General features: G+C 41.6%; 1 protein-coding gene and 9 non-coding genes across 10 annotated transcripts; 4 read left to right on the top strand and 6 right to left on the bottom strand.

Moving 5' to 3' along the window:
• Nucleotides 1-17,779: 17,779 nt before the first annotated feature.
• On the top strand, nucleotides 17,780-17,851 carry trnaq-cug (transfer RNA glutamine (anticodon CUG)). Its single transcript has one exon. It is a non-coding gene; the product is annotated as a tRNA-Gln (tRNA).
• A 525-nt stretch (nucleotides 17,852-18,376) lies between these two features.
• On the top strand, nucleotides 18,377-18,448 carry trnaq-cug (transfer RNA glutamine (anticodon CUG)). The gene has a single exon. It is a non-coding gene; the product is annotated as a tRNA-Gln (tRNA).
• A 341-nt stretch (nucleotides 18,449-18,789) lies between these two features.
• trnav-cac (transfer RNA valine (anticodon CAC)) lies at nucleotides 18,790-18,862 on the top strand. The gene has a single exon. It is a non-coding gene; the product is annotated as a tRNA-Val (tRNA).
• A 2,240-nt stretch (nucleotides 18,863-21,102) lies between these two features.
• trnat-agu (transfer RNA threonine (anticodon AGU)) lies at nucleotides 21,103-21,176 on the top strand. Its single transcript has one exon. It is a non-coding gene; the product is annotated as a tRNA-Thr (tRNA).
• Nucleotides 21,177-48,090: 26,914 nt separating this feature from the next.
• On the bottom strand, nucleotides 48,091-48,164 carry trnat-cgu (transfer RNA threonine (anticodon CGU)). Its single transcript has one exon. It is a non-coding gene; the product is annotated as a tRNA-Thr (tRNA).
• Nucleotides 48,165-48,783: 619 nt separating this feature from the next.
• trnat-ugu (transfer RNA threonine (anticodon UGU)) lies at nucleotides 48,784-48,857 on the bottom strand. Its single transcript has one exon. It is a non-coding gene; the product is annotated as a tRNA-Thr (tRNA).
• A 304-nt stretch (nucleotides 48,858-49,161) lies between these two features.
• On the bottom strand, nucleotides 49,162-49,235 carry trnat-agu (transfer RNA threonine (anticodon AGU)). Its single transcript has one exon. It is a non-coding gene; the product is annotated as a tRNA-Thr (tRNA).
• Nucleotides 49,236-49,853: 618 nt separating this feature from the next.
• On the bottom strand, nucleotides 49,854-49,927 carry trnat-ugu (transfer RNA threonine (anticodon UGU)). The gene has a single exon. It is a non-coding gene; the product is annotated as a tRNA-Thr (tRNA).
• Nucleotides 49,928-50,838: 911 nt separating this feature from the next.
• On the bottom strand, nucleotides 50,839-50,912 carry trnat-ugu (transfer RNA threonine (anticodon UGU)). Its single transcript has one exon. It is a non-coding gene; the product is annotated as a tRNA-Thr (tRNA).
• A 10,738-nt stretch (nucleotides 50,913-61,650) lies between these two features.
• On the bottom strand, nucleotides 61,651-63,853 carry LOC142391895 (diphthamide biosynthesis protein 3-like). Its single transcript, XM_075478081.1, has 3 exons — nucleotides 63,675-63,853; nucleotides 63,105-63,179; nucleotides 61,651-62,577 (listed from the first exon to the last, which is right to left on the bottom strand). The coding sequence occupies exons 1-3, from the start codon at nucleotides 63,780-63,782 to the stop codon at nucleotides 62,503-62,505; spliced, it is 258 nt and encodes an 85-aa protein (XP_075334196.1). The 5' UTR covers nucleotides 63,783-63,853; the 3' UTR covers nucleotides 61,651-62,502.
• Between the last annotated feature and the right edge of the window lie 8,236 nt (nucleotides 63,854-72,089).

The following is a 72,089-nucleotide window of genomic DNA, read 5'->3' as shown; positions in this document are numbered from 1 at the left end:
ACATGACCTGTGAGCACAACAGAGAAAGTTACCACAAATGAGCATTTTACCAGTTAACGGTTTCACCGGTGCAGACACCATCTAACTGCTGAAATGAATCAGCTGATAACATACTACTTTACCTTTGATCCAGTGAGCAAGCACCAATAAGCTGAGGAGCCGATGTCTGATAGAGGTCATGCTGTAAAACTCAGGCTCTCAGTTACAGTATCTCACTGTGTAGTCCCAGATATGAAGAGATGCAGGGAGGTGTGTCACTGCAAGGTGTGACCTTCTCTGATCCTGTCAACCAACAGGAGGCCACGTTTGTTATGTGGGAGGAGCTTAACTGAAGTGAACACAGCTGTGAAACCAGGAAGATTACACTGTGTGAAGTATGAATCAGCTGATGGAGAAGTTCCACCATGTGATCCGTTCTGATACTGACGTGCACACTTGTAACACTTTGAAATATTGGAATGAACATTTTTCTGTCCTTAACAAATATTCAAACACGTTAAACGGAGGCGGGTTCGTGTGTGGTCGGTACAGGAGTTCGTCAGTGTCTTTGGACATGTTGACGGAGCTGATGGTGCTTTAAAGACAGAGGCAGCTATACTATCTGATATACTACAGATATAGATATACTATCTGATATACTACAGATATAGATATACTATCTGATATACTACAGATATAGATATACTATCTGATATACTACAGATATAGATATACTATCTGATATACTACAGATATAGATGTACTATCTGATATACTACAGATATAGATATACTATCTGATATACTACAGATATAGATATACTATTTGGGGTTTGTCACAGAACTTCTGAGCTTTTTGTCTATTTTGTTTGTTTCACTGTCTGCACATTCACCAGTTTTCTTCACCGTGAAGTTGTTTGTGAATGACTCACCGTTGGTGTAGAAGACATCTTAATTCACACTGAAACAATCGCTACCTGTGAGGAAATGATAAATAATAAACATGATGATCCTGTAGAAGTCTGACATGAGTGCAGTCACTCTGACGTCAGCAATGAAACACAGGAGTGAAATCATGACAGGGTTTCTCCTTTTAAATGAACTGAGAGGGATTTTATGAGTCAACCGATGTGATGTCAAGAGAGGAGTGGCTTCCTGTGGCTGTAAAGCAGACTGATGGCTCCCATTGCTGCTGCAGTTATCCATCATTTACCTGCATTCTTAAACTTTTGCTTTTTCAGAAAACATGAAAAAGGCTCATTACAGTTTTTTAAAACCCAAAGTGCTGCCTTGTGTAGTGAGATCTTCAGCAGGTGTCCCAGAGCAGTTTTTTTCATTTTCATTCAAAACCACTGAAGTTGATAAGTCGTGTTCAGTTTTTGTAGAGTTCAGAGGGGATTTGTGTCATTGTGCATCTCGTGCAGCACAGATGATTTGTTTAAAAGCCTTGAAAAAAAAAACTTATAAAACTATGTTTCACAGAGTTTTGCAGATGTTGATACAGTCAGAAAAGTCTCAGCATCTATACTTGTGTTAAGGCTCAAATGAGATGAGTGAGGTTTAAAGAGGAATGAAGAGGATGAAGAAACACCATCACTGTAACTGATGAAGTGGAAGGAGGGAGTGGCTTCACATATTCTTGCTGCTGTAGATTGCCTTCCTGGATGTATAAATCGTGCTAAAGTGAGACACCAAGTTAAAGTGAACAGAAACAGAGTTACAGAAGTGTGCTGCGAATGCATCAAACTGAAAGGCAACCACATAGCAGCTGCTTTGGGAGCCTGCAGAAAAAAACTGGTGTGCAGTTTTTGTAGAGTTCAGAGGGGATTTGTGTCATTGTGCTTCTGGTGCTGCACAGTAGTAAACTGCACTGTAATTCACTCCTGCATCTGGGATGTGCACAGATCCATTCTTTGCTGCGTCTCCACCCAAATCTCCAGCGAGACTGAAACCATCTTTATATTTGTCTTCCAATGTGACAGCTTTGTAGTTCAAATATCCAATGAGTTTCATAGCTGTGTCTCCAGGTGACTGCTGGTAGCAGAGCATCACTCTGTAGTCACTTTTACTGTGGCTGCAGAAAATCTGCATTTCGTCACCAGGATTTCTGATGAGATCAGAGGGAGACTGACGGACCTCAAGACCCAGACTAACAGCTGGAAACAGAAAGACAATAGAACATTTTAGATAATGAGAAATGGTAAATGTCATGAATTTAGTGATTTCAGACAAATTATTGTAATGTACTTTAACCGGGCCGACAGTTGTCCATTACTGCAGTGATACATTTCTGTGGCTTATCTGTCATCAATGCCCACCCAAAAGAATTTTAAGACCCAAAGAGACAATTTACAGCATCAAGCAGTTGGTTGTACTCACGTTATGTCATCATCACTGAAGGGCATCATCTTCATTCAAAACTGAGAGATGCAATGGCTTTCTGCAAGCTGTATATCAAGCTGTTGAAGTTAGTTAAAGGCTTTCACAAACTACTGAAACAGGTGTTACTCTGCACCGGTCTGGTAAGGATCCGACTGCCACGGGTTCCGTATTCTGTACATTAAGGGGGGTTCTGTGTGATGTCACAGGGGGCTCAGCGAATAAATTAGAACATTCTGGGGTTCTAATTCTGCTCTAAGAGAAAGGGTCATGGAGTAAAGAGGTTTTTAAATCAAAACAAACATTTCTGTCCAGGCTTCTCATGTGGGAAGCTGAAAATCTGCTTTACTTGTACACACTCGTTCAGGTTCACAGTTCACACCAGTGAGCAGCTAACAACTACGTAAGAAAACAGCGTTATATAGTGGCTGTAGTGGCTATCTTACGTTCTTTTCTTCTTTCTTTGTTTCTTACTCTTTGAACCACTCTTGAGAAATGACATGAGACCACATTACTCGTTGAGCTGGCTGTGTGCCGACACAGACGGTAAAACGACTGTGTTGCTCCGCCATCTTCTCATTTATTTTTTACACATGGTTAACAACAAAAAACTTCACTTCCTGCTTTCTCTACGTAAACTGCATTCAACGTCAACGGAAACACAGATGGCTCTAAATTCAAAGCATACGTGAACTTATTCCTCCAACAACATCAGCACAAATCAGTGCAACTAACTAAACAATAATAAATGGCGCTTACATTCCGGCCCCTAATTGTTACTGCTGGGACATAACAATTACATTTCTACACATTAAAGCGTCATTTATCTGAAACACTGAATATGTAATGAACTTACTTTTGTTCCCTTCGTTTACATGAACCATCATAAATTTCTTCACATAAACAGTACTTCAGATATACATCTATCCAACATTATCTTAATTCAACAATCACCCAAGTTTAGTGTGTAGCAGAAATCACATGCTCTAAACACAAGTGTATCACACACAGACTAAGAACTTATTCATCCATTTCAAACAATAAACACAACTTATCTATTGGTCTTTCCAAAAGACTAGTTTTAGTTTTCACAAAGACACGTCTCACAAGACCTTTTGCATCAGAAACAACCTTTTCAACTTTTCCCATCAACCATCAACTTCTTGGTGCGCTGTCGTCCACTATGAGAACGACATCTCCTTCCTTTAGATTTTTCCTGATTTCAGGCCACTTCTGCCTCTCCTGCAGAAGCGGCAGGTACTCCTTAGTCCAACGCTTCCAGAAGATGTCAGACAGGTATTGTACCTGTTTCCACCTCTTCTTGGCATACAAGTCCTCTTTCTGAAACACTCCAGGAGGCAGCACAGGTTGTCTTTTCAGAAGAAGTAAATGGTTAGGTGTGAGAGCCTCAATGTCATGTGGATCATTTGACACTCTTGTTATTGGTCTACCATTTACAATAGCCTCGACTTCACAAAACAACGTGTGGAGACGTTCATCATCAAGAGGCTGCTGTTTCAGAATCTGGTTAAGAATTCTCCTCACAGAACGAATCTGCCTCTCCCAGATGCCTCCAAAATGTGATCCTGCTGGTGGATTGAATATCGAAGTGATTCCTTTCTGCATGAGCATATTTGAGATTTTTGACTGATTCCAACCTTTGATTGCTTCACGCATTTCTTTCTCTGCACCCACCAGATTTGTGCCATTATCTGACCTCATTATAGACACCTGGCCTCTCCTGGCTATAAATCGTCTGATGGCATTTATGCAGGAATCAGTTTCAAGAGAATTAGCAACCTCTAGATGAATTGCTCTGACTGCAAGACATGTGAACAAGACCCCATACCTCTTGACCACACTCCGCCCACACTTGACCTCAAAAGGTCTGAAATAGTCTATTCCTACACTGGTGAATGGAGGGTTGTCTGGTGTCAGACGATCTTGTGGCAGATTTGCCACTCTCTGTTCACCAGGTTTTGCTGATATCTTTCTGCATATTACACACTTTGAAAGTATCTTTCTAAGAGCTGAGTCTGCTTGTGGAACCCAGAATCTTTCTCTTAGCTTGGGCAATGTATAATTCCTTCCACTGTGTCCTGTTTCTTGGTGAACATGTTTGAGGATCAAGGGTGACACATGATGGTTGTTAGGAAGGATCACAGGATGTTTAGCATCTACTGGAAGTGCGGACTGATGCAGCCTTCCTCCTACTCTTAAAATCCCATCCTGCACAACAGGATCAAGCTTGATGAGATGACTTGTCACCTTTCTGAAGAGTCATCAGTTCATCAGAAAAGCCTTGCTTTTGACACAGTTTGATCATTTCAATCTCCCCCATTGCAATATCTTCAGCAGTGAGCAAAGAGCCACCCATTGCTGTTTTGAACTTTTGCATCTGGTTTCTCAGTTTTCCTTTCATGACTCAGTTTCTCACTTGCTTGTGATGTGAGTAATTTGTGATGTGTGCTCAGTTTGTGGAGCAGTTGTTTCAACTTCATCATCCAGGAAACTGCTCTTGTTAATCTGTGCCATTCTGAATAGTGACAAATGAGCTTGCTAAGTGTATCCTCATATGCATTTGTAGCATTCACACTCACTGCAGCTTTAACTTCTACATCATCTTTCTGTACCTCTTTGATAACAGGTGAAACTGGCCAGAGTTTCTCATCTTCCTTCAGAAAATCTGGCCCACCAGTCCAGTCCTGACACTTTATGAATGTGTCTGCATTCATACCTCTGGATGCATGGTTGGCTGGATTCAGCTCAGAGTTCACATACATCCCCTGACTTGGCTTAGTGTTGTCTCTGATAAGCGACACTCTGTTGGCTACAAAAGTTTTAAATCTAGCATTTTCACTAGCAATATATCTCAACACAGTGGTACTGTCAGACCAAAACATGGATTCTTCCAGTGGCATTTGCAGCTCTTTTTTCATAAGCCTGTCCATTTTCACAGCGACAGCAGCAGCTGCCAATTCCAGTCTCAGAATTGTCGTTTGCTTTAACGGAGACACTCTGGACTTCCAGATGATGAATGAACAGTGAACTGAACCCTACTCCATAACCTTTCTCACTTGCGTCTGCGAAGTGGTGCATTTGTGCAGATGTGACTTTTCCAAAACCAGCTGGTTTTAGACATCTGTCCACTGTGAAACCATGAAGTTTGGCTAAATCCAAAATCCACTTTTGTGACTTTTGAGCGAGTTCAGCAGGGATAACTTCATCCCATGAGACTTTCCTGCCACACAACTCCTGCAGGATCATTTTAGCTGGAAGGATGACAGGTGACAAAAACCCTAGCGGGTCATGTACAGCACTTACAAATGACTGGATGCCAGGTCTAGTCTGTTGTGTATTCTTTGCATTAATTCTGACCTTGAATACATCTGACTCTGTACACCAGTTCACTCCAAGGACTCTTTCGTCAGGTAATGCATCATGACTAAGGTCCAAATCCTTAACCTCTTTTTCTCTTTCTGACTCAGGAATGGAGGCTAGAACAGTCCTGCTATTACTCATCCATTTTGTAAGATGAAATCCTCCACTCTCACACAGTGCTGTCAAGTCCCTGACCACATCAACTGCTTGGCTTTCATCTGACACTGACAAAAGGCAATCATCTACATAAAAATTGTGCCTAATTGCTTTAACTGCAGGATGTGCCATTTTGTCCTTAGCATCCCCAGCTGTCTTTCTTAGTGCAAAGTTGGCACAGCTTGGGGAGGATGTCGCCCCAAACAGATGCACAGCCATTCTGTGTTCTTTCAAGGGCTCATTCAGGTTTCCATTTGGCCACCAGAGGAATCGCAGGAGGTCTTGATCCTCTGGTGGTACTCTTACTTGGTGGTACATTGCCTCGATGTCTGACATTAAAGCAATGTGGTCATGTCTGAATCTTGTTAACACTCCTATTAGTGGATTTGTTAAATCTGGTCCTTGTAAAAGTTCCGCGTTCAATGACTTGCGCTGAAATGATGCTGCACAGTCAAAAACTACGCGAAGTTTCCCTTTTTGGGGATGATATACCCCGTGATGAGGTATGTACCACACTCTATCATTGTTAGACACAGTCTCTTCCTTTGGTACTTCCACCGCATACTCTTTACTGATTAGGTCAGACATGACTCTCTGATACTCTTTATGAAAGTCTTTGTTTTTGACAAGTTTCCTTTTCAGGTTTTCTGCTCTCTGAACGACTACACTGTAGTTGTCAGGCATCTTGACAGCTTTGTTTCTTAAGGGAAGACCTATGCAATAGTGTCCATCAACCTTTTTCACTGTCTCACTAACAGAGTCCATAAACTGTATGTCTTCCTGTGACATTTCTTGCTTTTCCTCACTAGCTTTCTCTGGAAAGTCATAGTTAAACTGTTGTACAAGCAATTATTATAGTAATGTACTTTAACTGGGCCGACAGTTGTCCATTACTGCAGTGATACATTTCTGTGGCTTATCTGTCATCAATGCCCACCCAAAAGAATGATTCTTTTTTTTATTTTATTTTATTTATTGACATTCAGAAACAAACATTCACATCCGGTACATGTGCATACATCTTACATCTCTTGTTTGTCCTAAATGCCAAAGTGGTATTTTTATTTTATGTCTAAACGATAACAAAAAAAAGAACCAAACAACAACAAAAACACACAAGAATATGTACAAAGTGGGGAGTGATCCTTTTTATATGGCATAGTTATTGATCTGTAAAAATAAAATCAGGCCTATGGGGCGTGACATAGTTGACCCAGTTTTCCCAGTATGAGGTGAATTTCTCCAGTTTAAAATGAACAAATGCTGTTATTCTCTCCATTTTATATCTGTCCATTGTGATGTCCATCCAGATGTTGACAGTTGGGCTCTCTTGTGATAGCCATTTCCTGGTGATATTCTTTTTGCAAGCCATTAGCTGGATATTTATGAGGTGCTTATCTCTTTTCAGCCATCCCTCAGGTATGTGTCCGAAAAACATAGTCTTAATGTCGAGGGGTATTTCACATTTGAAGATGTCCTGTAGGGCGTTGTGTATCTTTTTCCAATAGTCCTTCATGAGCGGGCAGTCCCAGAAAATGTGATAATGGTTTGCATTTTGATTTCCACAGTTCCTCCAGCAGACTGAGGAGTTATTGTCATAGTGAGATTTCTGGGAGGGTGTAATAAAGCACCTAATCAGGCTTTTCCAGCCAAACTCCCTCCACTTCTGTGAGCTGGTACACATCCATTGATACCTCCATATTGTTGTCCATTCTTCTTCAGATATAATTATTCCTCCTTCCTTCTCCCATTTTGTTTTAATATATGAAGTTGAATGTGATTTCAAATTCGACAGACTCTTATGTAAGCATGAAACAGTTCTATCAATAGTTTCTGAATTATAGGCTTTTGTAAACAGTTCAATCAAACATGTGCCAGTCTTTGTTACATTTTTCATCTTCGTATCAACGTAGTGCCGCAGCTGCAGATATCCATAGAAGTCTTGTTTTTCTAATAAATGTGTCCTTTTAAGCGTTTCAAAACTGAGCATTTTTCCATCTTTCATTACCCTGCATAAGGCTGTTATACCCTTAGCTATCCAATCTTTGAATCTAGAGTCCAACTTATTAGGTGTAAACTCTGAGTCATAGGCGCACCATTTAAGAACTGTAATATCACTCTCGAGTTTATGTTCCTTTATGATAGACCCAAAAGAATTTTAAGACCCAAAGAGACAATTTACAGCATCGAGCAGTTGGTTGTACTCACGTTATGTCATCATCACTGAAGGCCATCATCTTCATTCAACACTGAGAGATGCAATGGATGTCTGCAAGCTGTATATCAACAGTGTTGAAGTTAGTTAAAGGCTTTCACAAACTACTGAAACAGGTGTTACTCTGCACCGGTCTGGTAAGGATCCGACTGCCACGGGTTCCGTATTCTGTACATTAAGGGGGGTTCTGTGTGATGTCACAGGGGGCTCAGCGAATAAATTAGAACATTCTGGGGTTCTAATTCTGCACTAAGAGAAAGGGTCATGGAGTAAAGAGGTTTTTAAATCAAAACAAACATTTCTGTCCAGGCTTCTCATGTGGGAAGCTGAAAATCTGCTTTACTTGTACACACTCGTTCAGGTTCACAGTTCACACCAGTGAGCAGCTAACAACTACGTGAAAACAGCGTTATAGTGGCCATCCCCCTCTATATTCTCACCATTATCTGTTGGACAACCCATAATAAAAGTGGTGGTTCTTTTGACTCCAGGGATTCATTTGATGTTGATCCAAAACCTTCTAAGTACATCAGTCGGGCAGAGAACTTGAAACTGTTGATGAACTTGCTTCGAGACAACAGCTGAAACATCCAGTTTGAAACGTTCTACGTCTTCAAGGTTTGCATCTAAATGTTTGATGTTCAACTACGTTGTCAACATTCAATACGAATGACTGGAATGTTTATTTAAAAAGGGAAACTGGGCCGCGAGAGGTCACCCAGCCTTGTGCAACAAAGTTGTTAAATACTGATCTCTTAAATCAGTACCATTCCAAACCGGTAAAATAAAAAAAATAAAAGAAAGTTTTAAAATTTTTTTTTTTTTTCTTTAAATTTTAAAAAAAGACATGGAAATCAGGAATTCTTTAATTTCACTCGCTCCTACACTCGATTCTATACTTGGAAACTGCATAGATTGCATTATAGGAGGCCGATTGTGCACGTTTATTTTTTTCAATGATGACTGTCTGTCATCATATCCTAATTATCCTAATTTGTAAAAGCGTCTGCTAAATGTAATATAAAAGAAGTGAATGCATGTAGAAATACCCCCACCCTCAGTGTCTGTTGAACGTAAAGTACAAAAAAAGTAGCTCATTTCGACTGTTTGCTTCTCTTCTTTGTACAGATCAGGTGGAGTCTGGCTGACTGTCACTGAGAGAGGAACCTGTGGCTTTTAAGATTAAGATTAAGAGTCTCATGCTCTACCGACTGAGCTAGCCGGGCTAATCACATGTGATAAAACATGCCTTCCGAAAAAAAAGACAAGATAAAACAAGCCAAGTCAACTTTCAGAGATTTAGAATGACATCAGAACACATTCCTCCTTTTCAACCTCTACCTACTCCACTCGACTGGATCCCACTCAGCTGTTAGGGTTTTCCATGAGGTAATACCACCTGGCACCAGGTGGTACATTTTTAGCACCGACTCGGTCGGGGTCGAGTTGAGTTGAGCCGAAAATGTGACATCTACAGACTGCAGGCCACTGATTGGCCAGGGAGTGATGTCACTGGATGAGTCATGAAAGCCACTCCTTAACAAGAACCGGCAACAGCAACAGTTGGATTTGATGTATTCCGTGATCGTCAACGAGGTGGATTGCTAGACGCAAAGACATAGACCAAGCAGCAGGTATACCTTTGCCTCGATGTCCTAAATTGTTGTGTCATGTTTGTGTCACATAAGACTGACATCACAGGACTTTTGGACCTCCTTGCTATAACGACCCCACCCACATTGAGGTGGTTGTGAGTAAGTACTGGTGGAAAAGAGCTTAATGTTGCAGGAGAACTGCCTCATCGCACATCAGAATTAATAATAATAATAATACATTTTATTTATAGGCACCTTTCATAGGCACTCAAGGGGGGTATTCCTAGAAAGTAGCTAAAGAAAGCCAGGCTGTAGCCGGAAAGCGTCGCTTGAACTAACACCATCTTCCAATTAAGCCTCAAGTCGTTCCATGAAGCCAGCTCAGCTGCATCTCAGTGAGGCTAATCCAAGCGAGGCTTACATAGCCTGGCTAAGTGCGAGTGTACGAGGAACGTAAGAAGCCCTGACGAGTGGATTGTGGAAAAACAGAGATGGCAGAAAAGGAGAGCAAGACAAGAGCTTTTATTTTTTCGGCAGCTGAACAAATAATGCTTATGGAGCTGCATGAGGATTTTAAAAGTTCATCACCAGAAATGGTAATACAGCTGTGATCAATAAAGCGAGGAAACGGCATGGCTAACAACTGCAGACAGACTAAATAAGTTATGAAAGTTTCATACCATTGTTAATTGTTAGACATTTATTTTACTGTCCTCATGTATTTATGCTCTCCTCTTTGTGTTATAATGTGTTTACATAAAGCATGCTGAATTGTCTCTGTATGAGATGTACAGCACAAATATACTGGCCCTGCTCACTTTATTAATAACCCAATAATCGACACGCATCATCATACTTTGTGACCATATTATCCTGAGTGTGTGACCCAGATATTAATTTTTCACTGTTACATCTCAACAGGAGCAATCTTAACAGCCAAAAGCGTACCTGGCAGCAGGTGAAGGTAAAGTACAGAAAAATATTTCAGAGTGGTAAGTAGCCTTTGAAGAAATGTGTTTGTCCAATAAAGAGAGCACCAAACTAGATATGGAATACAAGAAACTGAAAATAAAAAAGATCAAGCTAGAGATTATGAAACTGGAGAGGGATGTTAGTATAAATTCAGAAAAAGGAGAATTTCATGTTGTGAACGGTATTTAATTCTGGTTTCTCTCCACAGCTTGAGAAACATGTAATAATAATTAAACAATTCAACACAACTTGAACTCAAACTTGTCATTATTGTACGGTTCATGCAAAGTGTTAGAAATGTGTTTTTTACATTTATATTCACAGTGGGGTGCCATGACCTAAACGTGTGGAAAGTTATAAATCATCTCTGTCCATTTAGCCTTCTTACACTTGCTCTGACTTAAACTGCTACTGTGTCAATGCTAAATTATGAAAAGAAGTTCTAACTCAAAGGTCACAACAATAAGGATCAAAGGAAATATGTGTCCCTGTACAGGTCCCTCACTGTGTCAGGAGAAAATGAGTCCTTTCAGGCACTAGAACCTGCAGGGACTCAACGAAGAAAAGACTTGAGCCTGAAAAGTGGTCCACAAGACAAAATGTATGAAATATGAACTATACTATTAATTTAAGATGGCTCAGTCAGAAGTCAGCCATGGTGCCTGAGAAGTTTAAGCAATGAACCTGTATTTAATTTGGCCAAAGGTCATTTCTATCCGTGCCCTTGTTTTAGCATGTGCATGTGCATGTGCATGTGCATGTGCATGTGCATGTGCATGTGCATGTGCATGTGCATGTGCATGCTTCTTTCTGAACACAACACGCAGAGTGGACACATCATGGCTGGGACAGCAGCAGCAGCCACAAACACGTCCAAACTTTCTGTATTCAGCAGATGTGGAATATAGCTGATGTATCACTTTTTAAAGAAAGTCCACCAAAACTTTGGACACATTCTGAGTCTCCACAAAAGAAGAAGAAATGTTGTTGAAAAGTCAGTTTGTCATTTTATCGAGGTCTCTCTGCTCTTTGTGTAACTTGGATATTCTACATCTGAAATGATTCTTTATAAAGTATTTTATTCAAATAAAACGATAACCTCTGATCTGAAGACAGCTGATTTAGTGCCGGTCACATGATCACATCATTTACAGGATTAAAAACATGTTAGATTTGTACAAAAGAGCCTCAGATTACCAACACTGATTATTTTAGATCTAAAGAAATGAATGATCACTTTTCTTTGTGGGACACGTTTCCATCAAAGTGTGAGACGATATGAATGTATGAATGAATGAATGAATGAATGAATGAATGAATGAATGAATGAATGAATGAATGAGTTCAGAGTTGGTTCAAACAGCTCTTCAACATGTTGAACTCATCAGTTACAGAGGAAACGGAGAGGTCATTTAAGGGCTGTAAATCATCTTTAATGGTGCCACATGTGTTCAGTTTGTCTTTGTTACCATAACTGGACAAACACTGATGATCAGGACTGAATAAATGTTACTGATCCATGTTCAGTTCAGCTCTAATGTAACTAATATCTGCTGGAACTGTGACGGAAGGGGACTCTTCATTTATGGTGATATCGCCCTCTTGTGGTGTAAATATAAACTGCATGATGTCAGTTTCATGATGCAGAAACTCCGTGAAGAAAATAAATGTGGAAATATATAGACTTTCTCATCTTTTTGTTGAAGCTCCAACCTCCATCATATCATAAAGATCTCATCCATTCTTTCCCTGTTCCTGCTGCACACACCTGTTGTAGTATAAGCAGCAGGATATCAGAGTCTCCTGAGGTGACACCACAGTCTGTAATACAGATGTTGGTCAATTGTTCAGAACAACATACTCACACTCACACACGCACCAAATGAAGCACAAGCTGTGTTTGTGGAACCAACAGGAGGCCGTTGATGTCTGCAGTGATTTTAGTGACATTAAGACTCATTAGAGCGGAGTTATTGAATATTTCTGGAGCAGGTGTTGCAGCCGGCTGCACATGGAGACTAATGTTATTTCTCCTGCTCCAAGGACAGCTCATTTGGATTCAAATGAGCTTATTGTTTATCTCGCCACAGATGGAGAGAGGTGGGATTTGATCTGGAACAACGCTTCATTTTGGAGGTGTTTATTCAGTAAATGCGAATCTGTCAAAATGTCTCTTTTTAGGTGTGTTGAATCAGTTTTTTGGGGTTGAGGAGTGAACCCTCAGAAAGAAAATTACGCTTAAAAACATGGAGCCTCTTGTGTTTGTTCTTGTGGACAACTTTCCTGTGAGCTGAAACATTTCAGAGTTCTCCTCAGACTGGATTCAGTGGGCATAAAGGTGTCTTTAACAGAGGGAACGAGGATTTATCTCTGTGCTTCACCCCGGCAGAAGCAGCCAGCGAGGGGGCGGGGCTTGTTCCAAACGCTCAGCTGCTCTCCCATTGGTTATTACTTATGACGTCAGAGACGGACAAAGTTCCTACTGGCTCCTGAAGCCGGTGTAGCGGAAGTGGTTCTGGAGGCAGCAGCGACACTTGTAATGTTCACAGCTTCTGTTTGACACCTCAGAGTTTATAAAACTCATACAACACTATCAGAACACATGGTCACCATAGGAACCTTTATAAGTTCAGGCTTTCTAAAGTAACGGGACACACACACATCAGTCCAATCCAGATGTTTTTCTCATCTTTTCATAGTTTCCTGTTTTGCCTTCATAACTCAGATGGAATCAGTCAGTGAAAAACACAGCAGGCTGTGAGAGAAAGTAAAGGTGTTCACCAGACCAACCAAGGCTGAACCTGAGGGATGTATCACTGAAATTACTGAGCACATCATCAGACAGGAGAAGAAGAAGCCCATTTTCACTGATATCAGCATCAGACAGCAGACCTGGAGGTGCTTTTCTCTCTCCAGCTGGCCTTCACTCCTCTGTGTCTTCTCTCCAACCATCTTTGTCCCAACCATTGCATCTGTGGTGTTCAGCACATCTGCAGCATCAGGCCCGCTGGCTCCGTTCTGCTCGTCTTCTGCAGACGGAGCTTTTTCATGGCAGGAAACCATCCAGTGAGTCAGGATTCTGCAGGAACCACTGGAAGACTTTCACTTCCTCCTTTAGTTGAACGCTTCATCAAACTGACATCATGCAGTTCCTCTATTCGCCACCAGAGGGAGACACATCTCCATCAATGCAGAGTCCCGCTCAGTATTACTGACAGTACTTCACAGCCACTGAGAGGACACATTTAAATCAGTAACATACAAAGAAATGATTTCTATATTTGAGCCAGGCTTCCACCTCCATATAAGACACACACTGTGTCCTCATACAACAAGCAGCTCTCCTGTCTGAGCTTCACATCTTTACAGTTAGCATCAGCACACACAGCATGTTGATGAAGATTCTCACTCATCCAGGTCATGGTAATCCTAAGAGCTCACATCCTCTGGCCTAAAAGGCCTCTAGCAAAGAGCCAGATAAGACCAGAGCCACCCACTCTCCAGATAAAAGGCCTTATGAGCTGCTGAAGTTCTTCAGGTAAATAAGTTTATATTAGTTTCTCTTTTGGTCAGAGGCTCTGGTGCTCTGGAGTTACACCAAGTGTTTCTGAATGTTAGCTGCAACACCTTTAAAACCTGTTTTATCTCCATGCAAACAACAGATAATCCTAACTGTCCTGTAGTTCGTAATGTGTCAGATCTCCATTTATTCCATCTCTTTCGCTGCAGTTTTAAAGCTTCATTACATTTGTTTTGTTGTTGAACCACCAAACCAGCTCAGAAGACACAGTATTTAATGGCTATCAGGTTGAGTGGAGGATGTAAATGAACAAGTGGTTCCCTTCAAGCAAGTAAGAACATTCATCTTGAAAATCAACAGATATCAGCTCGCTGCACTTTTGCATGAAAGGATAACAAATCCAAGCCTGCAATTGTTATTAAGTTTTAAACAAGAGGCACAAGACTGAAGCGTTGAAACAGACAATTATAGCAGATAATAAAACACTTGTGATCTGTGGTGAGTTCAACATGGACCTCTTAAAGGTACATACTCCTAAACAAACTTGTGATTTTTTGGCTGCGTTATACGGTAGAGGCTTGTATCCACTGATCACAAAGCCGAGCAGAGGAGCCACAGATAGTGCAACATTAACTGACAACATTTTTACACATTCCTTGGACACTGGTATAAATAGTGGTTTGGTAATAAGTGATGTAAGTGATCATTCAGCTGTATTTGCAACATTTAATGATCAGCTACAGAGGAAGAAAACAGAAAAGCGTAGATATGAAAGGGTAAGGACTGTTAAAGCAATTAATGCTTCAGAAATGAGCTTTAAAACAAGAGTGGAATGAGTTTCATACAGATGAAGTAAACACTGCAGACAATTCATTCTTCAACTGTTATTTATCTCTCTATGATAAACACTGTCCAACAGTTTTATGTTCACATAAGCATAGTTATGCTGAGAAACCTCGGATAACAAAGGCATTAAAAAATGCATGTAAGAAGAAAAATAAACTTTATGGAGACTTCATCAAAACTAGAACAGAGGTTGCTGAAAAACGCTGAGATGTACAAAAACAGGCTGACCAACATGTTGAGGCAAGCAAAGAAGCAACATTATGATAAAATGTTACAAATAAATCAAAATAATATGAAGCGCCCATGGAACATCCTAAATAATGTAATGGTGAATAAGCCTTGATCACCAGATCAACCTAAGTGTTTCATAAAGGACAATAAGGTGTTTGGCCATCTGACTGAAGCGGCTGATGAATGTAACTCAGTACAGCGGCTCGTGAATCCTCTGGTGCACGTTGAGCATCGTCATGCTCTTGAATTCCTTCCCGCAGTCGTCACATTTCATGAGGTCCCTCATTTCCACGAGGTTCTCCTGGTGCTCCTTCAGGGCGGACGGGTACTGGAAGTGTTTGCCGCAGTTTGAGCACCACACGGGTATCTTCAGCGACGACCCCTGTTGGTGGTCGGTGCCGCTCACTTCTGCTCTTGACTCTTTTCTCCAAAAGAAACGGGTGCTCTTCTTCTGGCAAATGGCGTAAATCTGGTGTCTTTTCAGCCGTGCATGTGTTTAAAATGCTCGCTGCAGTGGATGCAGTGATAGGGCCGATCGTCCGTGTGGCACTGTGTGTATCTGTTCAGTGTTCTGACACAATCAAATGCTTTAGAGCTAACGGGGCACACTTTGAGGGCTTTCTTTGCCACGTTTTGAACAGGTGCAGATGGGCTCTCCTCAGACATCCCAGGAGGTGTTTCTAGATGAGCTTCCTTTGTGTCGCTGTCACAGTTCTGAGCGGCAGCGCCTGCCAGAATCTGCTCCAGCGTCTTGCTCTGCAGTGTGTCCTTAAAACATCTGAGGAAACTGGACAAGTGGAGGACAAAAGAAGAAGTGTCAGACCTAAAAAACTATCTACAGAAGATGAACAATATCTGAAAGTGATGTCCTTAAGAAAGAGGAAAAAATCCAGCAAAGACCTGACACAGGAGCTGAGAGATGCATCTGGACCTTCAGCTGATCCATCGGCTGTTGGCCCGAGCCTCATCAGAGATGGGCTCCATGGAAGGGTGGCTGTCAGGAAGCCGTTCTTAAGGAAGGGAAACAGTAAGCGTTGTTTCTAAGTGCTTGTTAAAATGATTATTTAAGATACTAATTATTGTTTTTTAGGCGATGTGAAAACCGTTTGCTGTGACTTTCAAATCTGCTTCAAAAACTGGACGTGTTTCTTCAGATAAACTCCTGACCAGCTGTGAAAAAGCAGTGAAAATGTCTGGCCTGTAGAAACTTTGTGATGTCATACAAGATCAGAGATGACATCGATTGTGATGTCACTACAGTGATGACATCACAGCTTTGTGAAGGCTTCTGTTCTGTCTCTTCTGGTCTGTGGTTCCAACCACAGATTCTGGATGGAAGTGAAGTCCGGATTCCAGAATGTTGATTTGTGTTCTCTGTTAATCTCTGGACGACTTCAGCTGATTACTTCCTGTCACTGTCACGTTGGAAGGTCCACTTCTGCCAGTTTTTCAGCAGCCAGTATCATGTTTTCCACCAGCAGTGTTTCCCAAGACAGAATAATGTCAGTTATTTTTTAAAATCTGACAGGGAACCAGGGAAGGAAGGACAAGAGGCAGGGAGGTGGGCAGCCACTGTGTGGCCTGGTGTGGGAATAATCACCTCAGCTGCTGATTTTAGGAGGAGCACCAATAAGCCAAACAGCGTCTCCATCCCAGGAGAAGAGGTGGCTGAGGAACACCTGGGAGTTTACCTGCTGCATATCTCTTCTAAGTCTGTGGTGCAGAGTGCATCTTTCTTCAGCAGCATCTGCTGTGGCAGCAGCATCAGAGCCAGCGACTCAAAGGAACTGAGCAAACTGCTAAAGAAGGCTGGCTCTGACCTGGGGACTGCTTTGGAGCTGTGTTTGATGAGCACTCACTTCTTTTTTTTTTTTTTTTCCTTGTCCTGTCCAGCATTATGGCAGCAGAATTGTAATCTGAATACCGTTTATGCCAAACACATTTGCTATACCAAGGGAAGCTTTATGAATGTAAAGCTCCCCTTGATGCCCATCAACTCCTTATTTTCATTTATTTATTTTTGTTACAATACTTAACATGATGTGATGGGACAGAGAGAGAGGGAGAGCGAACAAGGGAAAAAAAAGAACAGAAATATGAAGAGACAAACATAGAAAACAATGAAAAATCAGAAAACCAGCTGCTACACCTTTAAAAACAAAACTGAAGACAATCCAAGGCTTTTGTGGGGAATCCAGCCTTAGAGGCACCAGGAGCACCTGTAAGCAGACAAGCAGAGAACAAACACACAAACAAAAAAGCACAAGCAGCAGCAATCACACGGCAACCTTCCATCAAGGAATCGAATCCTGTTCCTCCGCTTGACAGGCTGATTGTAACCTTTGACCATTGAAGAAGATACAGAATGTGTTGCTTGACTGTCGTGCCAATTCTGAGAATACAAGCTGTGAGAGTATCACTGAAAAATTGACAAAAAAACACGTTGCTAAAATCCTTTCATTGTCAAGCATTTGCATGACTGAGAGCGTAAATTGACTGTGGAAGGGGTTCCATGGTGTAAAGGTCAGCACTCTGGACTCTGAATCCAGTGATCCGAGTTCAAATCTCGGTGGAACCTTCAGGTGTGTTCTGTCATGGTTGTGTAGTGGTTATCACGTTCGCGTAACACGTGAAAGGTCCTCAGTTCGAAACTGGGCGGAAACATTACTTGCTCCTCCATTATTTATTTCATCCTTGTGTGAAGATGTATGACTGCACGTTAATGATAGCAACATCAACATATTCATAACTATGGATAGGAGGGGAGCCTCATCCGCTATTCTGGACATGTAAAGTCAATTTTTGCAGGTTTTTAAAAGATTTTCCGATGCTGTTGTTTGAAACGGACTTTGGCGAATCCCTAGCTGCTGAGCGAAAATGGCAACCTTCCATCAAGGAATCGAACCCTGTTCCTCCGCTTGACAGGCGGATTCTAACCTTTGACCATTGAAGAAGTTACAGAATGTGTTGCTTGACTGTCGTGCCAATTCTGAGAATACAAGCTGTAAGAGTATCACTGAAAAATTGACAAAAAAACACGTTGCTAAAATCCTTCCATTGTCGAGCATTTGCATGACTGAGAGCGTAAATTGACTGTGGAAGGGGTTCCATGGTGTAAAGGTCAGCACTCTGGACTCTGAATCCAGTGATCCGAGTTCAAATCTCGGTGGAACCTGCAGGTGTGTGCTGTCATGGTTGTGTTCTGGAAAGAAGTTGAGTTGAGTAGGCTAGTCAGTTGTGAAATGACACCAGAGTGCACGATTGATCAATTCCAGCTGAGAGGATCTGTGGTATGTGACGTCACACCTCTGTGTTGCAAGTTGGATCTTTTTTGGTTTCTTCTTGCATATTCATTTACGATGCTTCTATTTATCTATGGTTTCCCAGAGGAGTGTTTTACAATCCCACTTCTGACTCAATTTGTTGCGACTTCACAAACTCTCGCTATAAACAAAATTTTGGAAAACTTACCTCATTCTTTGGCTTCAGGAACACTAGTGAATAGGCATGGCTTCAGTTTCCGTAGTGTAGTGGTTATCACATTCACCTCACACGCGAAAGGTCCTCAGTTCGAAACTGGGCGGAAACATTACTTGTTCCTCCTTTATTTATTTCATCCTTGTGTGAAGATGTATGACTGCACGTTAATGATAGCAACATCAACATATTCATAATTATGGATAGGAGGGGAGCTTCATCTGCTATTCTTGACATGTAAAGTCAATTTTTTCAGGTTTTCAAAAGATTTTCAGATGCTATGGTGTGAAACAGACTTAGCATCCTCTGCATCATTGTCCAGAAGCTTCCACAAGTTAATACCTGTGGGGGGGGGCACATTACAGATTACAGAATATATTTTCAATTACATCAATGTGGCATGAGATTGTGTCTTACCTGTGGAAGCTTCAGCAGGTGCTGGCTGTGGTGCTGCCGATGTAGACGGTTCTGATGTTGTTGCCTTCATCAATGCCGCACATTCCCCTTTCAGGCGTTTTACCGCCGTGTCACAGTTGTTGGGACTGAAATCCAAGTGTCTTAAATCTGGGATCCAGTGGATTAAAGGACTTCCTTCCCTGGTTACCTGTCAGATTTTATTACTCATTTTAAAAGCTTTGAATAGTTGGACGGTTGCCTCTGTCTATGATCTGTGAACTCCTTACTCCCCTGATTGCTGCTCACACGGCCCACTGTTTAATATAACTGACCTGTTCATTAGATGGAAATGAATCCCTGCATACTCCTAAAAATCACTTTATTTTGAGGCTTTTTCTTCAAATTAAAACCCCACTTTCATAATTACTCGGGACTCTTTGTAAAATGCAAATAAAACCAGAAAGATATGATCTTAGAACTATTAAAAAGTTCTATCTAATTAGAAATAGTGCAAGTTCGGTGCCATCTGTTGGTTTCCTTAGCGAGGAAATAGTTTTTGAATTGCTCTGTATGAATGAATTGGATTCATTCTGAATTCATTCTGAACAGTATTATAATTACAATGAATTGAACTCCAATTGGCCTAAATTGGACTTTATTACTGAAGTGCCCTGAGATGACATTTGTTGTAATTGTAATAGTTTATTTTGGCAACATTTTAAACAAACTGACATTATTCTGTCTTGGAAAACACTGCTGGTGGAAAACATGATACTGGCTGCTGAAAAACTGGCAGAAGTGGACCTTCCAACGTGACAGTGACAGGAAGTAATCAGCTGAAGTCGTCCAGAGATTAACAGAGAACACAAATCAACATTCTGGAATCTGGACTTCACTTCCATCCAGAATCTGTGGTTGGAACCACAGACCAGAAGAGACAGAACAGAAGGCTTCACAAAGCTGTGATGTCATCACTGTAGTGACATCACAAGCGATGTCATCTGTGATCTTGTTTGACATCACAAAGTTTCTACAGGCCAGACATTTTCACTGCTTTTTCACAGCTGGTCAGGAGTTTATCTGAAGAAACACGTCCAAGTTTTGAAGCAGATTCGAAAGTCACAACAAACGGTTTTCACATCGCCTAAAACAGTAATTACTGTCTTAAATAATCATTTTAACAAGCGCTTAGAGAGAACGCTTACTTACTATCTTAAAAAGTAATTTTGATTTACAAACAACAAGCTAAATTTTTTTTGTTTTTTTGCTGTGGCTTAGTTGGTCAAAGTGCCTGTCTTGTAAACAGGAGATCCTGGGTTCAAATCCCAGCAGTGTCTGTGGGCCTTCAGAGCAAGCTATAACTTAGCATATAAAACAGTTTATTATCAGCTTTCTACTAAATCCTTTTCACTGGTCCACTTAATGAAAGTGCGTATAAATAGCACACAGCTTCTAAAGTCTCATTTATGCCTATTTTATACTTTCAGAGTGTAATTTTCCTCCGTTCACATAACAAGTCAAATGGTTAGGGTACAGTACGGTGGAGGTTCTCCTCCTGTCACACTGCATAACATCAAAATGAACGTACAAACCGTGAAATAGTCAGAGTTAGAGTAAAAGCTGAGGGCAGGACGTCATTTCCTTGAAATTTGTAGCGGAAAATAATACGCAAAAGCATAAAAAAGCCTTGTAAAAACACGGTAAATGACTTGGCGTGTAATAAGTACACCGCTTCAAGAGATCTGGCTGTAACTGGCAAAAGTGACTTCCTCATGAACACCAGGATCTGAGTTGAAAACCCAACAATATCTGCAAAATATGATGAAGTTTTGAACCAATTGGAGGCACTTCTACTCATGGCTTTAACTATTCTTGAGGTACAGAATCACAAAAACCACTTCCTGAAGTGGATCCAGTTCCTGCTCTTTATTCTTTCATCAGTTATCTGAACCATGTGGCGCTGTGGCTTAGTTGGTCAAAGTGCCTGTCTAGTAAACAGGATATCCTGGGTTCAAATCCCAGCAGTGCCTGAGGGCCTTCAGAGCTGACTATGACTTAGCATGATAAACTGGCACTGCATGAAAAGAGGGATTTCTGGATGTGTGTGGCCTCTTACATGTCCGCATACGTTAAGCCCCTGCATTTGCGGTGGTAAAAGTGAAAACTTGGCCCAAGTTGTCGCAAATTGACCTGGGAACTGCTCCCCCATGACCCCCTCCCCTACTTAGGAGAGCCTTTAATATGTAAATGCCAGTGATTAGGTCGGGAGCTGCCACAGTCATTTTCAAGTGAGGTGGGCAGCATAGACATAATATAGGTAGACGCCCCATTGACTGCTTCAGCCCGTTGCCGTGACGTAAAACGTCGCCGCCATATTGCTACGGGGGTCATTTGGACCAGAGGTCTGTCTAACAAGCGCAAGTTGCCGGGAGCATCGTTTTTTCTAGATAAAAATCACGATTGTCTTACATTTTGCAATCGATTTCACTGAGTCGTTTTTACATTCAATGGTGTATGATCTACGTGGAGTACCCCCCAAAAGATTTGTCTCAATGTTTGAATCTTTGAATCTCGCTAATTAGGCTCTAACCTCCACACATGTGCATATGTCTATAATAATCGCTGATAGTCGTTCACTTTTCTTGTACTCCCAAAGCTCGTGCACAAATCTAAACTATCGAAATGGTGCTTCTTTAGCTACTACGTATTGACCATCATTAAGAGAAATAGCCTACAAATCAAATAGTGAGACACTGGCAGTCAGTCTGTTTTTTATAGTTGCGTTTCAAATATGTGCATTGAGAAACCACCTTGAACAATGCAATTTACAATAAACAACATTACAAAAAAAGACAATGGTGAACAAACATCAAAACAGCTGCAGCTTTCTATAGCAGTAAAGTATGCATATCTCAAAATATTTAAATAGTCTAATATAAATACCATAATATATAATATAATATAATGACTCAGTATTATGTATTATGTGATGGAATAACATACGTATATATATACAGTCAAGCCCGAAATTATTCATACCCCTGGCAAATTTTGACTTAAATGTACTTTTATTCAACCAGCAATTTTATTTTTGACCGGAAACGACACAGGCGTCTCCCAGGAGATAATACAAAGATGTACAAGAGGCATCATTGTGGAAAAAAATATTCCTCAGCTTTTATTCACATTTAAACAAAAAGTGTCATGTCCAAAATGATTCATACCCTTCTCAATAATTAATAGAAAAGCCTTTATTGCCTTTAGTTTCCGTATTATCTCCCGGGAGATGCCTGTGTCATTTACGGTCAAAAATAAAATTGTTGGTTGAATAAAAGTACATTTAAGTCAAAATTTGCAAGGGGTATGAATAATTTCGGGCTTGACTATACATATATATATACAATCATGCTCATAAGATTTTCACATCCAAGCAACAGTGCAATTGACAATAAAAATTAATTTCCCAAACAAAAACTTCTGATACAGAAGACAAATGTAAACAAACATCAAAACACCTGCTGCTATTATAAATAAATACCATAATATTTCAATAGTTTAATTCTAATACACATATAGTAATATAAAATATAATAATTTAAATATGTATGTATATATAAGCTTGTGTCTAGGCTTGTATCTTGGAGCTAGAACCCTTTAAAAAGTATGGTTTTGCTAAGCCTTTTTTGGCTGTTGCCACTCTGTAATTCCAGTGTTTTGAGTCTGGCTGGTGCAGCCTGAGTTTGTGAAATGTGGACACAACCAATGACAACAGTGAAAAGTGGTGGTTGTATATACCAAACTATGTGTCCTGAATAGAGTCCTGCACTGGAGCCCGAGGCCCGTGGGGCCCGACGGCCCTGAAAACAATTGAACGCAGCAGCAGCTGCTCTGCCCCGCGCCAGCACCTCCCTTATATAGGCATACGGACTCACACAGTCCTCCGACATGTCTTAAACACAGATGAGCTGGCTGAAGTAGTCCCAGTAGCAACAACAAAGCAAGGCTGCTCAATTTCTCCATTGATAAAATAAATTCACAACTCTACAACGTAAAAATTCATGTAGAATATAGCATATACTTTGTTGTCCACAGTAGTAGATCAACCCTCATCTTACTTTGAAGCTCACAGCTCCCTGAAGTGACGTCGACGCAGCTTTAGCATCACCGAAGCTATTAGGCTTGTGTTGATAATAATAAACTCCTGGACTATGTACAAACTTCCAAATGCATCGTTTTGTGAGTACAGATCATATTTGTACTACTGTAGAAGTTTGGTGTCATGGCATGTGATTTTAGTGTGGTCATTTTGGAGATACTGCCAGGGTCCGTTAGCGCTTGTACTAAGCTATTCGGGATAACTCGGTAACTCGGCTGATGTTCAGCCAAGATCGGAAAAACTTCGGGTGGGCTACTTGGCTGGATATCACGGGTCAAATGACCCGGGTGAATCTACTCCGAGCCGTGGTGAGAGCGCACGATTGCGTGATGTCTCCCCAGATGGTCTGTGTCTATGAGTTCTCAAGCTGCTGATCGAAACATGAGCCCCTATTTTAACCTGCTCTTTTATGTCCATTTTGATCTGTCAGAAACCGTTTGCTTATTCACAGAAAAATAGAATGCTGTTTTTTTCTATCTGCAGAGCGTTATCCCATTTTCAGAGCGGCAGATTGAATTTACGAACGCACACATTGAATATAGCGTTCTATCGTTTAAAACATTGTTATGGGAAGTTACAAAAAAAAAAAAAAAAAAGTCGGGCCGGGTTCGGGCCTGAGAATTCTGAAAACCTGTCGGACCGGGCCGGGCTGGGGCTCCACCCCCTCGGGCCAGGGCCGGGCTCGGGCCCAGATAATAGGCCCGTGCAGGGCACTAGTCCTGAATGTGCTCCTTGAGCAGAAACACATCATCTGAGCCAATTTCCGCCCGAACAAACTGCTCTTTTACCGACACACTGACAGCCTGCCCTGATACAGACCGGCGATCTTGACGCAACTGACTCCCTAGCAAGATGGCGGCGACATTTAACGCGACCCAGAGGCGAAAGGGGCGTCTACCTATAATATGTCTATGGTGGGCAGGCCTGTTTCTACACGTTCATCCCCATCACCTCCAACTCCAGCCAAGTTTGTTGTCTTGAAAAAGAAGAGGTGCACGCTGTCTGCTGGTGACAGGTGATGCATATCTGTTTTTTTTTCTCCCAAACACCTCTTTTGTAACCGCTTTTTGTGGGCAAAATTCAAGGATTCAAGGATTCAAAGGTTTATTGTCATATGTGCAGTTAGAAACGCGTTTCCTTGAACAATGAAATTCTTTTCTTTGTTGCCCGCACTGGATGTCCAAATGTATAATAATAAAGATAAGATAAAGATAAAATAAGCATGCAACAACAATATTCTAAAAGGTTTCTTAAATAAAATAGAAATAAAAATATAGAAATCTGGCCTGTATACATAATGTGCAGTAGTGCGCTCAGTGTTTTATTGTGTATGGCTTAATTCGGTGTCACAATGGTCACAATATCGCCGAGGTCTTTTCTTTGTCCTTGCAGAGTCCATTTTTGTGTCAAAACAGTGCAAATTGCCAGCTGTGGTCAGACAACATTAAATAGCAAAAGGACGGGAGGTTGTCTCGCGAGTATTCCGTGTAATGACGTGTACGCATATGATTGGTGGAGCTTAACGGCTCGCATAAGCTCTCGTTCAATCACGTATGAGAAACATTGTGTCGTGCAGTGTAAACAAAAAGTTTAAGGAGCAGATCTGGCGGCAGAAAGGCAGACAGAAATCGCTGAGGTCCCGTGCTGGGAAAACTGCCCTGGTTTGCAGAATATAATGGCTGGAAGACGACTTGCTTTCAACTCCCCAGCAACTCTCTGCGGGTCTACAGGTTTGTGTGTTTTTTTCTACTTGCACATGACCATTTGATTGTTTAATTTTAGTCTTGTTGACACTGTACAGCACTTGGGACAGTTCTCGCTGATTTTAAATGTGCTGTATATTAAACTTACTCACTCACTTGCTTACAGGCAGATAAAATGAAAGTCCTGTTGAATGCTATGACCGGGATGTCTCGTATGGTGGCCAGCACCGTGGATACGGTCGTGGAGAGGGTGCTGGAGGGAATGGACCAGAGATTCGCTAGGTTGGAGGCAAGATGGCCGTCGAGAACGTACCGGAGTAACATTCCAGAGAAGTTGAAGAGCGCAAGAGAAGGCGGATACAGAATCCGAAAACCGAGGTAAGAGTAGGTTATTGACTGTGGCTTTAGGCTAAACTCAACTTAATTGTGTCCATCACGTGAAAACCAGTTTGAGTTGCTTTATTTTAAAAAAATTAATTTCGTGTTTTCAATTTATAGGAAGCAGTTCGCCGCCTGCATAACTCACCGTGGCATTATAATCCAGGTCAAGGGTAAGAATAAGTGAATGTTCTCCCAATATCTAGTTGAGTTGGACCCGATGTTACGTTAATGCAGTTTTTTTTTTATAAACCATAGGCCTGTTGTTTTTACAGGCTACTGTCACCTCACAATATGGATGTAACGAGTCGCTTGAAGGAGGCGGTGGCAAACAGTCCGAACTTCAGAGAGGCAGACGGGGACACTATCGAGGGTGAGCGGCGCTGACTTTTACCACGGCTGGTACTGATACTTTTAAGCACTGGTCATTTTATTCATTCCTCTTGTTTGTTTGTTTTTAGCTCCGTGACGGACCTGTGTGCTGCGCTCAGCACACAGGTCAGCACACACTTGCGCTCAGCTCTGCGACACACCTGTCTCGCATTGCGAGTTGTTTCATTCAACCAGGGCTCTGGTTTAACTTTATGCTGCCTGCTTTTCAATGGAATGGAAAGGAGGCAGATTTTGGTGGCCATCGCGATCTGAATTGCGCCAATCTTTGGCGGAAATTCTCAGTTCAAGCAACGTTTGGCGACTATACACCGTCAGGCAGTCAACATGATGTGCAACACATAGTACAAACAGTATAAAAACACACAAAAGTCGGAACGGCTGACAGAGCGCCTCACACACTGGCGCCATCTTACTAACTGTTACTAACAAAAGAGATACCATGACTGTTGGAAAGATTGTGCAGCATGAATCTCGATCAAGTAACGTCTACTTGTTAGGACAAATTACTAACAAGTAGTGAGCGAGCGAGCGAGCAAGCGGGCGAACAAGCGGCAAAGCGTGCAAGCTCAAGCAGGCGAACAAGCGGGCAAGCAAGCGGGCAAGCAAGCGGGCGAGCTCAAGCGGGCGACCATGCGGGCGAGCAAGCGGGCGAGCAAGCGGGCGAGCTCAAGCGTGCGAGCAAGCTACAACTAAGCGGGCGAACAAGCGGGCAAGCAAGCAGGCAAGCTAGTATACATCTTGAGGTGGGGGTTTTATTTATAAACTCTGGAGATATCATTTTGTGATGTCATCTATGTTAACATCGCGGTGATGTCATCTATGATAACATCGCTGTGATGTCACTGATGACATCGCTGTGATGTCATCTATGATAACATCACGGTGATGTCATCTATGATAACATCACGGTGATGTCATCTATGATAACATCACGGTGATGTCATCTATGATAACATCGCGGTGATGTCATCTATGATAACATCACGATGATGTCATCTATGATAACATCACGGTGATGTCATCTATGATAACATCACGGTGATGTCACTGATGACATCGCTGTGATGTCATCTATGACATTCCATCTTGTGAATATTGCTTTTGTGATGTCATAACATTTCTGTGCTGTTGTCATCACACAATTGTGGAACTGAAAACATTATTTCACTCCGTTATTGATTTTCCAGAGAATGAATCCGTTATTCATGTTGGTCAGTTTTACTGAAAAATGTCGCAGTTTCTGTCCATGACTTAGCATGTAGCAGTAGCATCATCAGATCCTTGATCAGGGGTTTGTGTGGGTCGATGACTGGAGAGCAGGTTTTGGGAGGTCCAACCTTTTATATAGATCTAGATAGATAGATAGATAGATAGATAGATAGATAGATAGATAGATAGATAGATAGATAGATTCTGTATATATATATCTATATTGTCTGCACCAACGACACCAAGTCAGATTCCTTGTAAGTGCAAACCTACTTGGCAATAAATTCTGGTTCTGATTACGTGTCCACAGGTAGAAAACATCTGTCTGCATCTGGCTCATCTTCTATAAGCACACTTCCTCTGTCAGCACAAGTGTGGCGTCACTCTTTGTGATGACCAAGCGCATAGTGGGTGTGCTGCTATCCCACCAAAATATAACAGGGAATCGTTAAGAGAAAAAGCTTGATGATTTAAAACATCAAAGCAGCTGAAGGAAAGAAAGGGAATCTTTGCAGAGTAAACCTGCCTGAATGTCTGAAGCTGAAGCTACAGCTCTGCAGTCCCGGACTCACAAAACCCTGATCAGGGATCTGTTGATGCTACTGCTACATGCTAAGTGAGGCCGATCAGCGACGTTACGTTGCATCTTGGGTAGTTTGAATATGAGTAGTAACCTCATGATGCATACCCAACATTTCGGAGAATCTAGTATTATATATAATATTTTGATATACAATCATTGTAAATATTATTCATTTCTTTTTGAGCTACTTGACTCATTTAAATTTCCCCCATTGGGGGATGGATAAAGTATTTTTCTATTCTAGAAGGCGCAGAAGCAGACAGGCTTCTCGCCCCACCCGTAGGGCCTCTGGTCAAAATCAAATCAAACTTTATTTATAAAGCACTTTTCATACATTAACATTTAGCACAAAGTGCTATACATGTTTAAAAGCAGGTTTGAAAAAAAGACACCTTATTTCCTTATTTTGAATATCTGTCCAATATCCAATATCAAACCAACTTCACCACGGTCTTCAGCAGCAGCTGCAGCAGCAACATTTCCGGAAAGGTACTGGCTTGATTAAATTCATTCTGGACTCTATATCCGACCACATGAAGACCTCGGGACACTTCGGTTTGGCTTTAGGGACCCTCTACTCACTACCACGTAAGTGTTATGTTGTTTGGAGCTGTAGAAGAGGTATAAAAATAGTGTTTTGTAGCGGTGACATGATATGCCTCTCTCACTTCCAGGCTAACGACTTTTGGCTAAAAACGGTCAAATCGAAATTCTCAGAACACATCCGAATGACATGATTTTGATGTCAACTCAACATATGTACTCCCAACATCCCGTAAATGGATCTAAAGTGCATTTTACTCCGGATTATCCCTTTAATCAACTGAAGTACAGCCTTCCTCCTTGCACAATAATGTGGCCCAAAGATGAACAGGCTGGAGGAGAAACCCTCACTTAACCCCTGAAACCACCTCTGCAGCTGTCTGAACAGCGCCTCCAGTCTGGGACATTGGACAAAGAGGTGGTAGACTGTCTCTGACCGAGGGCAGAACGGACAGCCATCCCCTGTGCCAGGATCGAGGTGCACCAGATACCTGTTTGTAGCTATGGCCCCATGTACGATCCTCCACTGGATGTGTCCTGTCCGTTCTGCCCTCGGTCAGAGACAGTCTACCACCTATTTGTCCAATGTCCCAGACTGGAAAAATTAGAGGACAAATTTGTTGCTCTCGTTTATTTTGTTATAAGGTTAGTAGATGTGCAATGTTCAGCTGTCAGAAATGAAAGGCTAGCCTAATCTTTTGTCATATTTGGCTGTGATCACTTTTTTGTAGCCTATCATAATTTATATAGCCTATGACGTTCTCCCAAACAACCAGCTGTTGTAGTTCCACTTAACTAAAATAAATGCAGTCTACTACCTACAATGGGTGTATAAAAAGCGGAAAATATGTTTGATATTAAATTAGCACGCTACTTTTATTTTGGCGTTACTTCCGCTTCCGGTCTGCCGGCCGTCATGTTCGAATGTAAGAAACGAAAAATGAAAAAAGTCATTTCCAAAAAACAAATTTTGTCCATTATTTGATTTTGGTTTTTCGTTTTTTTAGGAAGACAGAAAAATCCGTTTTTGGTTTAAAAAGAAAAATGGAAAAAGGACATCTATTTCCGTTTTTTCATTTTTTCGTTTTGACAGAAAAACGGATTATACTTTGGTACCCGGACCCGACAGATGAAGGAACAACCTGAATAAGAAAAATCAGTGGAACTCTGTTATTTTATGTCAGCGACACTTTGTTTTGTCCATTTCTCAACATATTCTTATTCCCAATCATACAAGGGTGTAAGACAAACATAATAAATCCCTGGAATAAGGGTGAAGCTTGTCCGCTGACATGTATACATACACAACCGCCATGAGCAAAGAGCAAAAGTTGGGGTAGTTTTGCGTATTACATGGTAAGTGTCGCGGCGAGTTATACTGTAAGACTGGAGAAGGTGGGAATTGGCCAGGAGTTAGGCTACACTGGAAGTCCGGGCAAAGTAGGAAATAAGTGAACGGAATGTACACTCTAATACACAGTCAGTATTGTGAAGTGTTACCTAAAGTCCTCTGTCATTGTACAGAGACGCTATGATTTGCTTGTACAGCACCTAAAAAAAACCTCACTGTTGTCTATATTCATAGACACACCCAGCCTCGCTTTCAATATAACACAAGCACTCACATTCTATAATTGCCATCAGCATATTATATGAAAATAATATAAAACATCTTTTAAGAAGAAAAAAAAAACGGTTGTTGCTCTCGTTTATTTAGTTTTAAGGTTAGTAGATGTGCAATGTTCAGCTGTCAGAAATGAAAGGCTAGCCTAATCTTTTGTCATATTTGGCTGTGATCACTTTTTTGTAGCCTATCATAATTTATATAGCCTATGAGGTTTCCCAAACAACCAGGTGTTGTAGTTTCACTTAACTAAAATAAATGCAGTCTACTACCTGCAATGGGTGTATAATAAGCTGAAAATATGTTTGATATTAAATTAGCACGCTACTTTTATTTTGGCGTTACTTCCGCTTCCGGTCTGCCGGCCGTCATGTTCGAATGTAAGAAACGAAAAATGAAAAAAGTAATTTCCAAAAACCAAATTTTGTCCGTTATTTGATTTTGGTTTTTCGTTTTTTTTAGGAAGACAGAAAAATCCGTTTTTGGTTTAAAACGAAAAATGGAAAAAGGACACCTATTTCCCTTTTTTCATTTTTTCGTTTTGACAGAAAAATGGATTATACTTTGGTACCCGGACCCGACAGCCAATCAGAGTAGCCTGAAGACCTTTGATCCTGCGACAGCCAATAGGGGCAGCCTGAAGATGTTTGATCCTGCGACAGCCAATCAGAGCAGCCTGAAGACGTCAGATCCTCTGACAGCCAATCAGAACAGCCTGAAGACCTTTGATCCTGCAACAGCCAATCAAAGCAGCCTGAAGATGTTTGATTCTGCGACAGCCAATCAGAGCAGCCTGAAGACGTTCGATCCTGCGACAGCCAATCAGAGCAGCCTGAAGACGTTTGATTCTGCAACAGCCAATCACATGATGACGTGATTAGTTAACTGAAAATATTTTCTTTTTTGGTTCATAATTGTTAATGGTTTCTTTTTGTGGTTATTCTGTTAGTTAGTTAGTTAAGTTAGTTATAGTTTGAAAGCGAATGTTTGAATTGCTTTTTTGTTTAAAACGAAAAATGGAAAAAGGACACCTATTTCCGTTTTTTCATTTTGACAGAAAATGAATAAGGAAATTAAGTGGAACTCTGTTATTTTATGTCAGGGACACTTTGTTTTTTCCATTTCTCAACATATTCTTATTCCCAATCATACAAGGCTGTAAGACAAACATAATAAATCCCTGGAATAAGGGTGAAGCTTGTCCGCTGACATGTATACATACACAACCGCCATGAGCAAAGAGCAAAAGTTGGGGTAGTTTCGCGTATTACATGGTAAGTGTCGCGGCGAGTTATGCTGTACGACTGGAGAAGGTGGGAATTGGCCAGGAGTTAGGCTACACTGGAAGTCCGAGCAAAGTAGGAAATAAGTGAACGGAATGTACACTCTAATACACAGTCAGTATTGTGAAGTGTTACCTAAAGGCCTCTGTCATTGTACAGAGACGCTATGATTTGCTTGTACAGCACCTAAAAAAAAACCTCACTGTTGTCTATATTCATAGACACACCCAGCCTCGCTTTCAATATAACACAAGCACTCACATTCTATAATTGCCATCAGCAAATTATATGAAAATAATATAAATCATCTTTTAAAAAAAGACGGTTGTTGCTCTCGTTTATTTTGTTTTAAGGTTAGTAGATGTGCAATGTTCAGTTGTCAGAAATGAAAGAGTAGCCTAATCTTTTGTCATATTTGGCTGTGATCACTTTTTTGTAGCCTATCATAATTTATATATATATAAATTATGCAGTCCATCGCCTTAACCGCTCGGCCACCTCGTCCTCGCTCTTGTAAGTTTGACCATAAAAAATTCCGTCTTAAACTACAGCTGGTATAATTTTGATCTCAAAATTGGAGCCTCATTAGATACAATGGCCTCGCGTGCAGAGGAAATGAATTTATCCTCCTTTCACAAAAATAGAATCATTATTATCTAAATGTGGTGCCATGTAGGGATGTTTGAGGTTGTTTGATTTAAAATTGGGCGAAACAAAAGCAATTGCACTTAGGATAAGTCAAATTCAAGGTTGGGGTTATTACAATCTCTTCAGAATATACCCAAATATGGAAGACAAACTATGTCAAATTATAAAGGGCTTGCTTTCCAGGCAAAATGTGGCGGGATTGATGTCCGCACTCCTCAGAAATCTTTTAGGTGCTCTTCTGGTGAGAGGCCTTAATGATCATCTTATAAAGACAAACCAACTAATGTGCAAATTTAAATTTGTTTAAAATCGGAAAGAAAAAAGAATCTACCAAACCATGAAACACTACGGATTTTCCATGTCTCACTGATCGAACGCAAGACTCTACTTGATACATTCAACCACTCTGAAAAACTCTGAGAAAAACCAACAAGCTTCAGTTGTGAGATCTATTCATTTTTATGTATCAAGGAATGGATCGTTTGGTCAGAAATGGTTCGTTAATTTGGAAGCTCTAAGAATACATCAATTGAAGGGGAATTAGCTCAAATGGTAGAGCGCTCGCTTAGCATGTGAGAGGTAGAGGTAGAGGTCGTCTTTCTCTTGTTCTCTGTCCTCTTGTCCTCTGTGGAGGAAATGATTAACAGCTGGATGTAGCAAAGGTGGGTGCAAACTGAAAGGAAGACAGCTCTTTCACATTAGCCTGAAGTCACACTCAAAATTCTTCATGATAGATTCAATCGCGCAAATGAACCTAGTGCAAGAAAATAAAAATATTGCGACAAAAGCATTGTTTGAAAAGCCTTGTTGTAACAAGTGGAATCAGAATTACAAACAACACACCAGCACACAACTTGACGAGAATGGGATTCGAACCCATGCATGCTTCTTTCTAAGTTAACTTTTTGCAACCTTGGGTCAATAATTTTATCGTTGTCGGCAGGACTCAAACCTGAGCGGGGAGACCCCAATGGATTTCTAATCCATCGCCTTAACCTCTCGGCCACGACAACCACATACAGGTGCGTTCACCTTTGACATTCAACGGTTACAAATCATCATCTTCATGAAGGACTTCAACTCCTGAGACAGACCTAAGTTATGGCGATCAAGAGAAAGCTTTTTTGTTTGTTTGTTAGAAATGGTCAGTCTTCGAAATGCGTCAGAGGAAGGAGCTGTGTCTTCAGAGATCAATCTGTGCAGAAGTTCATGTGATCAATGACACGTCTGGCCTTTGTTTTGTTTAATCAAATGGTCAAAGGAACTTGTGCTTCTTTCCAGGTTAACTTTGAGCAACCCTGAATCAATAATGGAGCCTCTCCGTCGGTAGCCCATCGACGTCTCGTGACGGAGCCGCCGAGGAGCGTGAGCCACGGGGCCGAGCCTGGTGCTCTGCGGAGTCTCTGTGAGCCGGAGGCCAGGAGAACAGAGGAGGACAGCCGCGGCTGTCCTCTGTCCTCCGGCCCACGCAGCCGGCGCGAGCACCAGGCTCGGCTAGTAGCCTATTAGTAAGCACTAGATGGTCAACTATGCAACTAACTTCTCTCTATGACTAAATGAATAGCTGCATGATGGTCAGAAGAGAAAACTGAAGTCACTCTTAGTGTATGAACTCACTGTTGTCACTGTCCACTTGCTGTCACTAAACATGTTGCTCACGTGCACTGCGTTCCAGGCTCGTCTGTTAGCCAATTCGCTCTGTGCAAGACTCTACTCCCGTTCTACTTCCGCTCTTTCGAGTGTGTGATCCACTCCTTCCGGTGCTATCGCTAACTAGCTAGCAGTAGCCAGAAGTAATAGCTAGATAGATAGATCTCTCTCTCTCTCTCTCTCTGTCTCTCTCTCTCTCTCTGTCTCTCTCTCTCTCTCTGATATTTATAGTAGTAACTATGTACTGTGTGTAGATAACATTTAGGACAGTTGTCCTGTAGATACTTTAGATTTGTAGATTTTCAGCACCCTGAAAAGTACAAACTTTTCAGAACTAGAGGTAACGATTCAATCAGGTTTACACAGCTATACAAGCACAGTCTAGTTTGGTTGTGGTGGTGTTCATCTTTACAAATCTATACAAAACCTGAAGTGATAATGGTCACTAATGAAGGCTTACAACTGACCTGAGACCATACCTTTTGTACTGATTGAAATGAGAGCCCGAGTGTAAAAATCTATGTGGATTGTTGATATTGGATTATTGAATAAGTGTTGTTCAATATTTACTTAGTAAATTCTACATGTTGTAATGTCATCTCTGTGCGTTTTCATTTTAATTTCAGGTCAGGAAAAACCCAAAGCTAATGTAACGATGACAATGACACCAAGACTGTTTTTGAATTAAAGCTGCGGTCGGCAACTTTTTTTTAGTCATATTAGCTTGAACTGTCATGGGATTCTGGAAGTAGAATATTAAATGGGCTGTTTAGAAAAAATAACGAAATCTGTAGCGCCCTCTGAAGCCTGTAATCATGCTTGCAAAAATCGAGCGCTCCCGGCTGTTTTTAACTATCAAGTTAGGGTGGAGGAATCCTACCTGTCAATCACAGCTTGTGCACACGCTGCTGAACGTGAGTCTGCCCCAGCTTGTGTGCGCTCACACTGGTGTGAACTCACGTGCACAACCTCGTCCACAGAGGGGGAGGGGTTTGGGGGGCGATTCGGAGCTTGTTAGAGGTTGGGGGAGGGACCTGAAAGTTGTATCAGTTTGAATTTTCCGACTTTAGACTCGGAATTTTGAAAACCTGCCGACTGCAGCTTTAATAATTTATTATTCCATATTCAAAAGATGCACACATCTCATTACAACAATGAACAATACAACCTCTACACTGGTAGAGATTTGCACAAACAAACAATAAAGATCAGTTCAGGTTTTGTATAGATTTCTAAAAATGAACAAGATTGGAAGAACTGATGGTTTGAACTGACTGAAAGAACTGATCATTTGAACTGACTGAAAGAACTGATCATTTTAACTGACTGAAAGAACTGATCATTTGAACTGACTGAAAGAACTGATCAGTTGAACTGACTGAAAGAACTGCTGATTGAACTGATTGAAAGTGCTCCCAATTCATTGCTGAGTTGCCCATGCCTTCACTAACGGCCCATTCTGATAATTGACCAGGAAGCAGGCCACACTGAACAATTTGTCAATGTTACCACATATAGACAGTGGTATCTCCTTGTCGAAGAGTTTGTTCTCTTTCACTCTCCTTATGCACCTCTCCACGTGCACTCTCAGCCATGCAATTGACTGCGCCTGTCTGACATCCTCTCGACTCATTTGTTGTTTGTTGCTGAGAAAGGCCGGCCGGTACACCTTACAAGGAGCAAGGTTGTCCACAACAAACCCTTTGTCCACCATGATGGCCATACCTGGCTTCAGCAGCTTTACAATCCCGGACTGCTTAACTCATTGGCTGCCATTGATGTCTATAGACATCAATTTAAAAAAAAAAACGTTGACTGCCAAAGACGTCTATAGACGTTAATTGCGTTTTTTAACGGAGCGGGCTGGGGGACAATCTAGCGGAGTTAGTCACTAAATCTTAGGCTTGTAAACACTAAACAGAGAATATACTGGCAAAATTACCCGCAAGGTGGCAGCAGTGCCACTTTGCACAAAAAAAAAGCTTGTTTTCCCTTTTGTTTTCTTTTTTTTCGTGAAACCAACCTATGTTCTACTGTCTATTACTAAAGGACTGAAAATGGTAGAAACAAACTTTTTTTTCCTGATGAAAGAAGAGAGTCTACTCTTTCGTTTGGTAATTTCGGTGTGTACATAGTCATAAGACACACTTTTCTGTGGGTCTTGGAAAATCAGTCAAAATACTGTAAAACACTTGGCAGTATGGGTCTCTCTGCACTGAAAATGGCTGGCAGCCACTCATAGAGCCTGCTTACAGTCCGGACACAAAGGTGACAGCACCGTGGGGTGCCATGCCAATCAAGGCCTTGAATGTAGTGTGAGATTTGTATGTGGAAAAAACCTCACTCTGAAGGAGCAGAGAGGATGGCGCCTGACAAAATATCTCCGTACAATAAAGGACCACCTGTGTGTCAGAAAAAGCTGCAAACTCAACTGGCAGGTGAGCTCTCACTGTCGCTGGAGGAATCCAAAGGCGCTGGCTTCCTAACAGGCAGTACAGGAAATGAGTCCATGTGGAGATGATTCCACTTGCAGTAGTGCGGTGAATGCTGAACCTCTGCAAGATCCCTGGGAGGAAAACCCACTGACAGGTACATCAGGAAAAGAAGAAACTCATCAGTGGGTCTCAGTTTCTGTTGAGATATAAAAACAAAAGGCCTCTGTTTAGTTACCTTGACATTGGCATTATTATTACAAAGCATAAATCAGAAAACTTTTGTTTTGTTTTGTTTTTGTGTGTTTTTCTTTTGTTTGTTTGTTTGTTTGTTTGTTTGTTTGTTTTCAGTAACGTTTCACATTATGCATTGATGTTTGGTGAGTAATTTGTTTTTTTTTATGTGAAAGCAATAAAAAATATATGAACAAAAAAGGCCTACACCTTTTAATATCACGTCACGTTACGTCATCACTTACCGTTGCTGGGTGATGGACTGTGCTGGTGCTGGCAGAGGCTGTCTTGGCGCTAGTTATGCGCACCATCTTGTGGGTCACGGCAGGTTCGATTAATGTCCAGAATGCCATGAAACTCCTGTAGGACGCAAACCTGGTATAAAACCGCACGTCATCATCTGATGCAGACAGACGCTCGATGCCAAAATGCTGACGATGTTTGAGGACTTTTAATTGCTGCTGTAACTCCCTAACCTGACGACGTAGAGCTTCGTTCTCATCGGCTAAATTACTCGCCCTCGCTCCTGTTTGAGGGACTACACAGTAACCGTGATCTGGAGCCATTTCGGTCTCCATCTCCGAGTCCGAGTCAGACTCTGGGGCAGGACTCTCAGCCCGCGGACGCCGTTCCCAGACACTTGGTCTGGGCGCAGGTAGTTCGTACCCATTCCAAGAAAAGTAAACCGGTACGGATCCCTTCTTTGTCGTGGAGAAATTAGAGTCGAATCCCGCGTTGGTCAGCCGTCCATTGGGGAGTTTATTGAACAAACCGTCACAGCAAAACGTGCATTCAGAATGTACAAAATGTCCGTCGTCTTCCTTCTGTGATCTATCTTTATGCTGGTCCTTATCAAAACAAGCGTACGTGGCACTCTCTGGAGGTGCCTAATGTTAAACAACTCATTCTAACTATCAACAATATTCTGAACCAGTCAACAAGGCCCAGGATGTAACTAGGCCAGAAGTCATGAGCATGTCATGACATCCTTCTCCCACATAGTCCCCCCTGAAATCACTTATCAGTGATTTAATAAAGAAATAATCTAAAATAAAAGAAAATCATCCCACATAGTTAATTAAGAATTAATTAACATAATGAACACTAAATTATTCTAATAATTCTACAATATCAATCAACGGGACCATTTTGAATACATGAAAAGGAATATATATATGTGTCTACTCGAATCATATTAAATGATTAACTTAAATTACACAATATTGATTTCAACAACACTACAAGTTTTACATTGCCATCACACTTGTCCACTGTTCGCAGTGCATAGGTGCGAAAAACACACCGGCTGCTACTTCCGTAACTCATGTTCTTATCTTGGGAAAATTCACCTACGGCCCCCCCCACTGGCGACCGACCACTTTACCAAGGTCGCACTCCGAACAGTTGACTGACACAATTGGCAATGGACATATCAGTGATCAGTTTTGATTGATAATACACATAAACTGAATACACCACCTTCAAATCAGTTAATCACCGTTTTGTATCACGTACAATACATAAAATTATGGATTATCACACAACAATAGTAATAAAATGCAATGTAATGCAGCTCCTCCAGTCCCGTCCCATCTCCCTTACTCTGGTGTCATCTGCTTCTGGCCGAACATCCGTCCGGCTGGGTCTGGAACTGCTAAGCTAACTCTGGGAGGAGAGGTCGCCAGTACGTCGCTCCCAATGAAAGAGATCTTCAGCATCTCTTCTCCCTGTCAGACTAAACTTGGTTCCACCCTCGAAGAAAGAAACTTGTGAACCGTCCGTTGATAACCTTCATTCGTTGACCCGCTCTTCCCATGCATTGGTTCTCAGACCTGGTCTCGCATGGTCATCTGCCTCCTGGTTTGTTCCATACTTCGTTTGAACATCACTTGCAGCAACCACCTTCTCAGAATGGGTATAATGCAACACACCAATAGGGAAACCATCCTCACTATCAACAATATTGCTATTCCCGCCTTAACTGCTATCGCTCCCCCTTCTCCCAAAATCCCAAAAAGACCAGTCCACTACCGTTCACCTCCACCAGCATCACGCGTTAGCTCCTCTCTCCGTTCTCTGAACTCCTTCACGGCCGTTGTAAACGTTCTATCAGCTGCAGTGTTCCCGGGTATAAATGTACAACATTTTCCCCAACCATCTGGCACACACCATTTTCCCTTCTCATATCCATTCTAAAACTTGTCTGTTCTACCAAGCCATCATATTCGTCTCATGTAGTTGTTCTCCAAAGCCTGCAAATCCTTCACTCGTGTAGCTAAGAATTCCCTGTTGGTTGTCTTATATGTAATTAGTCCATTCCCCATTTTGTTAAATATGATTCCCTGCAAACCAGCCTCAAATCCAGCTGCAATCTCCCTGTGTGCTTTGAGCTCAAAAGGAATCCCTCTCGGCTGCCCTATTGCATCCACGTAAACGTGCTTATCCCTGATGTAGCCATCACTAGATCTTTTAACTCTCCCTTTTCCACAACCAAACCTCGCATCTCGTTTACCTTGTCATACACTACCACAACTGATGTGTTCCTCCTCACCAGTGCCCAAAGACCTATCCACCTGTTGGGTAACACATTTAACAAAACATCATCTCCACACATCCAGTAACTCTCAGCTACTGGGTGTGTCTGATCCCCAAAAAGATATAGAGTTAAAATGATCATTTCTATATTTTCACATTTTGATCCAAATAAATAAATCCCAATAAATCTTGTTTTCATTTAACAGTAGTACTACCTACGCGAGTTCCAAAAGCATCCAAACTCACCATCGTAATCTACTCTATCATCAGTCGGAGGCCCATCCTGTGATGTACCCAGATTAAATTCAGCACAAGAAGACTCCAATTTGTGGCCCTCCCTTATTTTGAAAATAACTATGTAATTTATTTGGCCCAAACATCAATCTGCACTTACTACCACACATAGGAAACAATAACCATTTATCCTCTGCCGATGTGAACCTACCTTTCCTGCATTCCTGTTGCTGGACCACTGCAGTCCCTGAAGGTGTGTGGCTCTGGAACAACAACAGGCAATGCTCCTGGAGCGTCTGCACATATGAGACACTCCGTCGCTGTCAGTTCTCTCGTAGTGTACCATGCCCATCTATACCACATATCATGTGCTGCCTTAACCCCTCTTCCACAGTTACACTGTTTTCCCGACTCCACCTGTGCATGTACACTCCATCTGTTCTTGGATTAACATGATTATTCTGTCCTGTAGTGCTAATGGTATCAAGTCCCCCTAGTCTTCCCCGAAAAATCTTTCTATTCTTACAACCATTGTGAACAACTCCTTCTGACCCAATCTGACATGATCTTACCAGATTGCCCCTTTGTCGTGGCGTCCAGAGGCGGTGATTTGGTCGTCTCCTCCACCGGACCCATGATCCACCCCTCCTCAAATCGTTTATTCCATGAACTTAAATTCAAGCTTAGCAGATACCTCTTCACGACTAGCTCTAGTGTGTATTGCTGGCAAAGTTTGTGGCGTGGCATGGTCTGAGTGGGTGTGTATTGTTGCATCATACTCATCTGACCCAGGCTGGCTACTTCCCTGCGGGGTGGCTTCATCACGGGACCCTTCCAGCCTCTCCAGTCTGCGGGATCCCGTCCAACATCTCCAGGCTTTGTTCTCCTGAGCCCCTGCTGTCGGCCAACACCCACACCTGGATGCTCACAGTGCCAGAAATCTTAACCTCTTCCTTTTGTTCATCCTTTCCCTCGGACTCAACTCCGTCTGTGTCTTTATTTCCGAACCTTAGTGCAGTGATTCAAATGGTACCATGTGTTGCTACCTTCCACTTGAACTGCTGTTGATGTTGCTCGCACCATTGTGTACGGTCCTTTCCGTCTTGGCTCGTGCCACTTCCTCCGGAACACTTTGATGTACACCTGGTCGCCTGGCACCACTGGTCTCTCAACCAGCTGTTTGAGACTCGAGTCTCTGAACTCCTCCTGTGGATAGATTGTTCTGTGGATTGCAGTTAGTTGCTTCATGTAAGCTGTCCACTCTGTTTGCACCTGCTCAAGTGGGAACTGAGGTGCCGGCCTGGGTCGACCCGTTAGCATTTTATGCGGTGTTAGTGCATGACTCTATGAGTCTGCATACGAAAGCTCATTAGTGCAAGCGGCAGAGCATCTAGTTAGTTTAGTTGAAGCACAGATTCAATTCAATTTCACTTTCCAGGTTCCATTGATTCTCTCAACCATCCCTTGACTCTGTGGACGATAAACGGCCCCACAGCGCTGCTCTATTCGCAGCTGCTGCAGAATGCCTCTTGCACCTTTATAAACAAACACTTAACCATTATTTGAGCTAATCTCTGATGGAAAGACAAACAGATGAATCAATTCTCTTACCAAAAAAAATTTACGACTATTTATCCAATATGTATGACCAATATCCTTGTGGTGGCGCGACCTCTGGCTCCAGTAACACCATTGGTGCCAAAACAGAAAGCTGGCACTTTGATGCTACTTTCGCTGCTTCATCAGCCGCGATATTAACTTTACCAACCATTTTGTTACCTTTACGATTATTTGACACTGTATCACTGCCAATTTACAATTTTCATGACTGCAATCCGCTCCTTCATTTGGACCTCATGTTGCACTGGACTTCCGTCTGACCTCCTGAACCCTCTCTGCTTCACAACTGCTTCAAACAAATAGCAAATATCATGAGCATATGCAGAATCTGTGTACACATTCGTAACCTTACCTTCCACCAGTCAACATGCTTCCATTAATGCCTTCAGTTCAGCCAACTGTGCCGAACATGGCCGTTCACACTTCTCAGCTTTCACCGTCACAAAGTTTTCCACCTTCCTGTTTCACAACTGCAAAACCTCATGATCACCCAAATGATCTCACAACATGAACCATGCACAACATAAGTGACCTCAGCCTGCACAAGTGGAGTTGCTCCTAAGTCAGGTCTCAGTTAAATGTATCTCACAGCTTCTGACACACGCTCATGTGGTTCTCCTTCAAACTCACGTGAAATGACATCCGCAGGACCCGATGTAGTACACTTCTGTATTCACATCTGGACGTGTCAAAAGATACACAACCTGCAAACATCCTGCCTGAGTCACAACATACCTACTCTGATTTATTAGTTCTGAAATCTTATGGTTTTTATTGGAGACATATAAGAAAAATGGCTTCTCATAGACTAGTGTTGGCTGTTTTGGATGACTTTTGCCAATTTCGTTTCAAATTTCCAAAGGCTAACTTAGCCTCGGTTGTCCTCTCCAGTTGTGCTTTCAACCTTTGATCTTTGGATTTTTCATGATTCCTTCCAGAGGAAGCGCATTTTATTGCATAATCCTCCCAAAAGAAGATCATACTTGTTGTATTTTAATTTTACTTATTTATTCATTAGTTATTTATTTATTTATTTTGGACATGGCGCTTTTCTTACTCCCTCCAAGTGGGATGGAGAGATATCAGTAATTCCCTATGGGCTAAATAGATACTCTAATTCAGACTATCAATGCTAAAATTTAAATTAGAAACTTTGTTCCGTTCAAATTTTAGAACTTCGTAATAGTTTAAATTCAGAAACTTTGTTTTGTTGTGTCCTAGTAACAGTGACCTATTTAAATTCAAGTTTTAGAAACTTAGTAGTCGTGATACATTTAACTTAAAAACTTTGTTTTGTTTTGTATTGATGACACACCTGAGGGCGGTTTTTAAACCCTTTTGAGTACGTCTGGTGTAAGTGTACTTCTTACCTCTATATGTCAATGTAAACCAATACTGGGATTCCTCTGCCAGAGGAACGCCTTGGACCTGCCGGGCCACTTGCTCCGCCCCCCAGGGACTGGCCACGGTCCTGCCGAACACTCGGGTTTCTCGGTGCTCTCGGACAGCTGTAAACAAAATGTCCCCTCTCGCCACAGGCCCAACATGCCCCCGAGGACCTTCGTCCTCCAGGTGCACCTCTTCTTGACCTTTGACAGGGTCGACGATGGACTTGCCCCTGTGATGGCAGTTCAGCGGCCCCCGCTGTTATGGCCTCATCTCGTACTTCTTGCTTCGCTTGCAGTTCTTCTAACTGCAACCGTGCAAGTTCCCTTTGCATATCCTTCTCCTGCTCATTCCGTTTCAGTTCTTTTCTGTATTTGTTTACTGCATGCACCACGTGGTCTCGGAATTGTCCATGTGACATTGAATTCAGCCCCACCACCTCCTCCAGCCTCCCCTGAACTGGGGCAGGCAGAGCCTCTTTGATGGAAACTCTGAACAATGTCACCCAAGCTGGGCTCTTCTCGATTTCTCCTTCAGACTCTTGTCTCCATTTCTTCAATTGTTGTGCAATGTACACAGCTGGACTCTCTGTTCCTGACAGTGGCTCCCCCTTTAATGCTTCGAGGTCCACTCCTACAGGAAACTCAGCTCGTAACGCTCTCCAGAGTGCAGCTCGATATGCATTAAAGTCAGTTCCATCAGCTCGGTGGCTCAACATCCAGCCATTCTCACTGTGTCTCAGAATGCCCTCCATGGTAGAAGTTCCCAAACACAGTGCCCACACTGCCTTAATGTGTCCCACAGACAACGGTTTATGCACAGTCTCTTGTTCAAAAGCTCTTATCCATCTACTTGCACCTGTGTGAATGTCCGGCAATCGAGCAACCAGCCCCCCTAGGACGAGCTTCTGCCACGGCACATACTGTCCCTGCGTCATTTCTATCAAACTTGGTGCTGACGCTGTTGGACTCTTATGTTCTTCAGAAGATGCCTTTTGAACTGGTCGGGTGATTTTTGATCTTGTGGGAGCCGTCCCCTTGCCTGATCTGAATTACAGACGGCGTATGGCTCAGGAGCTCCATGACTGCTTGATGTAGCTATTTGTAGTTCTGAACGTTCATGAGATATTTTATGATCTTTTATTTCGGAATCTCCTTTTATGTTTGCTGCTCCTGGCAGTGTTGGAAATAGCTCTGCATTTTCAAAGAAATGTAAAACTTTTAATTCAAGCTCTCTTTTTTCCTGTCTCTTTTTGCTTTTGTCCTTTGGTTTGTAAGCTTTAATCCTTTGTTCCATACTCTTACAGGTAGTTACATTAAAAGTGCCACCTTTTGGCCGGGGTGAGACGTTATTTTTTGTTCGTTTTTCCCATTTTAGAGATATCTTTTTAATATCTTTGGAATGTTCAGGATGTTTGGCGCTGATGATTATTGTTGGTGTTACATCCATTGTTTCACCTAGTTAGTTCCCTTCTATTGTCTTTTGACTTTTTCTTTTTATTTACTTATCTATTTTCTAAATGTCCCTTATTTATTATTCGTATTCCCCCTTTTTTTTTTTTTTTTTGAAAGTCAATTTAAATGCACTAATTATTTAACTCTAATCAATGCTAATTTAATGCTCGGCTAAATTTAGCTTAGATGCAGCTAATTATTGGATTGGATGTTGTCAATGCTAATGTTAAGGTTAGCCTACGTTAGCTTTGAAAGCTTATGCTCTAGGTTTTTTTTTTTTTTTTTTTTTTTTTTTTAAATTAAACCAATGTTAATTCAGTGTTAGGCTAATTTAGCTTTTTGACTTCCGGTTTGGAGTTCGGTTACTATTATTGCTAATGTTAATGTTTGCCAACCAATGCCAATTGATGTTAGCTTCCTAGCTGTTGCTAATAAATGCTAACCTATTGCTAATTAAGATTTAAACCAATATTTGCCTTTTTGCTATTGCTAATCAATGCTAATTGTCTTTCTGATCAATGCTAATTATGGCTAATGAAATGCTAACAAATGCTACTAATGCTAACCAATGCTAACTATTGCTAATCAATGCTAATTGTATTTCTGATCAATGCTAATTATGGCTAACGAAATGCTAACAAATGCTACTACTGCTAACCAATGCTAACTATTGCTAATCAATGCTACTTATTGCTAATCAATACTAGCTTCCTTGTTGACCAATGCTAATTGAATGCTAATTATGCTATTCAACGCTAGTGATTGCTAATCAATGCTAGTTATTGCTAATCAATACTATTGATTGCTAATCAATGCTAATCAATGCTAAACAATGCTAGTTATTGCTAATCAATACTAATTATTGCTAATCAATACTTGCTGTATTGCTAATGCTACCCAATGTTAATTTATTGCTAATCGAAAGCTCAGTCAATGCTTACTCTGTATGAAGTGACTCAGGCTAAAGGCGTTGCCCCAACCTTTGCTCACATCCGGATGCTTCCGATCCAATCCACACACAATGTCCTCCACCAATCCAGATGATCCAATGTACGTCACAGCTACGTCAATTCTGACCAATGAAATAAAACTTTTTTTTTTTTTTTTTGGACCAATGAAATCTGAACACACCTCTAAATCTAACTCCAGTGAAACACGTCTACGACAGTAACTTCTAACCAATAAAATACGAACACACCTCTAAGCCTGCCTCCAATGAACCACGTGAATTTCTAACCAACCAAATATGAACACACCATTACATTTACTTCCTAGACTGTTATTAACTCCTCCCAAGCATAACAATTGAACCAGACATAACAATTGAACCACACCCCAACTCAAAATGGCGTTTGTCACACTTATATTACAAGTTGAGAAAAAGGAGGAAATACAAACTTTCAGCTGGACAGAGAAGAAATACAATTTAACACAGAAATAACAGTTGCACTATTCTTCACCTCGAAATGGCATTTGTTAAGAAAGAGAGAGAAATACAATTTAACACGCTGTGGACAGGGAAACTACAAATCAAAAGATACAGAAACAATGCATAAGCGAAAAACTTTCTTTATCAGGAATGTCACATTCAACCTGACTAGAGACAGCAACCTCTCCTCTAGAATTGCGAAACCCTCATTACTCGACTGATACCAACTCCGCAATTAGCACATTACCTAAAGAAAACTAATAATTATTACAGTTCAACCATAAAGTGCCCCTGGAAGACACAAGGAAAGAAAATGTGATCACACACGAACATTTGCAGCAGCAGAAAACTCTCAAGGCCAGAGCCCGCGCCTCCACACCGGCCTCGTGAACGCGCAGCACCCTCTGTCCCCCTGAAAGCCAAAACACATTCACTCGCCTGTTAAGAATAGAACTTTAGAAACTTAACACCAATCACAGCAGTACTCAATAATTCAATAATAACAAGATGCACTCAACGAAAAAGTCATAGCACATTACTGCAACAACTCCTTATCTCCCCAAGTTATTAATGTGGCAACTATAACAATGAAGCAAATTATAACAATGAAGCAAATTATAACAATGAAGCAAATCTGAGTTTAACTTAAAATGCTACGAATACTCAAAAGTCAAGGGATGATATGAGTCAGAACCTTTTTTCTTTCCTTCTCTTTCTTGATTCACACAAACATCAGATTTCACACACACATTGACAGACAACAGAGACCGGTCCCACGCACTCACACCAAGTCGGTCAAAAGTTTTGTCAGTCACCGTTCAAATCTTCACATTTTTAAATTATCAATTTTTTTCATTTAGACTTTTAATTTTTCAGGAGATGTTGGTGTCGGCAATATATGGAATACAAAATGTGTTTTCCCTACAAGCCTTGTGATATGGTCTCTGACCAAAGCAACAGATGCTGACGTGTACTTTACCAGCTTCGCTGTGACCTCTCAATAATAATCTCCTGTGGCCAATTTCATAAACGAATTTGAATTTTCTTCTCAAAATGTCTTTATACTGAGGTCTCGGATAACTCCAAAGAGTTCTAGACAGATATATAAAATGATTTAAACATACATACTTAAAATGTGCTCCTCATAGAACTGGATTTTTTCATTTCAGAGTTTTTTTTGAAAGCCTGATTGATTCAATCGTTGAACTTTAATGTTCGCCAGTCAATCAATTATCAGTATTCGTTTTACTCCTTGACTAGTGAAAATAATTTTCACGTATGTTTAATGCGTCTAGTGTACCCCGTACTCCCGTCAGTGTTTCCCCCCCCATGCATTGAAGGATGGCTGATAGAATGCAAGAGGTACTATTGGTGGTCGCTCAACGGCCTACCCGCTTCTTTACAGCTATTAATTAATCCAGTTTGAATTCATCCGATTCACAATTGGCCGAAGCGCAGCGACTATAGTCCTTCTTAATTACCAACAAAAAAAATACAACAACACAATAGCCCGACCAGCTGCTCACAGCTGTCTGCTTCACAAAACACGTCTCACATAAGCTGCTGTTTACCCAATTTTTATCTCAATTAAAACACTCGGCTCCCCTTGGCCCACAATTTCAACAATTTCAACAGCCCCCCTGCGCAGAGGTAACAATGGAAGAGCTTACCGTGTGCAGGATCCGTTTCTCTCCTGTGTTCTTTTAAATTTGGGGAAGCCGGAAGAAGCCGTCAGCTGTGCTCCACTAACCGAGATCAACTGCGTAATGGTAGGAACAAAATCCCACCTGTCGGCTTGTTACAGCTGATGTCGGTTGTCGGGGCACAGAGGACACGCTCCGCCGGGATCCAGATGCAAACTCTCACGAATTCGGGGTCACCATTATGTCGTGGAGAAATTAGAGTCGAATCCCGCGTTGGTCAGCCGTCCATTGGGGAGTTTATTGAACAAACCGTCACAGCAAAACGTGCATTCAGAATGTACAAAATGTCCGTCGTCTTCCTTCTGTGATCTATCTTTATGCTGGTCCTTATCAAAACAAGCGTACGTGGCACTCTCTGGAGGTGCCTAATGTTAAACAACTCATTCTAACTATCAACAATATTCTGAACCAGTCAACAAGGCCCAGGATGTAACTAGGCCAGAAGTCATGAACATGTCATGACATCCTTCTCCCACATCTTCAACCTCCTCAGTCCCCCGGCAGTCACGTTGAAATCAGCCTGCTTAAAGATGCCTCTCCTGGTGGCAAGTCCATAAATGTTTTACAAGAACAATGGGTGACACGCAACGTTTGGTATCAATTGGCGAATTATTCTGTTAAATCTGTCACGGATGCTTCTTGTGTGGTTTGTATGAAAGACGCACAGCCTGTTGCTTTTACAGGAATGCCTGGGGAAGTTGATCCTTTAACTTGTACTGCCTATGCCATCTGCTCTAATGGCAGTCGTAATGTGACGCTGTACCTGCCTGAAGTTGCCCCTGAGATGACAACGTCTCCATTCCGTAGTATGAATTGTACTTATCACCTGTGTTTGACACATTGTTGGCTGATGAGAGGAAGTTATTTTAAGGGCGTGGATGGCAAATATCATAGTAAGGGAGACCATTATCCTTGGATTACTGAATGTCCGCCACTCACCAGTCGCATTATTCCACCACCGCCACATTTTAATACTATAGCAAACTATATAAATACTTATATAGTTTGCTATGAATCCCAACCTGAACCTGCAAATGAATTCAACAGACATGCCCTGGGCAGTGTCCCCCCTGACATGTGTAATGTTACCGTCCCTGTCACATGGGGAAGGAGTAGGACTCAGAATTCAGAAGCTTTTCATTGTATTTTTACTTATTGCCTATTTGATTCTCCCTCCATGTCTCATTGGATTTTTATTGACACTTTGCATTCCACTCGCCCTGTCCCTGACATGTTTTGGCTGTGTGGCCGTCACAGTAAGCTACATTCCAGTTTGCCTGCCAATTGGACTGGTAGGTGTGTCCATGTGAAGTTGGTGTATAATGTCCGTATTGCTGTTGACCCTTTTGCTCCTCAAGCAACCCGCTCAGTACGCAAACGCTCTATTCCTGGCAGTTTTGATGATCGTGTCTATGTAGATGCAATTGGAGTCCCCAGAGGGTCCCTGACGAATACAAAGCCAGATATCAGGTAGCTGCTGGTTTTGAGTCCATTTTCTTATGGCCTACTATTATTATTAGAGTAACAAAAATGTGGACTGGATAAATTATCTTTTTTATAACCAACAGCATTTTATTAATTACACTCATGATGCCATTGAAGGACTAGCTGAACAGCTAGGCCCCACACATTGTGAAGCACTGATTAAAGCCATGTGATGAAGTGCCTCCAATTACAGACTGTTTTGGAAGTCCAGCACTCCTGAAAACAGTTATGGCACCATGTTGACGTACATAATAACACCTTAAGGCACTGCTGGGACTCGAACCCAGGATCTCCTGTTTACGAGACAGGTACTTTGACCAACTAAGCCACAGCGCCACATGGTTCACATAACTGATGAAAGAATAAAGAGCAGGAACTGGATCCACCTCAGAAATTATTTTTTGTGATTCTGTACGTCAAGAATAGTTAAAGCCATGAGTAGAAGTGCCTCTAATTGGTTCAAAACTTCATCATATTTTGCAGATATTGTTGGGTTTTCAACTCAGACCCTGGTGTTCATGAGGAAGTCACTTTCACCAGTTACAGCCAGATCTCATGAAGCGGTGTACTTATTACACGCCAAGTCATTTACTGTGTTTTTACAAGGCTTTTTTATGCTTTTGCGTATTATTTTCCGCTACATATTTCAAGGAAATGACGTCCTGCCCTCAGCTTTTACTCTAACTCTGACTATTTCACGGTTTGTACGTTCATTTTGATGTTATGTAGTGTGACAGGAGGAGAACCTCCACCGTACTGTACCCTAACCATTTGACGTGTTATGTGAACGGAGGAAAATTACACTCTGAAAGTAAAAAATAAGCATAAATGAGACTTTAAACGCTGTATGCTATTTATACGCACTTTCATTAAGTGGACCAGTGAATAGGATTTAGTAGAAAGCTGATAATAAGCTGTTTTATATGCTAAGTCATAGCTTGCTCTGAAGGACCACAGGCACTGCTGGGATTTGAACCCAGGATCTCCTGTTTACAAGACAGGCACTTTGGCCAACTAAGCCACAGCGACTCATCGTTCATAAAACTGATGAAAGAATAAAGGGTAGGAACTGGATCCACCTCAGGAAGTGGTTTTTGTGATTTATTTCCAATATTCATGTGATCTCTGCATAAATCAGGGCTTGATGTTATTCAAATTATCTCTATATGTGAAAACATTGGATATAGTCCCAGTTCAATCTTCTGTACCTCAAGAATGGGTTAAGCCATGAGATGATGTGCATCCAAGTACAGACTGTTTTGGAAGTCCAGCACTCCTGAAGCACTGCTGTAAACAGTTATGGCACCATGTTGACGTACATAATAACACCTTAAGGCGCTGCTGGGATTTGAACCCAGGATCTCCTGTTTACTAGACAGGCACTTTGACCAACTAAGCCACAGCACCACATTGTTGATAACACTGATGAAGGAATAAAGAGCAGGAACTGGATCCACCTCAGAAAATGTTTTTTGTGATTCTGTACCTCAAGAATAGTAAAGCCATGAGTAGAAGTGCCTCTAATTGGTTTGAAACTTCATCATATTTTGCAGATATTGTTGGGTTTTCTACTCAGATCCTGCTGTTCATGAGGAAGTCACTTTCACCAGTTACAGCCAGATCTCATAAAGCGGTGTACTTATTACACGCCAAGTCATTTACTGTGTTGTTACAAGGCTTTTTTATGCTTTTGCGTATTATTTTCCGCTAGTTATTTCAAGGAAATGACGTCCTGCCCTCAGCTTTTACTCTAACTCTGACTATTTCACGGTTTGTACGTTCATTTTGATGTTATGTAGTGTGACAGGAGGAGAACCTCCACCGTACTGTAACCTAACCATTTGACGTGTTATGTGAACAAAGGAAAATTACACTCTGAAAGTATAAAAAAGGCATAAATGAGACTTTAAAAGCTGTGTGCTATTTATACGCACTTTCATTAAGTGAACCAGTGAAAAGAATTTAGTAGAAAGCTGATAATAAGCTGTTTTATATGCTAAGTCATGGCTTGCTCTGAAGTACCACAGGCACTGCTGGGATTTGAACCCAGGATCTCCTGTTTACAAGACAGGCAATTTGACCAACTAAGCCACAGCGCCACATGGTTCATAAAACTGATGAAAGAATAAAGAGCAGGAACTGGATCTGCCTCAGCAAGTGGTTTTTGTGATTTATTTCTGATATTCATGTGATGGCTGCATAAATCAGGGCTTGATGTTATTCAAATTATCTCCATATGTGAAAACATTGGATATGGTCCCAGTTCAATCTTCTGTAACTCAAGAATAGTTAAAGCCATGAGATGAAGTGCCTCCAAGTATAGACTGCTTTTGAAGTCCAGCACTCCTGAAGTAGCCTGGCGACGCCATCCTACGTACTTCCGCCCAAAGATTTTGGCTCCGCACATAGTCTGGCCAAATCCCCCTACCTCGGTTCGCTCAGTGTTTTGCCAATCAGCAAACAGTTGAGAGTGGTGACGCAGAACTCACGCGCGGAGTCCATTGTAGTCCATATAATTGTAGTTCAACCGCAGCGGAAATAAACATGGCGACGGAAGAACGCTAGAAGCTATCCATGAAGTTGTCTCAACTCTGGAGAGCATTACACAATTAAAACGAGAGCAAGAGGAATGCCTCTTCAATTTTGTTAGTGGCAAGGATGTCGAAGCTCTTTCCAACTGGCTTTGGGAAAAGTTTGATTTATCAAATGGTACCGGTATAATGAAAGCGGATGTGGGAAGCGTGATTCGCGAGCTAGAGCCTCGCGAGAATAAGCATGAACCTCGGCGCATAACCAACGTCATTTCTAAACATTATGATTGGTTAAGGGAACTCCGTTACTCAAATGAATTTAAGTTGCTGGGTAAGGTCCCGCCCTCCATGGAAACAGATTCCTCTTGGGTTTTCCCAGACTGTTTGACAGAGTCGACAGTCGGCTTTCGCCCAGGCTACTCCTGAAGCACTCCTGAAAACAGTTATGGCACCATGTTAATGTACACAATTACAACTTAAGGCACTGCTGGGATTTGAACCCAGGACCTCCTGTTTACAAGACAGGCACTTTAACCAGCTAAGCCACAGCACGACACGGTTCACAAAACTGATGAAAGAATAAAGCAAACATTTTGGTTGTTGTTTGTCAGTACTTAAAATCAAAATTACTTTTTAAGATAGTAAGTAGGCGTTGTTTCTAAGTGCTTGTTAAAATGACTATTTAAGATAGTAATTAAGTGTTTTTTAGGCGATATGAAAACCGTTTGCTGTGACTTTCAAATCTGCTTCAAAAACTGGACGTGTTTCTTCAGATAAACTCCTGACCAGCTGTGAAGAAGCAGTGAAAATCTCTGGCCTGTATAAACTTTGTGATGTCAAACAAGATCAGAGATGACATTGCTTGTGATGTCACTACAGTGATGACATCACAGCTTTGTGAAGGCTTCTGTTCTGTCTCTTCTGGTCTGTGGTTCCAACCACAGATTCTAGATGGAAGCGAAGTCCGGATTCCAGAATGTTGATTTGTGTTCTCTGTTAATCTCTGGACGACTTCAGCTGATTACTTCCTGTCACTGTCACGTTGGAAGGTCCACTTCTGCCAGTTTTTCAGCAGCCAGTATCATGTTTTCCACCAGCAGTGTTTCCCAAGACAGAATCATGTCAGTTTGTTTAAAATGTTGCCAAAATAAACTATTACAATTACAACAAATGTCATCTCAGGGCACTTCAGTAATAAAGTCCAATTCAAGCCAATTGGAGTTTAATTCATTGTAATTATAATACTGTTCAGAATGAATTCAGAATGAATCCAATTCATTCATACAGAGCAATTCAAAAACTATTTCCTCGCTAAGGAAACCAACAGATGGCACCGAACTTGCACTATTTCTAATTAGATAGAACTTTTTAACAGTTCTAAGATCATATCTTTCTGGCTTTATTTGCATTTTACAAAGAGTCCCGAGTAATTATGAAAGTGGGGTTTTCATTAGAAGAAAAAGCCTCAAAATAAAGTGATTTTTAGGAGTATGCAGGGATTCATTTCCATCTAATGAACAGGTCAGTTATATTAAACAGTGGGCCGTGTGAGCAGCAATCAGGGGAGTAAGGAGTTCACAGATCATAGACAGAGGCAACCGTCCAACTATTCAAAGCTTTTAAAATGAGTAATAAAATCTGACAGGTAACCAGGGAAGGAAGTCCTTTAATCCTGGAAATATTCTCCAGGTGATAGTCGGCTGACTTCCTAACTGAGCTGATCTGGCTGCTGAAGTTCAGCTCTGAGTCCATAATAACACCCAGATTCCTGCTTGGTTTGTGCTTTTTAACATCACAGCCTGAAGCTGAGCTCAGATTTTTAACAGCTGACAATGACCTCTGTTTTCTCTTTGTTTAGCTGCAGGAAGTTCTGGATCAGCCGGTTGGTTATTTGTTGGAGGCTCTTTGCTGGGCCAGTTATTCCTCTGTGCCAGCAGCTGAGCACCAGTTCTGCCAAAACTAACAGGAAACATCATCCTGCACCGCTGGATTATCAACAAGTAATACTGACCAAGTCAGGAGATTAAAAAGGATGCAGAGGATAGTCAACCATCTCCTAAACACGGGACTTGTGTTTGACACCAGTCTTTGAACTGCTGTGAGACCGTTGTTTCCTTCATTCGTTTGTTCAGCTTTTTTTCCAAAACTACTTGGTCGAAAGGTGTAAAACATTAAAAGTACTGGGTTAAAGTTAGAAAAGCATCATGTTTAGGAAATAAAATACACTTTTGGGAGAAAAACTTGGCCAATAAGACCAGGAGCTCCTGACCTGTCTCACACATTTCAGTAAGACCTCGGGAAATTGTACCAAAAAGGGCAAAACATGTCTCCTTTAAAGGACCAATAAGAGCTACATCTCAGACTCTACAGGCCTCATTTAACTTGTTAAATGTGTCAGTGGGTCGGTGTGAAAACTCAACATCTAGGATGTTATTTCCAGCTTCTACGTTTAACTGAAATAGAAAATCTGAGAATTACGACAATTTGGGTAGAGCTATTTTACGACAGTAAAATATTTGGCCGTGACTAAGTGCCTTTAGCACAGACAGGAGGGTGGAGGCGAGAGGAGACAATGAGGCTGATACCAGAGCAACCAGATGAGCCTCCAGCGTCCACCTGTCCTGATAGTCCCTCACAAGCAGCTGTCTGTTGTTAGCACGTTAAGCTTTGATTGGTCTGGGCTGGTCTGTGGCATTATTTATAAACCTTCACCCTTGCTGTTTCCTCTCATAGCTTGTTTTCACCATGACAGCTGCTGGGTTCTTCCTGAGGTATAAGCACAAGCTGCCTTTTACAGTTTTTGTTTGATTGATTGGAAACGTTAGTTAATATTGCATTCTTACTCTTTGTTGTACATGATTTCAGGGTTTCCCTCTTTGCCTTGTTGACTGCTGCTACATGGGGTTTTCCCACTAAAGGTGTGCTATCATCTGTTGTAAAACATTACATGCTTGCTTGAATCAGCTTCTGCTAAACTTGTTCTCATGCACCCAGGTTCAAAATCAGCAGGCCAGAGCAGTAGCGGCACAAGAGCTGCAGGTAATTTTGGCTCTTACCAGGGAGCAGCCGCTGGCCGCCCGGTGACCGTGCCCAACACTGCTTCCAGTGACGTTTATATGGCGACACCTGTGCAAGCCTCTGGTGTAAGTCAACCTGTTCTTCAGGCAGACCCAAGAATCAGTGGCTATGGCTCATTTGTGCCAACGCAACTGGTTGCCCAAGCTCCCGGCCTTGTCCAAGGTGCTCTTCAGGGAGACCCAAGATTCAGCAGCTCTGGCTCCGTTGTGCCCGTGCAAATGGCTGTCCAAGCTTCTGGTGTCCCACAGGCTGTTCAGACGGGTCCAGCATTGAGCAGCTTGAGCTCTGGCCTGCCTGCAACAGGATACTCTGTCACTTATGTGCCTGTTGACGTAGGATCTGACGCTGGCGCTCTGCAACCTGGAGCTGCCCAATCGGGACCACAAGGTAAATCTTCTGCTTGGAGTGTAGATGGCCCAAAATATGTTTGGAAGCCTAAAGGTGTCTGTGCGTTTTCATGTAGTCACTAGCAAATTTAGCCAAACTCTATTCTGAAGCTGAAACCTGCTGTGTTTGAATTGTAAAAAATTCAGAACATGTGTAATAAAACAAAATGATGCTCAGGTGTGTAATGGCTCCCTTCTGCTTGGAGGAAAGGCCCTTCACTTTAAGCAGCCTTACTGGAGCACCAAAGCGAACCTGAGCATTGCACCTGTAGTTTTCATTTGGCCTGCTCAAAATCTCTGGAGAGGGGGTTGAGCTTTTAACTTTACATCCTAGGAAACTGATGTCAACACTCTGTGGTTTCAGAACTTCTGCTGTGAAAAGGACTAATTGTGAAATGTCTCCACACAGAAACCCAGTGGGCTATTGCTCCCTCAGTCTTTGAGGATGCGTCAGCCCAAGCCCTCAGCCTCACTGACGTTCTCCCTGCAGCCCCTCTGTCACCACCTGGCCCTGTCCTCCAGTCAGGGGAGACCTCCAGTGTCACCAAGGAAGCTGAACTCGGGAATTACCAGCAGCAGACGGAGGAATTCGGCTACCCGGATGACCGCCAAGGGTCTGGACCGGGCTCTGCAACCGTACTGGTGCCACGCTTTGGTGTGGGTGGATCTCCTAACTTTGACTACAGGCTTTTGTATGGCTTGTACCCCTCTGGAACCTACAGCACCTTCAGCCAGCAGCATGAGAAGGGCAAAGACTACTTTCAGGACGTCCACTACTTGAAGGAGCATATTACTGACAGCCATGGTTCTGGGCAGCAGAAAAAGTTCTTCCCAAGTGCCCGCTAGAGCTGAACATGATGTGCAGAGGGTATGTTGAGTGGTACCTGCAAATGTCTATCTCAATGCTGGAACTAATCTGGTTCTGTTTCAGATTGGAAAGCTGAATCCAACAGCAAAAGATTCTTTTTAGTCTTTGAATAAAATCTTGTCAAATGATCTCGCTTCAGAAACAATGTCCTGTGTACACCATCTGGGTTCAAGGCAAATGGCAGGCATCGCCTGTCATATTTGACTCGGACATTCTGCTTTTGGTTTCAAACATGGCGTCTCAAAGCTCTGCATCTTGAGAGGAATTGCTATGGAAGTGTTAAATAGTTGCTCAATTGACTATAGCGATCAGCTACAGCATCCTTTACAGCCATTTCTCTACACCTGTACATGGCAGCCAGACACAACCCCTTCTATGGGTTGCTGAGAGCGCGGTAGCCAACCTGAAGGCTTGCCAAACCAACGTTGTGCTTGAAATACTTGGCTGGATACTCCTTAAATATTCTTCTACAGTTAAGCCACAACCAGTGCTGTCTTCAGCAGTCTTGTCAAATGATGACCTTGCCAAGGGTTTTTTTTTTTTTTTTTTTTTTTTTTTTTTTTTTTTTTTGCTTAAGTTAACAGACTTAACTACTTGTATAGGTGGTTTATTCAAGTTGAAACATTTAACAATTTTTGTTTCATGTTATGCAAAGTCTATTTTCTTGAATATTTTAAAGATGTAACCTCATGTTGCTGGTGGTCGAATGTTACGGTAACTGTAGCTCGTATACAACTGTCAAGGCTTCTAAATTTTTCCAACTGACCAAAATCTGAAGTATTTCCAGGCGGGCCTTTATATATTATTGGGGGTTAAAATCACTTTCTTTGTGTCTGCAGTCAAGTTGGGCCCTAAACTTTCTGCCATTAAGTGAATCAACTTTCAGCAGTGACGCTTTACCAGACGGTGTGACTCCTGTGACCTGTCCCTGACCCCGTCATGGAGTGTGCCGACTCAAGGCAGACGGCGGCTGCGCAGATGTTTTTAAACATTTGAATATTAATTTTCACTTTTTTTTTTTTTTTTTTTAAAACCTATTCAAATTTAGAATATTCTTTGACCACCCTACCCTGTACCACTCTACTATTGTGCTTTAATAGGCAACTTGTTGCCTTTCCACTCTGTAATGGCAGGTTCTGCAGTTGTGCCAGAACATGCCTATTGATGTTGCATCCTCTGAATGCAATAAAGAATTACAGTAGTCAAATCCTGCAGTAACAAATGCATGGAGCAGTTTTACTGCATCACTAAGACAGTTCCTGATTTTAACAATATTACGAAGGTGAAAGAAGGCAGTCCTAGAAACCTGTTTTATGTGCATTGAATGATAAATTCTGGTCAAAAATAACTCCAAGATTCCTCACTGGAACTATCTTACCATGGATACTTTACTCAATGTATCCAGTTTAGGGTAGTGGAAGCCTTTAGCCCAGTGATACTATTTTTTTCCACAAGAGCCACATTGGCAGAGCAACTTTTATGACAACATACTAAGTCCCCTTTTCCAAATATGCATTTCTACATATAAAACATCCCACAAAAAAAGAAACAACATAGCCAATAAATTTTCAATTAAGACCACATTTACCTGAATACTGGAATCCTTAATACTCAATACTGGAAGCTGGCATGCATGTCCTTGACTTTCTTCATGTTGTATTTGTAGTTTGTAATCATAGTGAGACATTCAAGATGAGCATGGTTTAGTCCTTTTTTAATTAAAAACCGACCCATTGTGCCTGCATCTCGCTAATGGAGCTAGCGTGCACTGCGGTCAAGTGTGACGGTGGTTTAAGCGGGCTGCGTTGCCAGGTTTAACAGTGCCCCCTTTAGGAAACACCATTAAGCCTTAATAAAAATACTTCCTACTGTGCAGTATTCGCTGTGTGTTATTTGACAAAATTTGTTATTGTTACCATATTGTTATAAGCTACTATGCGAGTGCAAGCCACCAATTAAAGCTTGAGGAGCCGCATAATGAGTATCTCTGCTTTAGCCTATCCTTGCTGCCAATTGAAAGAGTCAGGGTACACCCTGGACAGCTCTCCAGTCCACTCTGCAAAAGGTCTAATAATTTCCACACTTCCATTCACTGAGACTCTGCTAGAACTGTTTGGAGACCTTTTCTAGAGGGCCGTATCAGAGAGCCTACTGTGGGAGAGCACTTTGAAAGTTTGATTGTTCCAACTTTTGCTAGTTTAATAGCAAGTGATCTGAATCGAAGGAGTTAAAAAATATTTTGCAAATTGATCATGTAGCTTCGCACTCGAGGGAATTTTAAAATGCATCTTCCACATGTGGTAGAATCAGGAAAACAAAAGCAGAGGAGATATTTAAGTCTTGTGTAGGATGAAAACCAACATGGGAAGATGTGATGATGCCATGTTAAGGACCGAGTCTGTATGAAGCACAGTGTCATAGCCCTCCAGCTGGTGTCCCAGGTGAGATGAACAAAGGCCGCACACACAGAGGGCAAGTCGAGACAGTTGGTTAAGAGGGATGTATGGCTCTGAGGCACACAGAAGACACCAAGTGGTGCCAAGCAGAGGGGCAAGGCTACGTAGCATAGGCTAATGAGTCACATGTAATTAAAGCTTGGAAAAGGCCAGCGAGTGCAGATTTAACTGAAACACCTTCATGGTGCAAGGGCAAGCAAGGCAACTGTACTGAGCTTCAAGTTATTTTAGTCTGGGTTTGTGTAATGCAAGTCAACCATAAGGAGAAGGAAACATGTAGGGGTGGAATTGAAAGCAGCAGTATTCAGTTTGCCCTTCAAAACCAGAATCAGCCTCAGTGGGTGTGGTGAAGACTCAAAGCTATGAAGTGAAAACAAACCTTGAGATCAAGTATTCAATACACAGACCTCATATTATTGGTCAAGTTTATTTTGTCAGAGTTCAGCCACATGTTGGAATCTCCATGGAAGTGTCCATGAGAGTCACCTGCAGAAAACAGAAGGGGTCAGTATTGAAACAGGAGTCTCAATACTTCAGACACGAGTCCAGCTTTACCTTAGTACAACTTCTGCCCTTTAGACCCAGTCTTGGCATCAGCGTGGTCAAAAGCATCCTGGGAGTATTTGGCGTACGAACTGGAGTCGCGGGCTCGTTGGTAGCCACTGCTGGACTGGACGACGTGGGATGAAGGGTATACAGTGCGCATCTCAGATGTGTCCTTAGGGACCTGGTCAGAGGTCCAGACAGACTGTGGGAAAGAACTGTCGATCTTCAAGTTCATTAGGGCAGCAAGGAAACGAGCAAAGTCTGCGTCCTGCGCAGTAAAGCCAGCATTAGACTCAGAGGAGCCGCTGCCGTAGCCAGACCCAGAGGACCAGCTGCCGTAGCCAGACCCAGAGGAGCCGCTGCCGGAGCCAGACCCAGAGGAGCCGCTGCCGTAGCCAGACCCAGAGGAGACGCCGCCGTAGCCAGACCCAGAGGAGCCGCTGCCGTAGCCAGACCCAGAGGAGCCGCTGCCGTAGCCAGACCCAGAGGAGCCGCTGCCGTAGCCAGACCCAGAGGAGCCGCTGCCGGAGCCAGATCCAGAGGACCAGCTGCCGTAGCCAGACCCAGAGGACCCGCTGCCAGAGCCAGAGGACCCGTCGCCGTAGCCAGAGACAGAGGAGACGCCGCCGTAGCCAGAGACAGAGGAGACGCCGCCGTAGCCAGACGTGCTACTACCAGAGCCTGAGGATCCACTGTTTTGACCTGAGCCCAGAAATTAGTTGAAGCAAAGTATGACAGTACGATTAGTCATGCTGTCAGTAGCCTCTGTATAACTGCCAATATGTTTAGTAACAATAAACAAAGCTAAAGGACTATTTGAATATCAAGTGGGTCATTAAACCTGAAGTCTAATATATTGTGAGATTTGGTGCTGCATGATTAATATAGTTGCAGACCCTCTTCCCTCTCATTCCTACCAACATCATGGGTTGAGCATGTCCAGACTAAACAACTTCCCATGTTGGCTGCCTTTATATAAACTGCACCTAAATGTTGATATACTTGCTTTTCTGGGGGGGATAACATGTTCCAATGCTGAAGAGCAGGACACAAAGCCAGGAAATCCTGTTTGGATTTCAAAAGAAAAGAAAGAAACTTTAGTATATAGGAGAACAAAAACCTAAACCATTAAACATGAAGACTCACCTGAAGAAAACCTTAAACAACATGTTGAACAAGACAAAACAGCAGCAACACAATTCAGATAAAACTGGTCAAAAACAGCAATCTAGTGACTGCTGTTGAGAGAAGATTTGTGCTGTAACTCATCTGAGGCTGCAGCTGACTTTATATTGGTGCTCTACCTGCTCTAATTACACTCATAAACCTCACCTGGGACCCAGTCAGATCGTGCTGCATTCAATTCAGCTCTGAAAATGAACACTTCTGACATTTAAAAAGGTTTGTTGCAACATGTGAGGAATGAACATGGGATGACTCTAAAATAATGTTGACTCCTTGGCAGGAATAAGGAGCTCTGCAGCTCTCTCATCCAGAGGATCTAGAAGCATGGATGTGTTTGGAACATAGCAGAGGGTGTATTCTTACTAAAGTCACGCTAACTGCCTTCTGCGCACTCTGAGATGTTTAAAGCTCAGATTAATATCTGAGCTGAGATGTAGAAACGTGAGACAACATGATGCAGAGCTGCTCTTTTATTAAGTGATATGGAGGAGATCTTAGATTTATTTCAGATGAACTTGATTAAACAGGACATAACGGAGGTTAAATGTTTAAAGCACCTTGTGCCATCATTTTGTTCATATCTGGAAGTGTTTCTCAAATTTGTCTTGATGATTTCTGTGGATTTCCATCATTCCTGCTGAAAACTTGTTGCCTTGTGAGAACAACCAAAGACTCCCACAGACTCCCTGTGACACAGCAAACTTCCAACATGGGAAATGTGACATTTGAGCACTTTATAGTCTGTAGGCGACTGTTTTCTGTTCTTTGTACTGTGGAGGCTTTACCAGCCATCAGTGAGGTGGAACTGTACTGAAAATACACTGAAGTTAAAGTTACATTTTTAACTCATTTAAAAGGGAAAATGTGTCTATTTGAATAATGCTTTTTTAATATGGGTCTAAGTTTCTGAGAAAGTATTTTTTACTGTAAAATGTTGACTGTCACCTGAACTTCATATTTATATATGAAAATGAGAATATTTATATCCCCAGGTTGTTTTAATTCTGAAAACTAACATTTGTTACAGTAGTTCACATCATCTGTCCTCATAATTACTTTCATAAAATCCAACAAAGACCAGACTTTATCATGTTCATATTTAAACTGCAACCTGCAGGTTAACAATGTGAGTGACTTAAAGTGTGGGAACAAGTCCACAGAAGTTTTTCTTTTAATTATATGTCGACTATGTGCAAGTAGTCCCCACAGGCAGTGTCCTTGCTGTAGGGACGACCAGGTAAGACATCTGATTCTCACATATAGATGGAACATTTGATGTTGCATTAGGCCCAGTATTAATCAGACATGTTTGTTCATGTTCCAGACAGGATAGTGAATGCTTTTGTGCACAGTCCACTGTGTGGTTGTACAGCTCACGACTTAACTGAATATATTCCAAAACCTGGCTCGCCTTCTTGCGTCCAAATGTAGAACAAAACAGATGTTTGATCTGTAAAATCTGATGTAATGAACAGAATCCATGAGACTTGTTTGATTCATTCATTAATTTAATACATTTATTCTAACCCTCCCCGGGCTCTGGGGAGGATTCATCCCTCCATCAGACCTGTTGCCACTGATTTTCAGTCCACTTCTTGTGTCATTTGGCACAGCTCAGCCTTTCCCCCCCGTTTCCCCTCCTTAAGAACGGCTTCTTGGCAGCCACCGTTCCATGGATTCATTTCTGATGAGGCTTCATTGAACAGCTGAAGGTCCAGATGCATCCCTGGGAATCACCCATTTTCTGCAAAAATGCCATTTCATGCATGTTAAACTGTTATTTTATAGATGCAACAAAAGAAATGGGAACAGATGACAAATTCTTCCCATCCCTGAATTTTAGCTTGAGCAGCTACTGATGACGCAGCCCTTTTGGCCACCTGGTACCTGGCAATGATGACCTTCTGGCCACACAGCTCTGCAATTGAGGCTGAGAGGCGCCTTTCAGTTTCCATGACCCAACTTCAATGTATACATTTAATTAAAAAAAAAAAAAAAAAAAAAAAAAAAAAAAAACCCAAAACTCAGCTTTGTGTTTAAGATGTAATGAACAGGGTCCTCCACTAGATGTTTGCCCCCACCACCTGATCCAACTTACTTCCAGGTAGTGAGTAAGTGACAACATTGAGCCTATAAATTTTGTTCCCAAGTCACTAGATGCAAGTAGCTGCCACATCTTTTGATTTGTGTAGCACAAGCTTCAATACAAGTATTGAAAGTAACAGACCTTTGCAGCCACATAAGATAGTTATGAAGCCATCCTCGGTCATGGACTTGCAGAAACTACTGTCCAGGTTTCACATGGCCCCAGCATCTGATGGGTCTGCCCTTACCCAAAGACGCCTTCATTTAAACGCAGGATCCACCGCTGAAAGGTTAGTGGCTTCTTCTTCTTCCATCAGTTTGAACTTGAAATCATGCTGCATTCACTTGACCTAAAACTGGGAAGTTAAGAATCTTTCGCTCTTACTTTCTGCTTCATTATTAAAGATAAATTCCAGTTAACTTCAGGAGATTTTATATTAACTATATTAACTTCCTTTGATGTTTGATGAGTGGAAAATGTCATTTCTGTCTTTTGTTTTCTTTAATTAAATTTAGTCACATTGAACGCTAACTGCTAAGATATTTCAGGATGAGTTTTCTGGTGAATAAAATATTCACAATAAAACTCGGTAGCATTCCAACTTTATAACTTGTATTCTTATTCTTTTTATCAAAGCAAACTGTTCAAACACGGTTTAAATGTCTGTTTAGTAGAATTTCCTCAGGGGACGTCCACCTTCAGACAGAAGTACGGTAGCCTGAGAGGGACAAATTTTACCTTGTTGAATCTTAATAAATACAATTAAACAGTTTTAAAAGACAGATCTTTAATCCTGCAGGGTCGAGCTGCCCTCAGATGTAGATTTGATCCGTGCACACAAACTCTGGTTCATGTCGCCATCATGGCTCCCAACAGTCGGAAGTGGGCTAATAAACCACAGCTTCCATATGAAGGCGACTCACAGCTGCAGGCACTTGGTTTTACTTCCGTTTAGCCACATTTACAAGATTTTAAGCCTGATTTCGACATTCCAGACAAACAGCTGAAATCTGAGACGTTCAGCTTCAAACGGGCGAGTTTTAGCAGAAAACACCAGCAGAGAGTCTGTTGCAGCTCTGAAAGACCTCCGAAGGGGAAGTCTGAACTGGTGTTCAGGTCGTTTTTTACTGTCTGTAAAGAGTTAACCGTTTTGCTTAGCCACCGGGACGCCGTCCGATGTTTCCCTGGAAGAAGAAAAGCAGATGGAAGACTCTGTGGGCGACCTTTCCAGCAGAGGATGTGAAACATGGAAGTCTGCTTCACGTCCCCGACCAGGAAACCGGATCAGTGGTGCAGCGCTCTCTGAGTTTTCCCAGTCGTAATCGAATGCAGCGTGACACGACTGGAACCAGGCGCCGCTCCGGCCGTCTCCGGCCTCCAGCAGGACGTTGGCTCAGGGGAAAACACGCCGCTCCTCCCCATGAACGCAACAGGAAAGCTAACATGAAACCACCAGCCAGCACAGGAAAACACGAGGCTCAGCGTCACTCCGAGCGTCTCTTTGCTCCAATAAAGTTTGTACAAACTGGTTTCCTCCTTCAGGACTGAGCCGGCTGCAGTTTGTGCTCCGAGGCCGACGGAGCCTCGATGATTTCTCCGGACACGAACAACTCCTGAAACACAAACGGCTTTGGGTCAGTCTGGATTTCCTTAAACATTTCAACCTTTTTCTCTCACAGCGGAGCTCCAAATGGGATCAATCAGAGTAAGTAAAAAGTCTGAACCCAAGAGAAACCAACCTCACATTAGTGTCTAACGTTTTTATGGCCTTAGAATGAACCACTTACTTCCCACACGTCAGGCCGGCCATCTTACCACCATGAAAAGCCACAAAGAAGAAGAGTCCTGTACAAGAATAAACCCTGATGTGGCTTTTCCCAGAAGCCCATTTTCTCCCAGACGGGTCAGTTAGCCTAAACTTAGGTGGATGGACTTTGGGATGGTTGCCATCTCCAACTTGGCTTGATAACCGAAAACATTAAACTTTTAAGAAAATAAGATGAACTTAATGTTGTTCCTCTGCGGTTTTGACTTTCACATCCAGGTTTAAGCAGGAGCTGATCTGGAACCGCTTTTCCTGCTAAAAGCTGTTTTTTTAACAACTGGAGCAGGGTGAGCAACCTGAGGATTCAGCAGCTACCTGATCATAGATGACTTTAACAATGAGCGAGCAGCTGGGACAGGTGGCCACCTCCTCCCCGTTCTCCAGGTCCTCCTTAAAAACACAAGCACAGCTCTCAGGTTCAGCTTTCTTTCAGCACTCATCAGCATCAACTCACCTGAGAGTTCTGCACGAGCACATCTTCATGATGCAACACTCATTTAAACCCATTTCATTCACAAACTAACAAACCATGCCCTGACTCTTCAACATCTATTTGCTTTCAGTGGAAATGATCAACTTAATTCGGCTTATTACTGTAAACTGACCATCAAAGGTAAAACAAGGACATTCTGAATCATTGTCGCCATGTTTAAAAGCAACTTTCTGGTAAAAACTATTAAAAAAATGTAAATATAATCAAAAAATACTCAATGATTCTGAGCAGAATTCACCAGAAGACGTTGGAAATTTATGGAAATGATAAAAACATTAACTGCTCAATGTTTAACTTCCCCAAAGGATGAGCAGAGTAATAATCAGAGATTTTTAAAGTGGACTTTGGTTTGAATACAGTCGGAGTTCGCCATTAGCTCCCAGCGGACTCACTTTAGTTATAGCGAAGCGGTCCCCGCAGGGACACGGGAAATAAAACGTCTCCGTCTCCTCATCGTACTCAAAGTCTTCGATCTCAACTTCATCGTGAAACACCGACATCTTTACCGGAGTCACGCGCGTCGCAAACGTCAAAGCAGCACCGGCGGCGCACGCTTACTTCTTCTTCTTCTTCTTCTGTTTATTGGCGGGTTACAGAATTTCGTGTGTATACCGCCACCTACTGTACAGGAGTGTGTAAAGGAACTGGACAGACTATATCACTTTTTCATAATGAAGTGTGGATAAATAATAACTAAAATAAGAAAATAAATAACTAAAGCAAATAAACAGAATCAAATAAAATAAACAAACAAACCAAAACGTATATTAAATCATTTTAATTAAATCTGTTATCTTTAGGTAATGTATAAGAGCCTTAATTCTATTTCTCTGCATTCCTTGTTCCTCCAGTATGTTATGGATTCCTAATTCTTCTTCTTTTTCAAACCATTCCTTTGTACTTTGTAGTACAATGAAATAAAACATGATCTACATCTTCTTTAACCTTACAGTCAACACAATGGCCATCACTTTTCCCTATTATTTGTATTGTTGCATTAAGGCCTGTGTGCCCTAGTCTCAGACTAGTATACACTACCTCTTCTCTTCTGTTCACACCCACTGCTGTAACCCTTTTCCCCCCCAACATGACTCTGAACTTTAAAATATTGTCTTCCATTGATATCAGCATCCCATTCTTCCTGCCATCTTTCCGTAGTCTTCTCTTTAATTATTGTTTTAGCTTCCCCTTTCCCCAATGGAATATGGAGAGCTATGTGATCTTGTTTAAGAGATTTTTTGGCTATTTTGTCAGCTACTTCGTTACCTTTAATCCCAATATGTGCTGGAACCCAATATAACTGGACTACAATTCCAAGGTTTCTAAGGTGTGCTAACAGATGTCTCATTTCTATAACCAGGTCTTCTCTTATTGAATTTCCTGACACAAGGCTTTGTAAGACTGCCATTGAATCAGTGCATATGACTGACTTAAGGGGTTTAACTTCCTCAATCCACCTCAAAGCAGTTATTATTCCTGTCATTTCAACTGAGTATACTGATAATAAATTACTCAATCTGTATCCATATGTTTGGTTGAATTCTTGTATATATATTCCTATGCCACAGTGTCCATTTTGTATGTCTTTTGATCCATCTGTGTAAATGTGTATGTACCCATGATATGAAGTACTCAGATAGTTTTTACATACTATTGCAAAGCTTTGCTGATCTGGATGATCTTTCTTTTCCTCAAGTAGATTTATATTTGTTTCAGGAGCAGGAAGAATCCATGGCGGAACACTGCTCATAGCTAATGCAGGGCTGAACGTTAGATCTTTTAGTCCATACTGACCTGCAGTATCATCAATGTCCCATCCAAATCCCTTTGTTTTCTTGAGATACTCCCAGCAATCATGAAGTACTGTTGTTGCTGGATTGTTAACACTTCCCTGCAGTCTAACCCAATATACTATACAGCCATAGTCAATAGTAGATCTTATCAGGGATTTGTAAATATTCAACATAGATTGTCTATCTGCTCGCCAACTAAGACCAGAGACCATCCTCATTACATTTAACACCTTTTTGCATTTTGTTTCTATATACTCAATGTGATGTTTCCATGTAAGTTTACTATGAAACCATATTCCTAAGTATTTAAATGTCTCTCCTCTTTCAAGTGGTTGCTTGTATAGTATTACTTTATGATTTCCTGAAACTTTCTTTCTTGTAAAATATACAATTTGTGATTTTTGAACAGAGAATTTAAAACCCCAATCCACTCCCCATTGCTCTAGAGTGTTTTTATCCTTCTGAATTTTACATGTAATATATGAAATGTTACGCCCCCTTCTCCAAATGACAGCATCATCCGCATATAGTAACCCTTCATTCATCTCTCCCAGTTTTTCAAATATATCATTAATCATTATGTTAAATAAAATTGGGCTGATTACACTTCCTTGGGGTATTCCATTTTCCACTATGAATTCCTTTGATATTGCTTCTCCTACTCTAACCCTCAAGGTACGCTGGGACAGAAAGTCCAGTATGTAGTTATACATTCTTCCTTTGATACCTATTTTTCTCAATTTGATTTGCAAACCTTCCCTCCACATAGTATCATAAGCTTTCTCGATATCTAGAAATGCAGCTACCATAACCTCTTTCATAACTAAAGTTTTTTCAATTTCATTAGTTAGTTTAACTAGTGCATCTGTTGTTGATTTCTGTTTCCTAAAACCAGTTTGATACTTATGGAGTGGGCATTTATATTCTAAATAATAATTCAAACGCGACACAATCATTTTTTTCCATCAGTTTCCCTAAATGTGAGGTAAGAGCTATAGGTCTATAGCTACTTGGGTTACTTGCATCTTTTCCAGGTTTAGGAAATGGGAGGATTGTTGAGCTCTTCCATGCGTTTGGCAATTTGCCCTTGTCCCAAACTTTGTTAACCAGTTTGAGAATGATTCCTAGAACTTCCTCAGGTAAATGCTTGAACATAGCATAGCATAGATAATCATTTCCTGGGGCACAATATGCAGTGTTATATAAAGCCATTTTTAATTCTGATATACTAAAATCATTGTCCAGTATAGACACATCTGTTTCCCTAGTCTCCAGAATGTCCTCATTAATTTCCAAGATTTCTTCTTTCCTTATCTTAAATCGCTCTTCTAAGTGACTACCTTTATGAATGTCTGCAAGTGTTTTACCTAATAAATTGGCTTTATCTGTCTGATATGGATTGACTTCCTCCTTCAATTAAAACTGGGATTTGTGAAGGCTTGTATCTTCCTGTCATCTTTTTAATCATCATCCATACTTGAGTCAGTGTGGTTTCCCTTCCTATCATTGTGCAAAAATGTCTCCAAGATTCTCTTTTTGCCTCTTTAATAGTTTTCCTAGCTATTGCCCTTTTCCTTTGATAATCTAAAGGGTTTCCATTGTTAATGTTTTGCGCAGTCTCTTGAAAGCTTTATTTTGATCCTTAACCACTTTAGTACACTCATCATCCCACCAAGGAACATTTGTTTGATTCTTTTTACATTCATTTTGTCTTGTATTTAATGCAAAATACATGTGATGGGGACAGATCGAACTTTAGAAAGAATAGTATTTGATGAGCATGTTACTCACTTCACTAATTGGAATGCTTTATCTTGCTGCAGAATATATAATAGAACTTACAGTGTTATTCATGTCATTAATATTTTGGTCTAGTTCTGGTATCTGGTTTATCATGTTTTCACAGGTTTCCTGAAATTCCTCCCATTTAGCTTTTCTGAAAACCCATTTATGATGTATGTAGTAAGGTTGAATCTTAAATACCATATCAATTTTACACCAAATTGGGAAATGATCACTTCCAATGTTTGTCTTTTGGTCAATTTCCCACTCACATCTACTGGCTAATCTTCTATCAACTAAAGTTAGATCGATACAAGAAGTCTCATTCTTATGCACATGGATTCTAGTTCCAGACCCATTATTTAAACAAACTAACACTCTATCATTGATCATTTCATCAACCACCGTACCATTCAAATCGGTATGCTCGCTACCCCATAGGCTATTGTGAGCATTGAAGTCTCCACACCAAATTTCTTTATGAGTTTTCTTTACAATACCCTTTAGAATGTCAATTGATAGGGCTTTACATGGATTGTAATAATTAATAATATTATATGCTTTCTTGGTCCCATTAAATATTTCTGTTACTATGCACTCATGTTCATTACCCATGTCAACTCGCCTGAATGGAATCCCTTCTTTAATGAATGTCATACATCCTCCTCCTCTATCCTTTCCTCTATCAAATCTGACACCATTGTATCCTTTTATGATAAAATCTAAATGTGGTTTCAACCAGGTCACTTGAACACAAATTATTTCAGGTTTCTCTTTTATATTCTGAATATACCTTTTAAATTCTTGGCCATTAGCTATTAAGCTTCTTGCATTCCAATGGAGAATAAAAAGCACTATAAATCGTTCAATTATTTTGAGACTTTTCATATTTCCGGTTTATCATTTCATGAATCTCATCCGCTTTAATACTAGATCCCAGAAAATCATTGGCAATATCTACTATTGACTTAATCCTGTCGCTTTTCTTAGTAAATTGCAGAGTTCTGTTCATCACTGTGCAAATGAATGCAATGAATTCACTTTTCTTCACTAGTAATGTTTCCTTTGATATTTTTGCTTTGCATTCACAGACTTCTGGAGTAGGACTATACCTGTTGGAATGTTGAAGATTCTCCTTTAAAGGGACCTGCTTCTCCACTCTTGTTCTCAGCATGTTATCATATTGACTCCATGTAGTTTGTTCTGGTGTGGCAGGGAGGGGATCAGATTGATCTTTCTTATCTTTCGCAATTTTCTTTATAGCATCAGCATAAGATACCTTGTGTGTAATCTTGATTTTCTGGCCTTCCTTAGCCTTCCTTTGTTTCTCACACCCTCCATATGCAGCACTATGTTGACCTCCACAGTTGCAACATTTTAAAACATCATCCTTCCCACATTTGCCATATTCATGTTCACCACCACATTTAGCACACCTTAGTTTTCCTCTGCATTGACCTGCTACATGCCCAAATCGTTGGCATGTAACGCATCTTAAAGGAGGTGGAATGTACTCTCGAACAATGAAGGACATGTAGCCCATTTGCACTTTAGTCTGCATGTCTTTCTGGAAATATAGCAATATGGACATGCTTTCAGTTTTTTCCTTCCCTTTCATCAGACGTTTAGCATCAATTATTGCATATTTTGTCAGATTCTCTTTTATCTCTTCCATGGATACTGAAGTTGGAATCCCTGTTATTACCCCTCTTGCTCTAGCTGCTGCTCCTGGAATGTGTGACTTTATCTTAAGTTTGTTAAGTGTTTTTTTCTTCAAAATGTTATTTCTTTGTTCCTCTGAATTGGCAAAAATCAAAAGCCTACCATTCCCCATGAACCTAGCATGATTTATCGTCCCTATTTCCTTCTCAATTGCCTTTGTGATGTGTATTGGATGTAGATCTGGTCCTCCCTCTTGTTCAAACACTACAACTACCTTCCACACTTCTTCAGTTGTTTCCTGGGATCTTCTAAGACGATCTCTATTTGGCCTGGTCTTTTTAGCAACAGCAGTTATGGACTCATCTGAGTCATTTTCACTGCTATCTCTGTCTTTCCTCACGCGACTAACTTTTTCCCAAGACATCCTTGAATCCTCATCCTCCAAATCTTCATACCCTAAACCCCCATCTGAGTCTGCCGCCATGTCCACTTTACATTCACTGTACTTTCGATTTTACCGTCCTCTGGTTATTCTCACACTGAGGCAAGCTGCTCTCGTTATCCAAGAATGATCCTCTCGCTCTCTCCACGCCTCCTGTGAATCGATCCTCAGAACTTTTGCCCTCAGTCTGTGCAAAGTGATTAACTTCCAGGTGTCTCTGCATGTGCTCCAAACAAAACCCAAACGCGTCTGATCAGCTTCTCAACCTCCCACTCCTGTCAATCGTCTGCATCCTGTAACTGCTGACTTTATATTGGTGCTCTACCTGCTCTAATTACACTCATAAACCTCACCTGGGACCCAGTCAGATCGTGCTGCATTCAATTCAGCTCTGAAAATGAACACTTCTGACATTTAAAAAGGTTTGTTGCAACATGTGAGGAATGAACATGGGATGTTTTAAAGAAGGTGAATTACGCTTGGTCAGATACGGTGTTAAACATCTGGACCAAAGTCCTGCAGATCACTGTGGGCCCCTAATCTCTGGCTGGGGAGTGTGAGGGGAGTGACAGAGATTTGGTCTGAAGGACTCCAGGTTATAACCTCGGTTCTAATACGTCACAAAGTCGTCACAGTCATGAAATTGGGGTCCAACACATCACTTGTCCACTTCACTAGTGGGAGCTGCTAGTTGGGTTTCAAGGGGAAAAAACTGAGCTCAGCGTGACATAAGACTGGAGTCTTAGTAAGTTAACCTGCTGAGTTCTGGAAATAACTCTATATGTTGACTCCTTGGCAGGAATAAGGAGCTCTGCAGCTCTCTCATCCAGAGGATCTAGAAGCATGGATGTGTTTGGAACATAGCAGAGGGTGTATTCTTCCTAAAGTCACGCTAACTGCCTTCTGCGCACTCTGAGATGTTTAAAGCTCAGATTAATATCTGAGCTGAGATGTAGAAACGTGAGACAACATGATGCAGAGCTGCTCTTTTATTAAGTGATATGGAGGAGATCTTAGATTTATTTCAGATGAACTTGATTAAACAGGACATAACGGAGGTTAAATGTTTAAAGCACCTTGTGCCATCATTTTGTTCATATCTGGAAGTGTTTCTCAAATTTGTCTTGATGATTTCTGTGGATTTCCATCATTCCTGCTGAAAACTTGTTGCCTTGTCATACCTGAACTTCATATTTATGCATGAAAATGAGAATATTTATATCCGCAGGTTGTTTTAATTCTGAAAACTAACATTTGTTACAGTAGTTCACATCATCTGTCCTCATAATTACTTTCATAAAATTACACAAAGACCAGACTTTATCATGTTCATATTTAAACTGCAACCTGCAGGTTAACAATGTGAGTGACTTAAAGTGTGGAAACAAGTTCACAGAAGTTTTTCTTTTAATATTAGAGTATGGCAACCCGACGGGCCGGGCCGGACTCGGACAAAAAATTAGAATGTCTTGTCGGACTCGGGTCGGGCTCGAAAGCAAGCAGAAAATTGTGAAAATTATAAACAGCCAGAGGACAGCTGGTTTCAGTTCATTGCAAACGTCAGTTTTTGTGATAAACATAAATAATTGAATATGCATAAATGAAAATGTTGGTAGGCTGTTCGTGCCTCATGCAGTGCAGCATGCATCTGTGTGCATCTGTGGTCTGTGCATGCTCGGTGCGCACGCACGCATATCGAACATTCGAACAACTTTACATTAAACACGTGCGATCAGTGCAGCCGAGCTCAGTTGGCTGGAAGCGCTATGGAGGACATTAAAAGAAAAATAGCTTCTGGAGAACTGAAAGTCGTGGGAAATGAGAATGTTTCTACTGTCTTATTAGTCAACTTTTTTTCTCTCTCTGTAGTGAGTTTAATGGGTGTTTATTCTGGTCGAAGAGTGCTTGTGCATTTGTTATGGTGCACCGCCATTAATGTGTATGTTTTATAATGGATTATGGTGGATAATGGTGCGCTGTCACCAATGTGTATTTACTGATTAGGGTGCGCCGTCTTGCGTTGGTCACTGGTCTCGGGCTTCCGGCGGGCTCGGACACAAATATTTTAATTAATCTCGGGCTCGGGTCGGATGTGAGAACTTTTCTGTCGGTTGAGGGCAGGGCTCAGACAGATACCTTGTGTGTATTTAGACATTAGAGCCCGAGCCAGGCTGTAATGTCAATATATGTCGACTATTTGCAGGTAGTCCCCACAGGCAGTGTCCTTGCTGTAGGGACGACCAGGTAAGACATCTGATTCTCACATATAGATGGAACATTTGATGTTGCATTGTGCCCAGTATTAATCAGACATGTTTGTTCATGTTCCAGACAGGATAGTGAATGCTTTTGTGCACAGTCCACTGTGTGGTTGTACAGCTCACGACTTAACTGAATATATTCCAACACCTGGCTCGCCTTCTTGCATCCAAATGTAGAACAAAATAGATGTTTGATCTGTAAAATCTGATGTAATGAACAGAATCCATGAGACTGGTTTGATTTATTCATTTATTCTAACCCTCCCCGGGCTCTGGGGAGGATTCATCCCTCCATCAGACCTGCTGCCACTGATTTTCAGTCCACTTCTTGTGTCATTTGGCATAGCTCAGCCTTTCCCCCCCGTTTCCCTTCCTTAAGAACGGCTTCTTGACAGCCACCCTTCCATAAAGACCATTTCTGATGAGGTTTCATTGAACAGCTGAAGGTCCAGATGCATCTCTGGGAATCACCCGTTTTCTGCAAAAATGCCATTTCATGCATGTTAAACTGTTAATTTATAGATGCAACCTTTCTCTCACACTCCCAGAGCTACGAGGCGGGGCGGTGGTACTGGCCTGCTCATTTCCAAGGACTGGAAATACTCTCTTTGTTCCCTCTTGTAATTCTCTCCCTCCTCCTTTGAATTTCATGCTGTCACTGTCTCTCACCCAGTCAAGCTCACCATCGCTGTAGTTTATCGCCCACCAGGCCCTATTGGGGACTTCCTGGAAGAGCTGGACACTCTTGTCTCTCACTTCCCTGATGATGGCTCCGGCCTCACCCTTCTCGGTGATTTCAACATCCAGACAGAGAAGCTTCACCCTCTTGTTTCTCTTCTCTCCTCCTTCGACCTAGCTCTCTCCCCA

This window comes from Odontesthes bonariensis, chromosome 11 (genome assembly GCF_027942865.1).
Source record: "Odontesthes bonariensis isolate fOdoBon6 chromosome 11, fOdoBon6.hap1, whole genome shotgun sequence".
Taxonomy (NCBI): Eukaryota; Metazoa; Chordata; class Actinopteri; order Atheriniformes; family Atherinopsidae; genus Odontesthes; species Odontesthes bonariensis.
This window is presented reverse-complemented; position numbering and strand designations above follow the sequence as displayed.

Excerpts from the sequence above, each read along its gene's own strand:
- LOC142391895 (XM_075478081.1), bottom strand. The coding sequence starts at position 63,782 with ATGTCGGTGTTTCACGATGAAGTTGAGATCGAAGACTTTGAGTACGAT. Across the intron at positions 63,180-63,674 it reads ACCGCTTCGCTATAACTAAA|GAGGACCTGGAGAACGGGGA; the intron begins GTGAGTCCGCTG and ends TGTGTTTTTAAG. Across the intron at positions 62,578-63,104 it reads TTAAAGTCATCTATGATCAG|GAGTTGTTCGTGTCCGGAGA; the intron begins GTAGCTGCTGAA and ends TTTGTGTTTCAG.